At 41.5% G+C, this 72,089-nt stretch overlaps 1 protein-coding gene across 1 annotated transcript; it reads right to left on the reverse strand.

Moving 5' to 3' along the window:
- Positions 1-35,317: 35,317 nt before the first annotated feature.
- On the reverse strand, positions 35,318-41,116 carry Plk2 (polo like kinase 2). Its single transcript, XM_041663770.1, has 14 exons — positions 40,711-41,116; positions 40,028-40,135; positions 39,759-39,875; positions 39,430-39,559; positions 39,138-39,225; positions 38,625-38,720; positions 38,323-38,521; positions 38,086-38,233; positions 37,666-37,763; positions 37,281-37,410; positions 36,823-37,063; positions 36,583-36,712; positions 36,226-36,336; positions 35,318-36,095 (listed from the first exon to the last, which is right to left on the reverse strand). The coding sequence occupies exons 1-14, from the start codon at positions 40,969-40,971 to the stop codon at positions 35,904-35,906; spliced, it is 2,049 nt and encodes a 682-aa protein (XP_041519704.1). The 5' UTR covers positions 40,972-41,116; the 3' UTR covers positions 35,318-35,903.
- Positions 41,117-72,089: the final 30,973 nt, after the last annotated feature.

Below are 72,089 nucleotides of genomic sequence, written 5' to 3' on the forward strand. Positions count from 1 at the left end.
TTTTTCACAAAGGTCATCTAAGATCATTGAGAAAAAAAACACAGATTTAAATTACTACTCATAACAGTGGCAAAACTACAGTTATGAAGTAGCAGTGAAAATCATCTATGCTTGGGAAGCGTCACGGCATTAGGAAAGTTGCAAACCGCTGGTATAGACGCTCTTTAAGTTGTGTATGTGTGATATTTGCATTCCTTGTCAAGGGTTTTTAAATAATAAAGGTCACAAAACTTTTAGAAAGACAAGAAAAGAACATGGCATTGTGCTAGGCAAAGCACGCCACCCACCTAGAGCACCCTTCTGAGTGGGTGTCAAGAAGAAGAGCATCAACTTTGTATCAGCTCTGCTTCCTGATTCTGGAATCCACAGCTAAATGTCAGAAGCTTGGGGTCTTTGGATTCTCTCTTGCCTCTGACACACTTTGATGTTGCTTTCCTTGTGGCTACTTCAGATTTCCTGAGCATTGACCACGGACAGAGAACTATGAACAGTTCTATCAGCCTTCCCCAACTGCTGTGTGTAGAGTCCTGTGTTTCTCAGACTGGGTTTGGAAGCCTGGTTTCTGTCTGCTAAAAACCAATGGTATGACTTTGGGGACCATTTTTTGCTGTTAGGAGATCCAGAGATTAGTGACCACAACATAAGAAACATTTTTAAACATTTACCCCATGCAACAAGTCTCTGATAGGTGATATTTGTGGAAGAAAGAGGAAGTTAAGGGAAGGAGGAAAGGAGGGGCAGTGACTAAAATTCATTATATAGATGGTTGAGACTGTCAGACAACAAACCCATAGACTAAATACATGAACAAATATTTTAGACCATTTGATTTAACAGGAAAATGAAATCATTCTGCCGAGCTTCATCACTGGAAGAGGCTACAGAATCAAAACTGTAGAGCTAGGAGGAACCGTGGACTAGTCTAAGCGCACGGAGGCCTACAGACTGGATGCTAATCTGTTTTGTATTCCAGGTCATGCATTTGCACTCCATCAATATTCTAAGCATTGAAATGCCTTTGCATTCAAAATGAGTTTTTAATGAAACGTCAAATCTGACATATGTCTCTGGCAGAGGTCTTTCTTAGCGAACTAGGTGAGGGAAAGCCAAGACAGACTCAGTCCCACGAAGGACACACCCCTCCCTGCCTTACCACTGACTCTGCAAGAATTCTGTGGAAACTGAAGCCCTTTGGCCTCCAGCGTCGCCTGAATCACAGGAGAAACTGTTTCTGTCGAGTGACATCTAAGAACTCACTCTGATGACCCAATACTCACTATTGTTTTGCAAATCTCATCCGCAAGGCTGGAAAGAGGTTATGCCATATTTCCTGCTGCCCCTTTGAGTCAGCAAAACTCTGGGAACATTAAGTGCAGCTTACTCTCTCAAACATTGTTTTTGGTTGATTATTAATATGATTGTGGTGATGACTTTTTCATCACAAATGTTCAGTATGGTAACCATGGTAAGCACTTAGTGACATGCATGCTAAAAATAGTTAAAACATTTGAACCACATTTTAAGTGAACAAGAGAATTCTACTGTTCAAGAGGGAATCTGCTGAAAGTTGGTAAAACGGGTAACATCCATATTTGTATGACAGTCAATTGTTGGATCTTTTTAAAATGTTTTGAAAAAATGATCTAGATATCCTGTGCTGATAACTTCAAGAAATGCCATTTTTGAGGTCCAGCTAGAAGTGTTTGTTGAATGAGCATGTAAAAGAATTTGGGGGTCTTGCCTTTCCCCCTAAAACAGAAAGAGTAAATACATTAGAAATGTTGGACTACCGTGCAATTGCAAACATCGCAAGACCAAGAGTCGCGGTTGCCCAGTTCTGTAGCTACTATAGATGAAGGAAACCAGAACCTGAAATGTGGAGCAAATGGCCAGAAGACAGAGGAGAGGAATAAGAAGGATTTTTTCAGGGTGGGTGGCCAGATAAGGGGTGCAGATGTTTCTGGGCATAAGTCATATCAAGGCAGAAAACATACTTTTCCATCTTAAAACTGACTCATCCCCTTTCCTATTATTGTATTTTCATCAATGGAAGGATGCTTGTCTAGCTACCCAGGCTGTGACCTTTGAGTAATCTTTGAGTCAGCGTTGTCTAGAATTTTAGAGCTGGTTGATGCCTTAAGGAATACCTAATGCGGCCCCTCACTGCGCAGATGTGGACTTGAATGTCAGCGAGTTATCACTACAAGCAGTAGAGGAAGGTCTTAATCTCTTAAATTCCTACTGAGATGGTAGCTTTGGTGGCACATACTTAGATTATCAAAGCATGGAAACAGCGGCAGAAGGATTTCTTCAAGTCAGACGCCAACTATGGACTATATAGTGAATTTCAGGGTAGCCAGGGTTACATAAACTCCTGTCTCAAAAAAAAAGAAAAAAAAATCCTATTGCACATTTCCAAGTCACACCTACGCTTGGATTTCCCCTTATTGGTTTTATATTATCCTACCATGCACAAAGTCCCTCATACACAAAGTGAATCTCCTTACAAATCTCTTAAATCTAACCTTGCTCTTTGTCTCCACTCTGGCTAAGGTCTCCTCTAAAACTACTTCAAAACGTTGTCCATAATTTTCATTTGTTTCAGTTTGCCCCAACTAGTTTAGTTAGTGTTTCTTAGATAAGAATTTCATGTTTCATAAAAATTCACTGACTAAACTCTAGAATCTGGTTAATAATTATTTGAACTTTAGAATAAAGTAACTTGGATTTACCCCAACACCAAGCAAGAGAAGTGCTCTTTTGAGTCGTTGGTTAGGGTTGTCCAAGAAACTCCCTAAATATATGGCCCTTCCACAAAAGGTAGAAGGTAAATCCCCATTGCTAGGGCCCAGAGGCCCCTGAGTTGGAACTGACCTGAATGGTTCCTCCCTGAGGTTGAGTGTTTATGGTATCATAAGGTGACATGCAAGCCTGTGAAGGAGGGAAGCAAGCAACTGTCCTAACCTAACTATGATGCATATTAATCTCATCAATGGCCAGCATGGCATGATAGGGGTATGCATACCTTGGCAATAACCAAAAACCCTCTACTTGAATTTAAGAGTCACTCAACAAGAGGGAAACCATGTCTGGTGCTGCAAACTTAAGTAACTCAGCACGAGTGAAATCATGGGCATTGGAGGAGAATCTACAACCACTACTCTACGAAAAACAGCATCATCCCTAACACCACTCTAAACATTTGTCCTTATACCCAAGAGAAGTGCAGTCTTCACCTTCATCAAGGGAGCTTCTTGTTGCAGCACAGAAAACCACAAACAATCAAAATGGAGACTTGTAGAACCCTGGCCTATTGGATACAACTACAAAACAGTCCCACACTTACGGGTCAGGGAAAAAGATATGGAATGAAAGTGGTATGTGAAGGCCAGAGGATCAGTAAGACTGGATCCCCTAGAAATGTCAGGGTCTGGACATGACCTCCTAAGCATGAACTGAACCGTGATAACAGACGTGCCAAAGTGGATGAGGAATACCCCCCACAAGGCCTCAACCCCACACAAAGAACTACAGTCAATTAAAGAATGCTTAGAGAGGCAGATGTTTTTTCTCCAGAAAAAAGAGCACACTGCTTGATTACCTAGTATCAAAATGCCAGCCCCGAAAACATACACATGAGTAAAATTGTGCAGACTGAGAAGGTTATAGTTAGGAATTTATATGTAGACACATGCAGATGTATGCCTATAACAATTATTAATGAAAAAAGAGGCCACAGATTTGAAAGAGAGCAAGGAGGGGGATATGGAAAGGTTTGTAGGGGGGAAAGGAAAGAGGAGAAGGGTTTAATTATATCATAATCTCAAAAATAAAAGTAAGTAAAATCAAGTTTAAACTTGAGTTCAAATTCATTATCAACTTCTAATGCTGGGTAAATTACTTAACCTTCCTGAATTCATTCTCATCACCATAAAAGGGGATCACAATAATAATATTTCAAATTAACAATTCTTTCCCTTCTTAAGTGCACGACCTTCTGAAGTCTGGTTTGCACTACTTTTCCAGTTTTTTTCTCCTTTTGGTTTTCTGCTTTAGCTAATCTCTTCTCCATCCCCTGAACTCGCTGTTCTTAGCAGCTTCTGAAGGGTGTTGCAATTGTGGAAGATACCCACTCCCTCCTTATTGTTGGTACCAAAGTCTGTCTCATTTCCAGAAAAAGAAATCGTTGCAGCAAGATTCATGGGAAACAGTCCAAAGTCATGAGCTCTGAACTCCCACGCGTTCCCCTGTCTGGCCTGTAACATCATCTGATTTCTTCCAAGAGACTATATCACCTCCTCATTGGCAGTATTCACAGGGCTTGTAGCTTTACCATCAAAGCCATTCCCCTTCGTGTGACAGTGTGTGTTTCTGTGACTGTCCATGTGACACTCTTCCATCCCCCGTATACCCCCCCCAATTTCTTCTTTAGTCTCTTTTGTTCTGTTATTGGTGTTTCCAATTGTACTAAAGCAAGTCCAGAGAAATTCAGAGGCTATAGATGAGTTGGGAATTTTACCTTTTGCCTGTTAGAGCCTCATCTAGCAACTCTAAGTTCATCTGTTAAACAAAGGATAATCATGACTGCCGTGATACTGCCCTGAACAACCTAGGATAGTCTCACCATCTTTTTGTGAAGACTTGCAGTAACCATTGCCACGCCTTTTTTTTTTTTTAATTAGGCTTGCCTTCCCAGTTTATCACAAACCTTACTCCTTTTCTCTCATGCTTATAAAATTGGAGCCTGAGCTGTGATAAACTTCTTGTGGTTCTGCTAACTTCATCCAAAAATCAACGTTCCTAAACTAATAGAAGGACAATGTTCTACTTCAGGGTCAGAGGTCAACTCAATTGATACCTAAGAACGTAGGAAATCCAGAACTCCACCATCTGCCTCCCCGAACTCTGATGAATGATTTAAGCTTACTGTATTTGCGGTAATAGTTCTCAAGTCACAGAGTTCTCGCCTTCCTGGTGAAGCATTTTAATCCGCATAGAAACACGCTCAGGTGCAGGTGGATTGCAGGTGGCACTACGGAGCAGCGTGCCTTGCTGAAATCCAGTCCACGCTCTTCTCCGGGCCTACACCCAGGTGGATCTGCTCAAGGGGTAAAAGATAGTTTTACAATTTTTAGAAAAGTTACTCTAGTTTGCTAAACTCCACACCCTCCAGATTGAGGTAGGAGAGGGGGGCTTTTGCTAACTTACATGAAGACTCTGAGTGGACCAGAGCTTGCCGTGACAGAAACACAATGGGAGTTTGCTAAAACACAACTTATTATAACTATGATTACCAATCCTAACTGCTTTACAATATGCTTTCAGAACAGAAGTATCAAGTAAATGCTAAGAACTTTAGCTTGATGGAAACATCCTACTTCTTCATTACTTAAGAAAAAGAAAGCGAGTACACATTCTGATTCAACCAGTCTGTCATTAATTTTATTTTTTGTACATAAACTTAATAGAAATAATTCCTTGATATAGTTTGTTTTTAAGTTCAAGCTTTTAAAGCAAGAATCATTGAAAGAGTACCGGTTCTTTTATTTTTGCTTTAAAATATACTCTGACTTAGTTCTTTAGAGTTTGGAAACTTTTTTTAGTTTGGAAACGTGATTCATAGTGGTCTTGTAGGCTTTTCCAAAGGGAAGCAATAGGATAGGTTTGTTTTTCTTTTGTGGTTTTTGTTTGTTGTTTGTATTGTGCTTTTGGCCAGAGGAGCAGAATGCCGTGTCATGCAGAGAGTCAGGAGAAAGGAGAAGGCTTTCCTTCCCACTGGAACTGCCGCACCATAGAATGCTTAGCTATGACATCACCAGTTTCTGGTTTCGCAATCAGGAGCCTTAGTTGCTAGAGCTGGTCAACAGAGAATGCCAGAAAAGGGAACTCGGGATTTAAAATTCCATAACCGTCCATAACTGTTACTTCTCTGGGCTTAGACTTTTCAAATAAACTCCCCACGATGTCTGGTGTTTCTCTGGGAATAAAGAGCTGGTCAAGGGTGGATTAATGAGAGTGAGGTGCCCACAATGTATCTCATTTATAACGTGCTTATGCTAAGAGTAAAGTCCACACAGGACTTTTATTAAGCTTTAAGGAAATTAAGCAGTTACCAAATAGGTTTAAAGACATGCCTGTCAGGATTTAAAAAAAACATATTTATAGGTAAATTTCACCATTTCCAAAGTAGCTGAGGAAATGAGATACAAATACTGACGTTATAAAAAGTGATTTAAAAAGTTCCATTTGGCATTCTGAGCTCAGCGCTCGGGACTGTGAGCCATGTTATTGAGGCTAGCGGCAGTTCAAAGACAGACACAGCATACATCAAGAGACTTGATGTGCAAGTTTATTGCTCCCAAGACATTTATGACTTGAGAAAAAAAATGTATGGAGAAAAGATGTGGCCAGCCTCTGAGACAATTGAAATGTAATGAAATGCCAGTGATCCTGCAGTGAATTTACTGTACTCAGAAGATTCGGGGTGAGCAAACGCAGTCATGGCACCTCTGAACTGCCTGAGTGGATTTTAGGAACCTCTGTGACCTAATAAACAAATAAGGTGTGGTGGGAACCAAAGTGGAAAATCAGGATCCCAGCCACCACCTAGCAGCATGCGCTCTGCAATAGTGCACACAGGAAAGAAATCTCCACCAAAACGTAGCAAGCATGAACCAGACTAACCCTGACTGAGAACTCTCATGCCTGGCTATAGTCAGTAGGCATTCTACAGGGGCATCTCAATTTTCTTGACCTAGTAGAAGGAGACATTTCTTTTTCTCCACATGGGCGTGGCAAGGCTCCCTTTGCATACCTTTGTGACTACGAATACTCCCTACTCCTGGCAATAGAAATTCTAACCAAGCCATGACTTACAGTTTAGTTCAGTAGTTTTGTTTATTTGTATTTATATTTATTTGATTGTTGTCAAACATGACCAGAGAAAGGCAGTTCAAAACTGGTACACAGTAGCTTCATATCGTTCCGGTAGCTAGGCATTTCTTAGCTCTCATTTAAGCCCTTTTATTTAGCAACTGGATTTCGCCTTCATGCTCAGAACACCATGGTTGCCAGACTAATACATCTAATCAGGAAAAGCAAAGCCATGCCAAGTGGGGCTACTCCTGTGAAGAATTTTCTCACCCATAGACAACCATGGATATTTCCTTAGACAAAATGAGGTCTCACGTTCAATCCTTGTCGCCTGAAAAGCTAGAAATACACTTCTTTGAAACTATCACCGTCCCGGGCATGGCACTTTCTTCCCTTTGCTGAGCAGTAAAGAAAGAGGTAACTGGCAAGCAGCTGTCATGGTTATCACACCAGTACCTAGCGGTCATTTATTGCCAAAAGCAGCCAGTGCAGTTTGTGTAAGCCAGCAGCCAGCCTCAAGCCCACCTATGGAGGGCTACAGTCTAGGGCTGTTCCCTTTCCGACCACCTTTCACAAGAGCTGTAAGCTGTAGCCATAGCCCAAACCCATCCTGCTGCCTGCTTTTGGGCACAAACGTTTCCTGGCCCACAGGTGAGCCCGTTCACTATGTGGGTGGCTTTCCCACAACATAGCAGCACAGGTGAGTAGCTCCTGGGGACTGCGGCCTGTGCTGCAGAGCTGAAGAGTTACCGCGTGGCTCTTCCCATGGAGATGGGCTGTGGCTAGGTTAACTCAGTCATCGGCACTGACCTCGACTTGTTCATTCTCCTGTGAGCTAGAGACTCGCTGAAGAACATAAAGCCAAGCAAATGCTGGGGAAATGATAGAGAATTACTTTTCTTCTTGCTGCTTTGTCTAAGGATATTTAATAAACACTGAGGGACCGTGGGAGAAAGGTTTAAAAAAAAACACTAAGACATTGAACCAGACATCCTTAGCCCAACTAAATCCATGTTCACAACAGTCTATCTCCAGAACTCTTTGTGAAATAATCCCTGTTATATAAAATCATGGTGTGCGAGCCCTGTTGTCAGGCCTTATGCTAATTGTTGCTGAATGCTTCCTTGATGACATAGTTTAGGTCTGGGGGGCCGTTTTGATAACTCTCCTATACGCCTTTAGGAGAGAACAAAGCCCAGTCATACTGTACAGTTATTAGAAGGGCTGCTCACTTTTTTCTACTTAATCACAAACTTCATATACTATAAAAACCATTTAAACACAAGCAGTCTGGACGGTGCTTGAACTGAACACCGTTTCCTCAGCATCATACAACTTAAAACAATACAACTGACCTTGCGGCCTTAGTGACACACATGTGAAATCCCCCATACTCGGAAAACTCAGGTAAGAGGATCATGATTTCAAGACCAGCCTGCTCTACGTAATGAGACAGTGCCTCAAAACAAAACAAAATGCTACTTTCTAACCTAGAAGCATCACTTGTCTGTAAACTGGGAAAAAGCATGTCTGTATCTCACAGGGGTTTTATGGAAATTGCATAACAATGTTAAGTGAAGTGTCCCTGGCTAAAATGCCTTAAAACTATTACTTGCCTGGTTAATAAAATACCTTCATTCATTTTTGTTATCAGTTCTTTTTTTAATACTAGAATCCTGGATGAGTTTTAAGTGTAGGCTAAGAAGTCAGTTTCCATGTTTTCTGTGAGAGATTGTGTGGTTTATTAAAGAGACTTTGCCTGTGCGTCTCATCTATGGAAATTCCATCTCTGTAATCCTCATCCACCTGGAAACAGCTGGGCTTCCTTCGCTGCAGAGGTGGATCTTTTCAGGCCCACGTTTCCCTGCTTCATTCAGACCTTCTTTCCTTTGCCTCCAGCAATATTACTCAACCGTCAGTCAAATCAATAACTGAACCATTAACTGAATGCCTATTATATACTAAGAGCAATCCTGAAGAGATGAGGGGAAAAATAGCAAAAAGATATTTAATTTTTTCCACAAGGCAGCAACTGATGTTCAGTAGGTAACTGCCTCAAGTCTGACAGCTGGCATCTTGAGATGTTAATATTTTATATTATTACACATAATATATTTTGCATTAATATGTAATAATATAGGCATAGTACATTCTTTAACTCTCTCCTTCCACCTTCTTTTAACTGCCCCCACCCCTAGTAGGCACCCTTCCTTCTCACAGATCGCCCCCTGCATTCATGAATTTTGTTTTGTTTGTTCTGATTCAACCAGGATGGGCTTTGTTTGCCCCCGGGTTTGGAGCTGACCATTGGTGCACAACTGAACGAAGAATCTAGTAGCTGACAAACATTATCAGGGAAGTCTAGAGTCCGTGAGCCCCTTCCCAATCTGTGACTGGACGTTGGCAGGCCCCGTCTTGAGCAGTCCGAGGGCAGACAAACCCAGCTGCTGTGGGATCCTACTCGGAATATAACATTCCCCAGCCCTAGTGTAGCTGTTTTCATTCCACTCCTTCTTCCAAGATCTCCGCTGAGCCTTAGAAAGGGTTGTGTGCATGGCCGGTCGAGGGCTGAGCCTGCAGCCGTCATTTATTCTAAGCATCTTGAGGAGCCAGGAGTCCCTGCATTCACCACAATGCATACAAAAAGGGAAGCTCCTCTGTTTCTAGACAAGAGTAGCGTTTGTCTCTGCCTGCAAACAATAGTTAGACTGTCGCTTGGCAGCTTGTCAGTTTAGATAAGAAACAGTAGTGACCTTTCTCTGAGGGTCTATGACCTCCCCAACCAAGGAGTTTAAGGCTCGCTTGCAGGAGCAGAGGGAGTTCTCAACCTGTGGGCCTTTGAGGACTGCATATCAGGTATTTACATTACAATTCATAAGAGTATCAAAATTACAATTATGAAGTAGCAACAAAATGATTTTGTGGTTGGAGTCACCACAGCATGAACTGTATTAAAGGGGCAAAGCATTAGCAAGGTTAAGGACCCCTGATAGAGGAACATGGGCGACCCAATGGCAGATGTATTACCAGGAAGCTCACTGCAATATGAGTGACAGATCACAAACCTGTATTCTTTACAGGTGTTGTGACCAACCAGAGTCTCTTCTCCCCAGCAACTGCTAACTCCCTATATAACCATGGAGAGGTGCCTAGTAAATCTTATAAGCTTCAGGACTTTCTGGAACTTTGTAAGTTTTGTTTAGGACCTAATGAGCAGGCCCTTCTCCAGGAGGGAGCATTTAAATTCCGAGGAAATAATATTCTACACTGAAATCCCAGAATAAGCCTGCCAAAGCAAACATTGTCCCTTCTTAATGATCCTGAACTTGTGACCAAAGAGACTAGGACAGGGTACCATAACCATCCAGCTCTCTCTCTCTTTTCCTTTAGAGCAATGCAACAATTATGAGCTGCCATGTGGATCTTTTCATCTCTTTTTACTTTTTGATCTTTTGGGGAACCCACCACCAAGTTCCCAAATAAATCACACGGAGACTTATTCTTACTTATTAATGCCCGCCCTTAGCGTGGCTTGTTTCTTGCCAACTTTTCCTAAATTATCCCCCCTTCTATCTTTTGCCTCTGAGCCTTTCCCTTTTCTTCCTTCTGTATAGCTTATTGTCACTCTTAACTCCATTTCTGGCTAGGTGGCTGGCCTCTGACATTCTCTTCCCCTTATACTCTCATTGCTCCGTCTTTGCTAGTGGCTGTTCAGCGCTTTATTAGCCGGTCAGGTGTTTTAGACAGGCAAAGAATCACAGCTTCACAGAGTTAAACAAATGCAGCATAAACAAAATCAACACCACAAATGCTCCTCAGCATAAACAAAAGTAACACACCTTAAAATAATATTCCCCAACAATGTGCACAATGCCCCAGACCCCTGAAAAGAACCAATTTCATTCATTCTTTCTAGCAGTTTCTCCAGTTTTAGATTTAGCTGGACATTTGGAAAACTATTGTAGACGGGGAAGAGCATGTACAGACCAAACAATCTGAGCATCTCTTAAACCAGGAGTCGGCAAGGCTGCAGAAGAAAATGTTCCTGTTAGCACCACTTGTAACAGTTGAAAAGCAAAATGAGATGATAAAGTGTCCTCTATAGTGTTCCTCCAGGCTAACAAGAAGTCACAATCAGTTTTCTGCAACTATGTATCAACTTCGACCTATAAAAGCCAAACAACAGAGCTATCATTTTATCTAACTCTCCACTTTTGCAACCTCTTCTACATGAATATCCTCAGAGATTTACTTTCCATTCTGCAGTGTGGGTTTTGTTGGGGTGGGGGGTATCTTTGTGCATTGACCGAATGGTGGTATGTGTAATGGCGAATCAGAGAATCCACGATAGGTGTTGGGACCATTTGGAGTCCTGGCCTCCAGCTGCTTTTCCCTGATAGTGACCTTTCTTTCTGATCTCTTTAAGTCATTATTTAAAAGCTTCGTGTTCTCTACTTGGCCATCTCTATCCCTAAGATGAAGTCAGCTGCTTCCGTCCCCATAATTCAACTGCCACATGTATCTGCCCTGTCCTGGGCTCCAAGGGCATGACTTTTGCAAGCCGCAACATAGTTTCTCTTTCTCCTCTGGTGGGTGGGTGGGTGATGTAATGGTTACAGATAAGGAACAGTGATTCCTAAACCCAAGCCTCCTCTTCACACACAGCTTCTTTCTGTTTCGCTGGATTCTGATATTCTAGGATTGTGCCTGTGAATTCTCCCTGTCCCCATTTGCTCCATCTCCAATTCCTCCCTTCTCTTGGGCTCTAATAATACTGTGGCTTCCAGTTCCCCTCAGAGCGATGGCTTCCCACCATTGCTATTTCCTGGCAGCTTTGCTAGCCATCATTTTTTCCTTTACCTCAGCCCACACTCCTGCCAGATTAGAAACCAATTAATCCACGATTTCATGGAAGCCTTTGAGTGTAGCAGTGTGCCTCGTTCGATTTGTCTCTCCTGTAGGAAATCTCAGATTAGTCTTAAGGTATCTTTTTACTTTTAAACCTAGCATTTAAAGCAGTAGACCCCCTGATGGGTATTTCTATACGTGCTTAGTTGTTGGGCTTGAACACACACGCCAACTCTCCTGTCTCTATACCCTCCTCTCTACTTGTATCCAACCCATATCCCATCTTCTATTATGCTTCCCCTAAAACTTCCCTTCCTCCCTCTCATCAGCTTCTTTTTAGTTTTCTCTACTGGCGTTCATTCCTCATCAACACACATTTATCAGAATTAGAGGCCAGGGTCTCATGTTGGGGAAGATAGGCGGCACCTGGCCTTTTAAGTTGGATGACCTCACTTCGTTTAATATTTCTCCACTATTTTCCTGAGATTTGTGTTTTCATTTTTTATGGCTGATTCCACTTCCTAATTATTGAGAATAGCAATAAACATGAGCTTGCCAGTATCTCTATGGTGGCATACAGAGATTTATTTTGAGGGATGTATTCGCCCTTGACTAGTATGGTTGGGTTACTAAAAGTAGTTCTACTTTTATTTCTTTGAGAACCCTAAACACTGATTTCCATTGATTGCCTCAGTTTGCCCTTCCATGAAAAGCAGGAGTCCCTCTCTCATATCTTCATTAGCATTTGTTGTCCTGTGTTTTCTTCATAGCAGCCATGCTGACTGAGCTAAGGTGGGTTTTCCTAGCAGCTTTCGTTTTCATTTTCTGGATGCTTAAGGATGTTGAAAATCTTTTCTTAAAATGCTGTTTTTCTGGTCAAGTGTTGTAGCATGAATTCTAATTGTTCTTAATAATAAAAACCCAGAGTCGGGTATAGGGGTGAAAGCTGAGAGATCAGAGAAGCAGAGCAGACAGCCACTAGAGTTCTTACCTCTACCAATGCTCAGGCCAAAAAGGCAATCCTGTCTTCAGACTGCCTGCTGCTCAGACTGCCTAAGCTCCTGTCTCCTTCCCCTTCCATTCCTCTCTCATCCCAGCCGTATCGTTCCTTTCTCCACCTCCCTAGTGCTGGGATTAAAGGCATTGGAGCTGGGATCACCTTTGTGTGAGCTGTTTCTCTTTTAGACTGGATCAACTTTGTGTAGTCCAGGGTGGCCTTTGAACCAACAGATCAGTCTGCCTTTGTCTCCTCAGTCTGGGGATTAAAGGTGTATGCCTTGCCGACATTGCCTGGCCTCTAGTTGCTTAGCTCTGCATGCTGATCTTCACGGAAGTTTTATTTGTTAAAGTACAAACAAAATATCACTTCAATCTATATTTTGAGAGCAATTTTCTCAGTTCATTGGCCTATTGATTGGCAGTTTTGAGCTTTTGGGTGTTAAAATTCTTATATTTTTTATATTCTAGATATTGACCTCTTGTTTAAAGTATGGCTGGCAATAAATGTCTGCACATGGTCTTTAGAGAGGGAGTCATATTTCAAACATTTTCCAGTTTGTTGGTTGAGTCTGTGGATCCCGAGCCTTCAGGTAGAAGGGGCTGAGGGCACTCTCCCTTATCTCTCCAAGCAGCAGCATGATAAATGACTACCTACTGGCAGAACCAATATTCCAGAGCTGGTGTCACCTTGGGGGATATTTGCTAAGTCTGTGGAAATATTTAAAAAGTGCCATGGGATGAATGTAATGGATTCTTATTTGGAAACTGAATAGAACCCACAGAAAACTCACACACATACACACAAGCAAGATACAAATAAGTCTAAAACATAAGGAAATCAGGGAATGGTTGAGATGGCTCAGTGGTTAAAGGGGTGAATTTACTTTTTCCAGTCCCAAAAGCTAAGATGTCACCTTTGAATCTGTTTGTATATGCTGTTAGGACAAAATTCACAAACTACCCAGTACATTTTCTTCTTTGTCCCGAACGGTGAAGACCCAAGAGAAAGAGGAGCCTTGATTTTAGAGCATCTGGTGAAGCCAGGACAACTGGCAAGAACATGAGAGTGTACAGTAGTCCTGAAGTGTCACAGCCTTCTCTGCCTGAGGCCTTGCCTTTCATTCCTTTAAGGGGCTGACCTGTCCTCCTTGTGCCTGCTGACAATACAGAGAATTGGTGATTACAATAAAACATGAGTTTTGCAATAGTTTGTGCACTGAAAATTTAAAGCAACAAGAAGGGCCCAAAGCCCAGGATGGTCAGCCCAGAGTGGCTCCAGAAAGCAGGCAGACATAAAACCAATATCACAGAAACCAACAAAAGTACGCAAGAGGAGACACTGGAAAGTAAACTGTCTTCAGGTCCTTTTTATAGGTCCCTGTCTATAGGAAGGGATATTGCATACTTTTTAGTAGTCAGTAACAGTAGGAGCTGCAGGTAGAGTCTCAATTTGTGGTAGCTCTTTGGCGAAAGGAGTTTAGAGAAGCCATTTTCCTGTGTCACATTAGAGCTTTGACCCAAGTAGGTCAGAGATTGATCTTCACTTTATTTTTTGGTTGTGCCAATTTGTGTGAGTTTGTGTTATATAAGATCTTTTATAGAGCCCAGGCTGTCCTCACACACAAACATGGAACATAAAGGCTGAGAACAATTGGGAAATTATTACTTTTTAACAATTGTCTTGGTTGTGTGCTTTTGGAGAGTGTACTGAATGCTTACATAGTTCTCAGACATATAAGGTCTTTCTATTGTCTTTATTATGAAACAGTAAAAAAAACTCTGTCCCCAAAATGAAGCCAGAGATAAAATCCATTTGCTGAAAGAGCATTTATTTCATGGCTTCAAGATGAAAACATGGTTGCACGATCAGAAATTTTAATCAGAAATCAAAATGGAGGGAAGTCCCACTCTTGGCTCGCAGAAGAATAATTAAACAGATACTTTGGCAAGGTAACCCTCGCTGCTTTTTAATCATTCTTTCCTCAGCACGCAGTGTTTGGGATTTTGGTTTTTACAACTGTAGAGGTGTGGGAAAAGCAAAGATTGATTAACGACATTCCCAGAAAGTAAGCAAACAGCTTTGGGGTGCTTGATGAGAAAGGGTCGCTTAGAAAGATGTAAACCATGAGTTCATGTAAAACAGGGGTTGCCATGGATTGCTATAAACTCTTTGACACAGTTAGTTGGATGGGGGAAGGGTTAGTCACTGAGAAACAGAATGCTGGGGAGGGAAAACATCTAGGAAGTAAATAATTCTGTATTGACGTGTTGGGTTTATTCTTACGTGAGGACCCCAAGATGGCTTTTCAAACATGTGATGAAACACACTGCTATGGCACTTAAAAAAAGGTCAACCAGACATCCCCATTGGAAGCTATCTTCATGTGCACAACTGTTAAAGCAGGGTTGGGGGTGAGCATACTCTGGGTTATATACACTTCCTGTGAGGTCTATGGGCGCTGAGCAGCACCTGAGCTTGCTCTTCACACCCAATGTGCCCAGTGCTTCTTACACAGGACAAAAAGAGGGCACAAACGTGAATCACAGTAGCCAGAATCTATAGCAAAATATGCATTTGAAAATCTACATCTCAGATGGAGTGTTGATTCACTCTTTCCAAGCTGATAAAATAATTACGAATAGCTGGGCAATGGTAGCACACACATTAAGTCCAGGTCTTGGGAGGCAGAGGCAGGCAGATCTGAGTTCAATGCTAGCCTGGTCTACAAAGAGTTCCAGGATAGCCAGGGCTATTCCACTGAGAAACCCTGTGTTGAAATATTAATATATAATAATAATAAATAATAGTAATTGATATTTGAAATAACTTTGACATTTTTGTAATTACATAGTGCATCTCCTGATTCTTCCCCTTGGTTTTCTTTATTTAAAATGTGTTTCTTACTTTGTAGACCAGACACTCCTTCTATGCATTAAAGAGGAAGAGAGAAGGAGAACTATATAATAGGAAAAGCTGCCTCAAGGCAAAAAGAGCCAAATGCTATTACACATGTATCATTCAGCCCTTACAGTAAATGCGCAGAGTTAGTCATAGTTTCCTGTATCTTACAAAGTCATACAGGTTGTGAATGGAATTCTCTGGCTCCAGGTGATCAATGAGTCGATGTTTTCACAACCCTAAGCCATATTCCTCCCTCTCTCCTCATCCTACATCACGCCTCTTATTCGGCACTTTTAAGCTACTTAGAAGATGGTTCGTTGCCATCAATTACTTTCTTTACTCAGCTGTGGACGTCCAAGCTCTTCCATGGAAAGACGTGCCATTTTAAATTAGACATGAAGGAGGAACTCATTTTCAGAGGAAAAATTACATTGGATTGTTCTTAAGATTGTTGAAGGTAGAAAAATAAAGCCTCATTGGACATCTGAGAGGACTTGGGGGGAGGGTAGGGTTCCAGAACATCAGAAGAGTGAGCTACTCACACGGGTTCCTCACACCAGCACTGCCAAAGGCAGTCCCTATAGTTACTATGTTGGCAACTCAGGAACAAGTCATCCCCCCCCCCCCAGAGCACTTAGCAACTTAGTGCTGATATTGTTGCCTTCCCATTATCTGTAAAGTCTGTTTCTGAAGTATAGCTTTAATTCAGGAAACGGGAAGCACTAACTTGTGAACACATTTTCTTTAAGAAGAGTCAAACATACGGGTAGAATGGTCCGGTCCGTGCTCCACTGAGAAACTCCGAAGCATCTTTTTCTATGGGCAGTGATTTAAAAAATAAACCTAGAGTGGCAGGTAGAGTTAAAAACCAGATAATGTCAATTCTAACTGCTGTTTTCCCCTTGGTTTTCCTCGTAAAAGCTCTGTAAACTGTCACCTTTTACCCAGCAGAATTTGATGTGGAGATCAGCAGCTGTCTCAGGGGAAGAGGTTTTGCCCCACAGGTTTAAAGGAAAAAGTTTCATTTCCCAACGTGCAGCTTCCTCTCAACTAAGACACACGCACTTGACGTGCTCTCACCAATGTAAAACACTGCATCTTTAAGTAGTCTCAGAGAACTAAGCGTGCCAATCAATACTAAATCCAATGATTCATCGCCCATGATCTCAGAGATGGACCTAGGTTTGTTCTTCTAGTTCTTCCGAGCTCAGCACTTTGTCTGTCCCTCATACAGCTTCGTGATGCACTGGTGAGAAGTGGAGGCTGCCTAAGACACTATGGGACTAAGAAGATAAAGGCATCTCTTTGTGTGGCAGTCAGGAAAAGGCCATTATCTTTTGTTGCTAGTCAACCCTTGTAGAAATGTCAACATTTGCTTTCCATGCCTTTGTTTCACTGAAGCATTCCAAACATTTCCTTGAAGTCATTAAACAAGCCACTAGGGTTTTTCCGTATTCAATTCCTTTTTTTCTCTCTAAGGTGAGCTCTTAATCATTACAGATTTTTTATACATATAAAAAGTGACTAACGAAAGTCCGATATCTTGGTACAATTATTCACATATAATGAAACACCATTAAAGTACAGGACACTGTTCTCATTTATACCTCCTTTGTCAATGAGGAGAGAAACTGGGTGTTGACCAGTGGTGGCGTTGTAAGTTTGTATGCTAGAGCTGATAAAGGTATATAACAAAGTTGCAGTAGTATTTCACAGACATGAGTGGCTGGGCAGATGACCAGATAATTCATTGAAAGCAAATGAACGCTGTTTGGTAATACATTCAAATGCTTTCTCGTCTCCGGCACCACTCTGTGTCACATGGCATGGGGAAGGGGGGAGCTTCCTGCCCTTGAATTTCACGCATCAGACTTGACCGATCACAGCACTGAAACAAAATTTGGAAGCAAAGAAGACACAAAACCACACGGTGATCCCTTTACCATTAGCAAGTCAGTGAGTAAGCTACACAGAGAACAGTTGAAGACTTTTAATCCTTTGTTTTTGTGTACCATGCAGCTCTGAACGTAGATGGTCTTTTCCTGCGGTTATTTGAATTTACTGGTTCTAGGAAGGTTAGTGGCAAGCCAAAGACTCACAGTATCTTTCTCTCGCCTTTATTTCCTGCATTTTTTTTAACATCCTAAATTTTATGTGCCCTTTCCCACATGAAGGACTTGCTTGCAATGCTCTGATTGAATCTACTGTAGTCAGGAGCTATTGGTGAGATCAGAAGCAGGATCCACATACCCACTGGTTTCTATGACAACCACCATCATCATCAGTATTTACAGAATGCCTACAATGTGCCAGATATTAATGTATTTCTCACCAAACTCCTCATTAAAATGAGAACATCAGAGAAAATAAACACTAAGAAGGGTTAAGTAAGGTTTGAAAAGATCCCTGTAATTTGAAACAGTGAAGTCAGAATTCAGGTGGGACAAGAAGGGAAGCTGTTTGGTTTTTCGTGTTTGGTGTGTGTGCATGTTTGTATGCACATGTGTGTCTGCTGATGCACAAGTGTGCAAGTGTCTGTGAAAATCAGAGGTTGGGGTTGGCTGTCCTCTATGGTCTCCACCTTAGTTTTTGAGGCAAGGTCTCTCCCTGAACCCAGAACTTGCTGATTGGGACAACTAGCTGGCAGGAAGCTCCAGGCGTCTGCCATGTTTCTCCAGATCTCTGCTCTCTGATACCTCAGTTGAATGCTTCAGGTGTTAGTTTTGTCTTCAGAGGACTTGCCACATTATTAAGAAATATTTATTAAGAAATTATTTCTAAGAGGCAAGTTGTATATCCTCTGATTTTTTTTTTAAGTATTCTTGGGGACCCTGAGGTAACCGAAATTTGTTCAAGGATAAAAAAACTTTTCTCCTTCCCCAAGTCAAAGGCCATAAAAGCAAGGACTAGGTATGGGAAATAATCCTTTTTCATATAACCTGGGCTTCCTGGAAGGGTTATAAAACTTCTTCCTTGGCCGAAGACAGCAGGACAAGGATTCCCAACTTTTTGCATTCCTCAGAACTTTCTGGTATTGCTTTTAGTGTTTTGATAGGTTACCCTGAAAAATAAAAAGCAGATCTAACAATTATGCAGTGAAAGTAAGATCTGAAGCTTCAGTTGAACACCCAGGATCGCTCTGGTAAGGATGGGCCACAGAGGACAGTTAAGTCATAAGGCATGTGGCCACACTCAGTGATTCAGCAGTAAGCAAATATGGCTGCAAACTTGTCACCACTTCTTCCGAGCCAGTCCTTAGAACTCTATTGTCACTTAGTGACAACGTATATATTGCCTCATGATGTATATGAATATGTATAATTCCATGAGTGTCTAAATGTTCAACAATTGGAAAACTATGGGGGAAAAGTATTCAACTAAAATATATTAATAGTTTCTATTTAGATATTAAAATCCCTAGAATTGTCTTCTGCATATGTATTTGTCAGTTTCATGAAGCTGAACATATATCTTCATGAGCAATTCTTTAACTGCATTTCAATCCAATTGATAGACTTTATTGTAAGAATGAAATAAATGTATGTTAAGTGCTCAGTGCAGAACTTGACCTTTGTTGGCTCTTGGTGAATTTTATTCATTGCTATTGTTACTTTATCTGAAGAATTCTCATCTTCCCCATTTGGGAGGCACTGGGTTTCATTAGGATAGTAGAAACTGAGAGTTTTGTCTATGATGGGTTTTTAAGTTATTGATCAGCCTTATGTATGGAGAAGTTTTGTTTTATGATGAACCAACATATGCTTCCTTTGGGATTTTTCTTCCATCATCATGGTTAATTTTGATTGGCAGCTTGGCTGAATTAGGACACTCCTAGGGTATTAGTGAAGCACATCTCTAAGGATATCTGCAAGTGCTTTTCCAGACATAATTAGAACATGCAGACTCTGATCTCATGCACAGTTTAATCCTTTGAAGGTTTCATGATGTAATAGAATAATTGGGTAAGAGTTAAAGCCAGCAGCCACAGCCTTGTTGACAGAGTTGGTCACTATAAACACATCCTAGATCTCAATCATGCTTGACCCCTTAAATGTTTCTTTCTCCTGTTTCCTGTCTTCCATGATGTGAACAGATGCTCTGGTCAAATGCACGGTGTCAAGTGACAATATTTGAACCCTCTGAAGCTAAGAGCAAGCATAAGCCTTTCTTGCTGTCAGGTATTTGGTTGTAGAAACACAGTAAGTAACTAATACAGAGTTTATCTTACACTGGTGTCTGCTAGCGGGTTCTTCCTATTCTTGGGAACAAATTTTCCAATGACGTAGGAAAATGAACAGTAACATTTGTTTTGTACTCTCAAGGCTCAGTCATAGCTATTTCATTTGAGACTTTGAATACATCAGAAAAATATTGCCACCACGACTGTTTTATCGGTCAGTAATCCAATCTTAGAGAAGCTATTGACGCAAGATCATAGTATGCTGGGGGGTTGAGAATTAGCATATCAAGTAATCTGTTTGCTCACCAAAGAAATAAAATCCGTGTCCTTAGTTGCATTTTTTATTATGACGAGTTTATTCAGAATTTAACCAGAACAATTAAAACCATTGTAGGAGGCAAAAGTTGGAGAAGCTAGTCACATCACAACTACAGACAGGAGCAAAAAGAAATGGAGGAGTGTGTCCTCATTTGCTTGCTTGTTGTACTCAGGCTTGCTGTCCTACTGTAATGGATAAAAATGTAACCTCTTTTTGTTTGGTTTTTCAAGACCGGGTTTCTCTGTGTAACAATCCTAGCTTTTGTAGACCAGGCTGGCCTCTACAGAGATCTGCCTGCCTCTGCCTCCCAAGTGCTGGGATTTAAAGGCGTGCACCCCATGGATTGTAACTTGGAAATGTAAGCTAAATAAACCCCTTCTCCTCCACCCCTTCTTGCCACACACACACACACACACACACACACACACACACACAAAACCTCCTATACATCTTCCAAACATAACTATATCATAAAGGATGTCAGTGTGGCGATTTCTCAGAAAATTAAGGAACAACCTTCCTCAAGACCCAGTAATACCACTTTTGGGTATATATCCAAAGGATGCTCAATTGTGCCACAAGAACATGTGCTCAACTATGTTCATAGAAGCATTGTTTGTCATAGCCAGAACCTTGGAAACAACCTAAAATGCCCCTTGACCAAAAAAAAAAAAAATGGATAAGGAAAATGTGGTACATTTAAACAATGGAATACTACACAGCAGAAAAAAAACTATCTTGAATGTTGCAGGCAATTGGATGGAGCTAGAAAACATCGTTTTGAGTGAGGTAACCTAGACCCAGAAAGACAATTATCACGTGTACACACTCATAAGTGGTGGTTAAACATACAGCAAAGAAAACCAGCCCACAAATCACAATCCCAGAGAATCTAGGTAACAATGAGGACCCTAAGAGACATACATAGATCTAATCTACATGGGAAGTAGAAAAAGACAAGATCTCCTGAGTAAATTGGGAGCATGAGGACCTTGGAAGGAAGAGGATTGAAGAAGAGGAGGGGACAAGCAAGGAGGGGGGAGTAGAGAAAATGTAGAGCTCAATAAAAATCAATTAAAAAAATTTCACAGAGAACCCAAAACAGGGAATGCAGAGGCAACCAAGTGTGATTAAGGGAAGTTGGGAACCCTAGTTCAGAAGTAGAGACATCAGACTAAGCAATAAGAGTTGGAAACTGAGACATAGCATGGGCTACCCTGTCCCGAGGAGTGACAGTCTAAGAGAGGACAGAGGTCAGCAATGCTCCTGCTCCCTCTCCCTCCTCACCCTCTAAGCCCTGACCTGCCCATGCCGCAGGTGATGGGGAGGCAGGGATCTGAGAACCTCGGGGAAGAGATTGGTTCCTGAATGGAAGAGAGAGGCAGGGAAGAGGAGTGGATCCAAGAGCAGCCTGGCTGCAAATGCCTGAGCATCTGAGTCATACTGGGCTCATTCTCGGCTTACTGGGGTCATGTCACACGGACTAACCTCCTGGATTCTCCGTGTAACTGCCAGTGCAGGCTCAGTGCATTTGGCTTTCAGTTGGCTTTCTAGGCACTATAAAGCATTCTCTTCCTACTTTGCTCCGTATAACCTGGAAGTTTCTAAGTATCATTTTACATGTCTAACATCCAGAACCCACTAAATGTTTTGAATGATGGGCATTATGTCAGTAACTGTAGAGTAGCCAAGATCAATTCAATAGTGACATTTAAGGGAATGGCAGCAGAATGTGACAGTGAGATGTGGATTTTACTGCAATATGTTATCAAATCAAAATCAATGTGCATTTTCATGATATGCAAAACATCAAAATTTTAATGCCCAGAAATAATTAGCATTCATTCATGTTTAAGCAAGCTGCAATGGTTTTACGCTAATGTTTTTAACAATTGCTGAAGGATGAGATAACTTTGTCAAATATCTTTCAAATATTTTGATATATGTAAGAAAAGGAGGATATATGAGGGTCATATTGAGGCACACGTTGAGAGGATGTGTTAAAAAATCCCAAGTTGTTTCCATACATATTCATGTGAATGTGTAGAACACTCTTCCTAATGATGCACCGTCTAGCTTTCAATGCCCAATAAACCAAATACGACCGATCTCAGCACTACCTTGTAAGAAGGGATGCCTAACACAGGGGAAGCAGAGTTAGAATTATTTGAAATTAAAATACTTTGTAAATTTTGTAAAATGTGGTTATCATACACGTATTCCACTGCTGACCACTACAAGTCCCTCTTTCTCTCTCTCTCTCTCTCTCTCTCTCTCTCTCTCTCTCTCTCTCTCACACACACACACACACACACACACACACACACACACACACACACACCTCTCTGTCAAAATTAATGAATGACTGAATAAATAAATGCAATTTTAGACAATAGTACTTTATTTAGTAAAACAGAAGCTGGTAATTTGGGAAACAGTCCAGAAAAAAAAAATGAGCTTCTACAAATGTCGTAAACAGGAAGCCAAGTATGAATTAAATTGCCTAGTATGCAAAAACCAGCTTTGATGAGAAAGAAGAAGCCAATTCATTTAGTTTTTACTAAGGAAAATAACCATTCTGACAGTTCTATCCAGAAACCAACAAGAAAATGCAGAAGTGACCCGGCACTGAGTTTCCAGGAATGTCCTGCTATGTTGTGCAAGGTAAAGATGTCTAAGAAGTGAAGGAGGATTGAGTTTTTAAGCATCCTATCAAGACGCTCAAGGGACTGTGTCTGAAAGTGGCTGTCTGTGCATAAGTTTAGGGGTTATCTTCTAATAGTCATACAAAATTGCTAATATGAGTATTAACTCAAATATATAAATACTTTTATAGTAGTATTCATAGATTAAATTAATAGATTAAATTTGTCTTCTGAGATAACATGATTGCTCTTCAAACAAGTCATAGACACACAGGCACACAGGCAGGTACACACACACACCAGGTAGCATCCTCCAAAGGGAACACCATAATTCACTGAAAAGGATGAAAAGGGATAAGTGAAGGTGAACAACAGTGATTTGTGTAAGAAAACAGTATCTGGGTTGTTAATCACGGAGATGGTAAACACTCACTTTAGAACAAGGTGTGAGCTCTGACTCAGCTGGTCTAAGCACATTTCATTATTTCTGATTAAAACCACCACAAACACGAGACAGCGCCTCTTGGCTCAATTGTACTTTCTCAAATCTTTGCAAACGTGCACAACTGCCTGCTGACTCAGCAAAGCAGAAACGCTGTAGCCTCTTGGGGTTTAATATTTAAAGACTGAATTTAATTAATAGTGAACTTTGAGCCTAATGTTTAATGATCAGCTTAAAATATTAATACAGTAACGTCAGTGTATGTGTGTGCAAGGTCCTGACTTGCTTTCAGTGGCATAAAGCACTCTTTCTGTTGCTTTTCTTGTTAATAAGAATTCTCTATTACATTGGCAAATTTCGTAATCCTTGGTTTGCCAGAATTATGCTCCAAATTCAATCTGCTTTCTTTGAAGACACCTCTAAATTTTAACAGACTAAATATAAATAAAATGTGATATCATTTCTTTTTCATAGAATGATATCTCTCAATGGTAAATATGGACAGTTTGGAATAAATGACTCCTTGTCTTGAGATGCGAGGAAAAAATGAGACTTACTTAATATATATTGAAACCTGATATCAGTCGATATTATTCAATGGTTTCAGGTGACCTAAAGAGGAAAAATGGGAGCAACAACCTGATTGAGTTTGCAGCCTTATGTGTGCTTACAAAAACCCTCAGAAAGGCACTGGGGTCAGCATCTGCATTTTAATGAGCTGGTTTTGCCCATAAGATACACAATTAATTGTGGATAGAAGCAAAACTTATATTAGCATATTCATGGTATACATGAAAATAAGCTTTGACATAAATTACTTATGAATAAAAGAATGTTGGTGAAATGAAATCCTCTGGGGTAATTTTCATAACCCAAGGTTCATTTCTTTAATCCAAAGCTTCCACCACCAAAGCATATAGTACAAACTGAATTTAATGCTTCAAACTATTTGGAAAGAAGTTAAAATTTAATTTTGAAGTTCCTTTTTTCAAAGTGTAACATATTTACCCTCGAGAAGGCACAGCATTATATAAGAAGATAAAGAATAACTTTCTTCTTTATGCTAATTGAGCTGCCTAGATCCCCATTCTGACCACTCACCTCTGTAGACGTGCAGCTGGGGGCAGGAGTAAGAGACGGTACATCAAACCTAAACTGAGCATTGAGCCATCTCCTGTGATACTCGTCGTTTATTAGCGATGCTATTTGGAAAGATAAAGCCGAGCTATTGATGCTGATGCTGCACCTTCCCCGCCCACCTCATTATTCACAGGGCACTCTGTATTTCAGAACATTTTGATTTGTTCTACCGCTTAGTTCTCATTATATCTCCTGTGCTTGTGTGATTAATCTCATTTGATTCCTAAGAAACTTGAATAAAAATATTAAGACTCTGCTAAAAAAATTCATATTGTAGATAATCTGGTAATGGCAGGGAAAACAGAAGCTAAATTGAGATGTTTGACACTATATGAACAATAAAAGATCAGAGAAAAATGAAAGGCACTGGTCTGTAGGAACGATCAAACAGCATTAAATATGGTAACCCATTTGATCAATTTGTTGCAACAAAACTTCAAACACAGCTTCTGCTTAGGGTGTAAATTGCCCATGGGAAGAAGTCTTCCCCCATCCCATCTAGAACCTACATCAGAATGCCAACATGAATCCCTGCAGACTCCCAAACAAGTGGCAGGAGAGAATTTCACTACAAGCTGAAGAGTTTGCAATAACAAATTGAAGAGAGATTCTGAAAATGAACATTGAAGCTATTTTTTCTTTTTTACTCAGTCTTCATCTTTGCCGTCTGCTTCCAATGCCATCCCTACCACCAGGACACCTCTAGGTTCCTCCGCAAAAGCTTCACCCTTTGCATTGACAACACTGATTATAATCATATCCCACTCTGGTAAAAACACTTCTACATTTTGCATTCCCCCAAAATATTGCAAGAGCTAGACACAGGCTTGTGTATGCAATCCCAGCATTCAGGCTGTGGTCACTCGGGAATGACTACAATGAGTTCATGGACCATCTGTTCCATAGAGCGAGTTCTAGGCCATTTTCAGAGACAGGGAAATCCTGTCTCAGAAAAAGAAAAGAGAAAACAAAAGAAAAATATCAAATCTATTGTGACATAGGATCCTCAAAATAGCCCCATGTAGGGTTAAGTCATTGTCTTCATTTATCAATGAGGAGTAACACATACTCGGAGGACCTGGCCTAAGTCATGACAGCTCATGAGGAATAAAGGCAAATTGAGGACTACGTCCCCAGCTGTCTGGCCATCGCCCTTTCTGCTGCTTCAGCTCTGTGTTTCTACAAAGAACGAACACCTGAGTCGGAAGATTTCATCCTAAAATCTTACTTGTCTCGATGAATTAGCCTTGATGCCCCTTCCAACAGTTTCAGAGGGAAGGGAACAGAAATGAATTTATTTTGTTTATGCTCTTCAGGTTAAGCAATCGCTCATCAATGATGAGCAAACCGTTCGATTGAGTCATGATCATGTGGCGGGCAGCACCTGCCCTCCACCACCAAAACCAAAGCCAATGAACTAACATTTCTGAAGTGTTGTGAAAGGGGCCCTTCTAAGGAACATGAGAGTTATGTTCTATGATTTTAAATATGATATTTTCACTGAAATTAAAGTTTCATCAAGGATGCTTGCCACAGGGTGCTAACTATAAATATTATATAAATATTACTGTCTTTTTCTTTTCCACTCTAAGCACCAAGAGAGTAAATGGACTTTTCCAGCTAACAGCTTGGGACTGCAGATCCCCCCGCCTTTTTTAATCTCTATACCTTAGATTTTATTTTAGGATACAAACATAGCTATATTGGTCCATTTAGGTAACTGTTTGTTCTTCAGACACTAGCTCATAAAAAAAGCACCAAATCATGAAGCAGGCTTTGCTCTGATACCAACAGTATGACTTCACTACATAACATGACAGTGGCGTAGAAGCATTGCTGGGCCTGGGGACTGTCAATCCCAGTGACAGTCTTTATTAGTCAGGTTGGCAGGGCCTCCCACTCAGGGGAACTCTGGGGTATGAAATCTCTCAAAGAGCCTAAGGTACAGCAGCCAGACAGCTGAAGTCTTCCAAACAGATGAGTCTACTTAAACAAGCCCGTTACTGAGCATGAAACCTATTAAGCCACGGGGACAGCTATGACTTGTAGATTTTGATATGGTGTGCTAATTCTTGAGAGGAAATTTTAAGATAAGAAGTGCAAACTTTCATACTGGATTGAACTGTCAAGAGCAGCTGAACCAACAAAACGTTTTCCTCCCAGGCACCCTTGGTTAGGGACTTTGACCTTGCAATGATAAAGAAGCATGTTTCTAACAGAACCCAAAATTCTTAAATACCCTTTCTTGTGGGTGATTGTACACATTGCTGGCTATTCCGTGGAAAGTGCATTTTTCTAAAGCTAATTAGAATCATTTATGTTTTCTATCTTCATAGCAAGCAAATGAATCAATATCCTGACTGGCAGAGGTGTTCAAAGAAATCATATTTGCCCTATAAACACCTGCCAAAGTGTTTTCCTTATGCCTAACTGCGGGTGTTGAATTAAAAGAGGGGCCAGGAAAGGAAGAAAACCATACCTTTAAGTATTTTGTCTGCTTCGTCAAACATGAAATCCCGGCTCAGAGGAGTATAAAGGACGCCCATGTCTCTGCCTAACGCCCACCCTATGCTTGGCTCCCTCCATCACTCACGCACTCTGTTGCTTTTCTTTCCTGAAGGTGAGTCCAAGTCTTCCCTAAACTTTCCAGGAATCTTTCCTTTAGCCCATCTTTTACCTATTTCAGACAAGTCCATACATGATGTTTTAGAATCAACCACAATGATTTCAATGGAGCCGGTAGACAAGAACACAGCCGTGGATTGAGATTCCCTCCTCTCTGCAGCCTCGCAGTTGCTTCCTGTCAAAATGAGCTTGCAGCCGCACATGTGTGGTGTGCTTTCACCTCAGACTAGCATGGGGGCAGCAGTGCTGCTCAGAGAATTCCCATGCAGTCAGTGCTGCTGAAAGTAAGAGAATGCTTTTCAATTCTTTACTGAAAAAACATTTTAGTCCCTGAAATAAATGGTATATTGAGGATTGTGGGGGTGGGGGAGACACACACATAGAGAGAGGCTGGCTGAATTTTTGTACATCAGTCATGAGTGTGGGTGCCTGCAGAGGCCAGGAGATGACTTCGCGTTCTTTGGAACTGAGCTATGGATAGTTTTGAGCCATTAGAGTTGGATGCTAGGAACTGAACTCGGATCCTTTGGAAGATCAGCAAGTGCCTTTAAACACTGGGACATCTCCTAGCCCAAGAAGTCATATGAAAAAAGAAGTTAGCTTAGTCATTTGATGCTGAGCTATTTTATAGCATGAAAATAAGAACTCATTTTTACTTTCTTCAAAGAATTTGGACACTATGGTGCAACCTATAGTATGTTATTTTGTACGTGATAGAATTTTGGGTGTTCAATGAGAAAGCTGGTATAACCAAAAGGTTTTGAAAACTGGTCCTTTTGACTTAACTGTTGGAAAACTTCAAGAGCATGCAACAAAGGTCTTGTTTTTCATCATTGTAACTCATGTTTTTCTTTTCATCAACAAAATAAAATGGAACTTCAAGAAACAAAACATTGCTGTGATAGAGCAAGTGCTCAGGGAAGGGCCCTTTGGATCTGAGAAGCCCTCGTGGCAAATGTTTAAACTTGTTATCTGCTAAATTATGCTACACCACTCAGATGTGCCAGCTGCTGTGGACTCACACAAGGCAGTTAATACTTATAACTTTTAGCTAGGCTCATAAAATATATCAATCCAAATGCAACTCTAAAGGAATCGCTAAATCACTGTGTGTCCAAGGTGAAACCCTTTTGATGTTTCTAGGAACTCAGACTAAGACCATTTTATCACTTCCCTTTCTAGGTAAACAATTACGACACCCTGGTATGTTTAGTTAGCAACGATATTTCAACTAATGTGGTCAAAAGAAACTCCTGTGGCTAAATTTAAATGCTTATCTCCATGTGAGTTTCACCCCTGCCCCCACAGTATAGATGTCAATCACATTTAAGTCAAGGGGTTCTATTATTCTCGGAACATATTTCTAATTCATCTAATTCTCCATTTCGTTTCAAATTATTTTCCTGGTTATGTCTGCCTAACTGAAGGGGATCATTTTTGAGGAGAGCAGTTTGTTATTCCCATCTGCTCTCTTTGCAACTAAGATGAAGTAATATTTCTGTTTAATACAATTCTGTACCAACAAACCAAAATGACAAGTAATTGATCATGGGTCAGAGTCTTTAAAAGGTGTTAGGAGTTTGTGAAATGGTATCCTTCTCAAATGCATGTCTTTCATCCCCATTTACCGTATTGTCTTTGACTGTCAATCATTTTTGCTGTAATATAATTATCTTAATTATAATTATCTTAAACACAAAGTACAGTGTGACACGGTGTGTCCTAAGATGTAAGTTTGTGTATGCTGAATCCACTCTTTCTTACCTTGCTTGATGAACCATAAAGCAATGTCATAGATACTTACCATATGAAAAACAAAATTAGACTTCTCTGCCCAAAAACTGAGACTAAAGATCTAGTAACATGTAGAGCAGTTCATATGGAATGCATCTTGGCTACATTAAAAATCAAAGGGCTGATGATGTTTCTAAGGATTCGGAAGATACATACATACACACGTAGACTCTTTAGAAACCTGTATATGCGTGTGCATGTATGTATATAATCTTCTATGCATGACTTGAGTGGAACAGATGTTAAGTTTTTCCAGGTAAACTGGGATGTACAGTTACCTTCTACATACAGGCATTATATTTTCTGCAGCATCCCTGCTGTTCAATATTGGTGAATAAGAACTGGAGTATTTCATCAATAACCAGCCTCACATACCCCAAAGCACGCAATGGTCCCTGAAGTAAAGGTGTACTTTACAGTATACCTTTGATATGTGTGCATTCATTTGGACATTTTCCACTAAACTATTTGTTTCTAAATATAAAATTCCTTTCTTCAAAATTCCCATAAAAGATCCATTGAACCTGGCCTTTCTGTAAGAGTTTTAAAGTTTTGACTTGAAAACTCACTCTGGTCACTGCTGACCGACTTGGCTAAGATCCAGACTGGAAACCCGGCTCTCACAGAGTTGGTGTGAGCTGTGCTCTGCAGGCTCTGCTCAGGACTTGGCTTGTGGAGGAGGCGGCCTTACAGTCCCACACCTGAGCTGTTCAGCAGAAAGGGCTGCCAAGAAAATCTCTTCAGATCCCCGAGTGCCGTTTGCACTTACCAACGTTGATACGGAAAAAAAATAATTTTTAAAGTATTCTAGTCTGTCATTATTTAAAACGATAAAAGTTGTAACAAACTATAGAAGTGATCCCTGAAAGTTGTAGTCTTTAAGATGGAAGTATGTAAAAGCCAACCAGGCCATGTTTCAGGGAAATGAGCGCAGATGACCAGGCTCACATACCACTGCCCCTCTAGAAGAGAGGCCATTATTAAGTTTGAGCCATACAAGAGCTTATCTATCCATTTCATCAGAACCGATCAGTATAGTTTCAGAAATTAGGCATTCAATTGCTAAACACAGTCATTACTGATAAAACTCAAATATAAAACTAAAAGGGAATACTTACTGAAAACACATCGTTCCCTTGTTGGTTTGCTACATTTTACTATCAACGCTTAGGGTTATTGCTGTCTCTTTGATCTGTGTTTAGGATTACAATGGTATGTTCCTGCACATGCCCTCCCATCTCCATGCTTAGTGACGTCACCCTGGGCTCCTAGAGTCAGAGCCAGCAAAGGCACCAAACCGATCTCCTCCTCTCTACTTCACAGGGCCCTGCAGGAGCTCACACATTCACCAGGCGGCAGGAGCTCTGTCCTTATCCTAGTGATCTGACCGGCCCTCCCAGCTGCTGCACCATTTGCCTGGACTTTGCCTTTCTCTTCAGCTATTGAAATATTTAAACACCCTCCTCATTCCAAAGTTCTCAAAAAAACGCACATAATCCTGGTTTCGAGTCTTTTTGTTAGTGGGATCGTGCACATCATAACCAAATTGATATCCTGGTGGGCCTCTTACAGCATGTTGGACGTTATGATCTCAACCTTAAAGGTCGTTCTGCTGCTATTGATCCACAGGAGTACAAAAAAAAGGTGCTGTGTATTTTGTTTCATTTAAGCCTGTGCCCTGTTATAATACCAAATTGTTATAGGCCTAGCTGGGAAGGGAACAATGCTCTTACTTGCATGATTAGCTTAAAATATCTAGTTATTCAGTATTTCATGGCAGAGATAACTCAGTAATTTTTCCATTTTCTCTTGTACCTCAATAATTCAAATCAATTTTTGCTTTGTACATCAAGGTGTTATCAAGTTTATCCCAGAGGCAAAATTCATATATCCTATTGTGAGCTGAATTCTGAATATTGATGAACCATAATACTATAGTCCAAAGCTTCATATGGAAGGTTCTAATTTGAGTTCACGAAAACAATTAAGTTGTGTTGATTTAAGGAAATTTATTCCATTATAAAAGTTAACAAGACACAAAGAAATATTAGACTGAAACATGAGTCCAGGTTTATAAAGATTAGCATATCTTCCAAAAAGAGGAACAGCAAGGTGGACCCTGCAGACTTACATTTTTAGAAGAGTTTGTTACAAGCTTTAAAACCGATTCTCCATCCTATATATGGGATCGCCATAAAAATAACAATAACTGATTTCTCTGGGTACCCCATAGACATGCATCCATTTATATTTAGTTACACATTTTCACTAGGTTAATGATATCTCTATAATATAAAAATGATCTGATATTGGAAGTCACAGTCCTAAAGTAAAAATAAATGCAGTCTTAATGTTCCTACCCTATTTAGTTCTCCCATTAAATTTTTCACTGCCTGTCATCCTGTTGCCTAGTAACAAACTACTGTAGTTAATTTTTTCCCTTTTCTTTATTGAAAATAGTTTTTTTTAATATAATTCTGATTATGGTATTCCCTCCCTCTACTCATGCCTGTTCCTCCTCACCTCACATCCCATGCTGCTCCATACCCTTTCTGTCTCTTCTTAGAAACCAAACAGGCATCTAAGTAATAATACACTAAAATAAATCAAAAAACAAGCAAATTGGAATACAACAAAACAACCAAACAAGAAAGAGCCAAGGAAAACTCAAACACATACCAGAGACACACACCTTCACACACTCTGGAATCCCATAAAAACCTTCTAGGCGCCATACTGTGTATGCAAAGAATTCCTTACAGGTTGGGGAAAATAAAACAAAACAATAACATTATTCCTCAACATTATGAGACAAAGACCCTACATAGATGTTTGGTTTTTGTTGCCCATCTACTCCTGGGCGTGGGACCTACCCTGAAGAATGGTTGATTTCCTCAGTGAGACTCTTTTGGAGCAAACTAATTTTGCATCTGCTAGTGGCTGTCAAGAGAGCTTCTGAGGCAGGGATGAGAGTGTGTGTCCACTTCTTTCAGCTCTAGGATCCCATCTGACGCAGACGTGAGCAGGCCCTGTGCGTGATGCCACAGCTCCGGACAGCAACGCCACTTTGAGATTTCACAGGAGAGAGAAAGTGAAAATGGCACAAAACAGGAAGAGAACAATTAAGGAAGAAAGGAAAACGGTCACATGTTGCCTGCTGAGTCTCGCATGCATTCCTTGCTGGACCTGCCTTCATTCTGGAGTGTAAGAATCACTCAGGTTGCTCCTCTCCTGGCTTCCTCTCAAATGGTCACTTGCAACTGGAGAGCAAGAGGGGGGAGGGGAGAACTTCCAGAACATCTCATTGTTTTTATTTCCCACTCAAATATATAATGAGGCCCTTCACAGCAATATCTACATTGATCTCTTCTGTGATTTTTTAAAATCTTTGTAGGCAATGGCAACGTGGTTCTAGTGTTTTCCAGGAGACCATGGTTATGAACAAACCTACTTTTCTCTGGATCCCTCTAGCTGTTGGGGTAGTAATGGCTTCTGGTTGCCTCCCTAACTCCTGGCACATGCTGGAGCTGCCCCAGCACAAATGAGCAAGGGCTCTCCATTAGACTTGTTCGACTGAAGTATTGTACAGTTATTTTTGCTGTGCTAACTGAAGCAGGAGAGGAAGACTGGATAGACAAGAAACAGGCATGAGTCATCTGCTTTACATCCTAGGTAATCAGGATTCCTGCCATTGCAGGGTATGGAAAACAGCAGGGAAAACAGCACAAAATGAGTAGGAATATTTATCGAGCCCTTTTTGTGTACAAGTGGCTTTCTGAGCCTTGAATGTTGACCAATGAAGAGGCCGATGTTCAGAGATAGCTTTCTAAAGAAAATCACAGGTTTCAAAGTCACAAGCAAAGAACTGACTTTTGAGCTTTGCTATTAGAGAATGCTTCCCAATTAGCAGACACTGAGTATACATTAAGGCATAATTCAGAGAGGGCTGAGGGACTTGAAATATATACATCATAAATGTCAAGTAATGACATCCAAGAGACGGTAATGGCCGTACCAAGCTTAGTGGAAAGTAGTCCTTACCATTGGGAAAGCTAACTGGTCTTATTACTTAAGTGTTTGCTCTTAGCTGTGTCCATCTATAACTTACGATCGTTAGTGGAGAAACAGTCTCTGGAACAAGTGTGCTCACAAAAGGCGTGTGCTATTTTGGGGTCATTTGGTGGAATTTGGAATCTTTGTGTCCGTGACAGTTATTTGGTATTTTTTGTTCTTCTTCCTCCATGGCAATGACTTCTCATCACTCATGTGTTTTATCGAGATGCCCACTGCATTTTAAAACACAAATGTTAGGTTGGTGGATGATAAGAAGCAACCCTCATGTGTTTCCATTCCCGGAGTATTAGCCTACACCTCGTCACTCCCAAATCACTCTCGAGAAACAGACACTTTTATCCAAGTACTTTCTGGACCACATCCGTATCTCCTTAGGAATCTGATTTACAATCTTTAACTTCCTATCTCTCAGCATCAGACTGTCGCTGTCAGGACCCTTTCCATTTCTGCCAATGTGGGCACAGTAAGTCACCTCCCCCACTTGCCCAAGGGGAAACCTTAAGCTCTTGCTTCCTTATGCTAAGTCTCCAGTCCCTTCTCACCCTGATCACAACATTCATTTCTTCACTGTTTAGGCTCCTGCTCTTTATTTTGTTCTTCACCTATTCCTTCTATGCTGCCAGGATGAATGTTGTAGATCTTATATACATTACTCTCCTGTTTGAAATTGCAGCCAGCCAGGCCTGGTGACAAACACTTGTAATTCCAGCATTTGTGAGGCTGAGGCAGGAGCATCCACTATAAGTTCCAGGGCTGGATAGGTTTCATATTGGGTTCTAAGCCAGTTTGAGCTAGCACCTAAAAAATAAACGAAGAAAAAAAGTAAAACCAAAACAGAGCTAAAAGTCTCCCAGTCAGTCCATACACAGCTTCCATGATGCAGCCTCAATGCTTGCATGCAGGGTATATTATCTGTCTCTTCAAGCTCTTCATGCCATGGTTCATATGCACACTTCTGCTGAGGGCTCTCTCAGTCTTGGGCTACTTATAGGTTTATTTCCCTTACTTAAAGCTATTTAGCACTTTAGACTTCCTGAAGCATCTTATGAACTCTCCGTAAGACTTTTCCTTCTCTGGAGTCTGCTTCTGAGTCCCCGCCAGCCATACTCAGAGCTCTTCCCTATGATTCCTGTCCTGGGTCATCACAAGACGCAGTGCCCACCTTCAGCGTACTATCACAGCACTGATCAGATTAAGGTGGATGCTCAGTTTCTGCCATTCAGAGACTTCCTGCAGGGCAAGAAGAGACCTAGTGTCCATGCACTTGAGTCCAGGCCCTGCACCTTGTCACACAGCAGATGCTCAATAAATACAAGAATGAAGACGTCTGCCCTAAAAACCTGAGAGGAACACATGGTGTTCCACTGTCAAATTCTTTAGAACATTTTTCTTTTACTAGTTTAACACTATTGCTTGTTCTCTGCTCCTGAAATTAGATTCAACATGTACACATCTGTTATTTAGTTTTGTCTGGCCAGCTCTCTAAGTCATTAACCAAAAAATTAGGTTTTGATACATAGAAAACTCAAGGCAGGAAAAGGCTATTGAGGACTCATGAGATACCCATATCAAGTCCCCAATCTTTGGCTTTCAGTAGTGAAGCATATGAGGTGCAGAATCTACTTCAGATAAACATAAATATCTAATGACAATCTACTTCTATACCCCCCATATAGGATCACAAAGTGAACACCCCCCCAAAAAATGGCTTTCTTTCCCAGGATAGTGTCTTCCTTGAAGCATGACTACAGTTGAACAACAACAAAATGTCTGAGCATCATATGTGGGTCGTTGTATGTTGAGAGTAACAGGATAAACAGATTCTTTCTGTAGCTTTTACTGAAAGGAAAACCTTATCTGATTTGCCTCTTTGATAAGCTAGTAGGCCAAAAGATGGACCCAAGCCTTAGCTTGGTTCACAGGTGTCTTCTCAACCCCCATGCACCAGAAGAAAATCGTGACTTATTAACAAAACATTCCCAACTCCTGGCTTATGAACCAGTACTGCCAGCGGCACTGGAAGTGTTTAGGCAAGCTAAGGCTGAGTAATACATTTAAGTGGCCTATGCATTATAATGCATAGTTCTGTCCATATTAAGGTAAACCCCCTGAACCTGCTCACTTAGTCATGAGAGGTCTGTTTGCACAGGATCCCTCTTTTTGGTTATAAGTTAAATGATTTTTGAGGTGTTACTTTAGAGAAAAAGTGGTTTGGGATTTAGCAGGAGGAAGGAGGATGCAGAGAAGGGGGGGGGGTTGTAAAAAGTGATAGCCCTGTCATACTCTCCTCAAGTTGGGTCCTCGCAGAAAGTCCATAGTTGGAACTATGATTATAAAGAGAGCTTTTCTAGAAGGTGTCACTAGGAACTATGAAGACCTTCCTAGTTTGTGATGTGTGTTGGCATGTCAGGAACCCATGCTCAAAGGCTGCACTGGTGCAGGGTTGCGCAGGAGAAAGGAGAGGAGAGACCACAGCTTCTCTTTTCATACTCTTTATTGCCAAGAGTTCAAAATGGTCAACATAAAAAAAAACATCTTCATAATAAATACTGCTCTTGGGGCTGTAATAAATAAAATGTTTATTAACAAGGAATGCACTTTTCCAGCCACAAGTGTATTCAAAAATAACCAAAAAAAAATTATATATGGCCATAGTTCACAGTTAAGCAGCCAAAAGCGGCTCTGATTGTAGCCTTTAAACAACAAGGGAGCACTCTCCCTTCTCCCTCCCCTTCAGGAAGTATATTCACAGTTCCAAGTCCTCCGGCTGAAAGTACTCTCCACACAGAGAACTTAAGAGTCAATGCATCTTTCTGCAAAATTGTCCGATAAACCTTTTAGCGACAGGTACTTCAGGAAAACTGCCTTCTCCACCCTCGGATTGTCCACAGTCAACTGTACACCTTACGCTGGCCTGGTTCCAGCAGTCCAGCAGGCCACTGAGGATCTGTCGTCGTACCACCCCCTGTCCATCTTTGTTGACATGCTCCATGTCCTGCCGTTGGCTTCCCTGTTGAACTCACAGTGGAAAGGAGTCCCATAGGGTCCACTCGAAAAGGTTTTCAGTTACACCTCTGTAAGAGCATGTTCAGGGCGTATTCCATCCGATGTTTTAGTTCTAACGAACAGCCAGACATCAACAGCGTCGTCAGTCTGAAGGTTGTAGATATCCTGTCCTCATTGATGTACGTGAGCAGGTATTCTTCATTTTGGTTACAGATGATTATTTTTGTATGATCATGGTAGAAATTCACCTTTAAAAAAATAAACACGGACATTAAGACTTGCTAAATACTCAAGAAGTAATAAAAGTTTTGCCAAAAATGAAATCAGCTAGGTAGACCTAGGTTTTAGGACATGTGCCTCCATGAAAGGCTCAGTTACCTGAAATGTGCCATCATTGAATAGCATCATTAAGGCTTTATCAGACTTTAACCACTGAAGGAGGTAGAGCTGCGGTCTTCGAATATCAGTAACACTAGGGAGATCGCCACCCTGGAAGAAGTCAGAAGAAGACAGTTAATGCCTGTGAAACTGTACCATGTGGGCATCACACGGTGCCTCTCAAACCCTGAAGCCTCAGAGTGGCCTCCAGATTCCTGGCTCTGCCCCACAGAGACCCTGATTCACGGCATCTAAGATAAGGCATGAGAATTTGAACTAAACACACTTCAAAGTGATGCAGATGCTACCAACTCTAGGCTGCGTCCAGTATCTTGTCTCTAAAGCTGTGGTACTTACATCCATGAGGTTCTCCTCCATATAGTGAGAGAAGTATTTCAGCACCGTCACTTGACTAATGAATTGTTCGGGGGCATCTGTTGCCGGGAAAACAGAACACTGGCCAAGTTCTGCGTAATAGTGGACCGTTCTATAAATTGGGGAAGGATAGAAAAAATGAGAAGCAATTAATCACCGTTTCCAGATTTCATTAGCGCGATAGCAGAGTCGTGTCAGACTGCATTAATCAGACGTGCTTACTTTTTGTCTGGAAGGAGGCTCATGTGGGCGCCATTGTTGAAAAGGACTCCAACAGTGTGGTCCGAGAGCTGGTACCCGAAGCCGTATTTGTTGGAGTAATCGACCCATTTGGTGACCCACTGAAAGGACGCGCTCAGCTGCTCTTTGGGGATACAGTCTGCTTCCGGCATATTTTCTAGACATCCCCGAAGGACTCTTGCCACTGTGTCTGCAACACTTCCCATGGTGCTGTCTTCAAGGCCTGGGAAGTCACAGAGGCGGAAATGACGGCATTGTTTACACCAAAACCACAGGTCCTGGTGTTTCCCTACACTAATTCGAAAGACACAGAAATCAAGGTTGCTCAGTGTCTTTTCTCCAATTCTATAATTTTGCTTCTGTGTTAGATTAGATTATTAAATTGTATGGTTACTTAGCATACAGGACTAGTCTTAGGATTTCTGGTTTCAACTGCTTACATTCACTGCTGCTGCTGCAGCTGCCAAGCGTCCCTCTGACGATCATCCGGATCGCATCCCCAATCTGCTGCTTGCTTTCCACTGCGGAGGTTCCGGATCTGGCAACTGTAGTGGTAGGCGGCTGCAGCTCCTTCAAAGGACAAGAAGAACCATACGATGAGTCAAGGAACTAAGTCTATATTTGAAACTTCAGGTTACAATGAGATTATGCTAATTACTGGAAAAGCTTATCCGAAAGCAACGGCCCATAAGCCCAGAGCAAAGCTACTGTAGTCTTGAGACTGGCAGCATGCCTTCAGCCCCAATCATCATTAAAATGCTGATGGCCCGAGAATGGGAATGACCTAAAATGTCTACATGCTTGTGTTCGTCTTCCCCAACATACCTCATCCGTTCTGTGTTTGCTGGGTTGCTGGGTTATCGAGGTCTTTTTCAAATCATGCCTAAGCTTGTAAATATCTTCGTCTTCTTTGGACACTTTATCTGTAAATCGAGGAAAAGAATGGTACATTGTTAATCTTACCCCAGTGAGGATGGAACAGAGCTAGCTCTGTGTCTTCTGGACATCCACAGCAAAACCAGCTTTTCATCATTGCCATCACCGGCAGTTACGCACACAGCACACTTCAGTGTTCAGCAAACAAAAGCTGTCAGCCCTAGGTGCGTATTTATTATGCTGCTAGTGTCAAAGTCAGTAAGGTACAAATGTACCCGTGAAATTAAGCCAGTGGTAAAGCCTCAGCCCGGTCATCAAATTCAAGGGTAATCATGGGTACAGGAAGGGAAGAGGAGTCTTAACACTTACTGTGTGTGTCGTTATATCTTGCTTTGTCTTTCTTGCCACCAAAAAGAGCAGCAGCAGCTTTCTTAAAGAAATTCTTGGCCGGGCTGGATAAGTGGAAGTCTGGAACTGTATGGCAGCAGCTAGAAGAAAGCCTGTCCGGAGTGAAGCCCTGTGGAATCGGAAGAGAACTTCAGAAACCTCTTCGACAATCAGGGCAACGGCAGGCCATTTCAAAGAGAGGTCAGAGAGGGCACTGACCTGCAGGAAGAAGTCATGCCGAATGATGTCATCCAAACTGGGGCGGTCCTCTGGGTTTTTGGACAGCATGCTAGCTATTAAGTGCTTAGCTGGGGCCAGTAATGAAGACGGCATCGTATACCTCGCTTCCCTTATGCACCTGTACGTTTCCTTCAGGTTTGTGGTTTCGAATGGCGGCCTTCCTAGCAGCATCGTGTACCTGGGTACGCAGAAACACATCTTCAGGAACGGGTCTAAAAGGAACTTTCTGAGCCTCATGACCGGGTCAAATTCGCTTTTTAGGCACTCTGCCATTTACTTACATCACACAGCCTAAGGCCCAGATGTCTGATTCACAACCATGTCCTTGTTTGTTGAGGACTTCAGGAGAGAGATAATTGGGGGTACCACATATTGTTCTGAAAAGACAGAAGATAGCAAGATCTCATTAGGAACCATTGCATTCATTAAACTTATTTCTCTGGGGGTGACTCAATGGAAAATAAAACCTTGAAGTTTTATGCTGTGTTTTGATTTGATCACGTTTCCTTTGATAAGTTTTTAATGAGTGTACAATTTTGGTCAGCTCGTAGGACCAAGTGTTTTTTACCAACTGAGACCACATGGTTTATATATATTTCAGGCAAAATAAAACATCTGATACCTGAATAATCAGTGTCGAGGTGTAAGTCACCTGCGTTCACAGTGGACATTTGTTTAAGCAACACAACCATGGTTTTACAGGTTTTAGTGTGAACTTTCTATGAAGTAACAAATCCGAGGGTAATAAAGGTGTATTTGGTCTCCACGAAACCCAGGTAAGACATGACTCTTACCTCCTTCTGTGTTCCAATGGTTCCAGTCTGGCTGCCAAACCAAAGTCGCCAACCTTCAGTTCCATGGCTTCGTTAATAAAAAAGTTCCCTAGGAGACAGAAAAAAAAAATGAATTGTGAACTCCCTTGGAATGGAGTTTCTTTGGAGGCCAGCATCCTCCACTAAAGTGTCACCCATTCAAAAAAGACTGGATCCCAATTAAGAACACTCAGGGAGGATGGGAGGAAAAACTGACATCTAACACCGCCCCCCCCCCCCCCAGCTTCCCCAGCTTCTGCAGTGGAAGGCTTACCTAGTTTGAGATCTCTGTGCAGGATTTCTTGCTCGTGAAGGTACTTGAGTCCCGACACAATCTGCCTGAGGTAGTATCGGACTTCTGGCTCTGTCAACACCTTTCTTGCTTTCAAGATGTGAGCCATGGACTAGGAAGAGAAGGGGGGAGGAGGGGGGAGAGAATGTCAAACTGTTAGCCAAATCAGGTTTCCCTTTGCCCAGACTAGTGGTGCCGGTTGACACGGTGGGAGAATGAACTGTCCCGGCTAAAACCCCAGCTAAAATGTGTTCCAAACACCACAGCAGCTTTCTGTTGGAGAGTGCACTGACCCGGGAGTTAGCCCTTACCCGTCTGCTGCAGTATTCCAAGAGAATGTAAATATTTTCTTTGTCTTCAAAGTAGTGGTAAAACTGCACTACGTGCTTATGATGCAGGATTCTGTGAAGCTCGATTTCTTTGTCAATCTAAGAAAAGAAAAAGAAATAGCAAAATAAGGCTTATGAGCCTCCCATCGTCTCTGGAAAGGCGGGGCTTACACATGCAGGAGACATTTTTCTAACAGGGAAGGGCCATCCCTGCACACAAAGAAAATACTTCGCTCAACAGTCATACACACCTTTTCCCTTTGATGAGGTTTAGCTACTCGGCTGTGAGGAATAATTTTTGCAGCGTAGACTTTGTTGTTTGTCAGATCTGTCATTTCGTAACACTTTGCAAAACCACCCTGAGAGGAAACAAAGCCGAGATGGATTTGAGCCGAAGAAAATGGAGGGCCAACGTTTAAAATAAATGAATACATAAATGAAAAGAAAAAGCAAAAATTGGGAACAGAGAGGGGTGGGCAGAGGGATGCATTTTGGTTTGTAAAATGGTCCCTTCGGGAAGGGAAATACGTTCCTGGAAACCTGGCCAGTTACTAGTCTCCCTTTTACAAAGAAGAGCTGTACGGAGAGGGGAGTGGAAGGGGGAAAGGTGGAAAATTGTCTCTGAAGAAATTTGACAGTCGAGTTCCCAAGGGATCAGGTGGCTAGAGCTGGGGTTAACTTAGAACGCTCTCAGTCCCTCCTTCGTAGACTTAGGAGCAAAGCCTAGGCTGAGGATGCAAAGCCCGATCCCCAGCGCTGTCGGCGCACAGAAGCCCAGAAGGGCAGGTGAGGGACCCACGTCGCGCGGAGGAGCAGACATCTGGGTGAACGAGAAGCGCGAGCTCAGGGTCCCCGTCTGCTCTACTTGCCCTGGCATCCCGCCCTCCCACTCCGCCGCTGGCCGCGGGCCGGACGCCGGCCGGCAGCTCCTCACCTTGCCCAACACTTTGCCCCGGCAGTAGCGCTTCCCCGTCGTGGGGTCGACAATAATCCGCGAGATCTCGGGTCCCGAGTGAGAGTGGTGATGATGGTGGTGTGGTGCCGCCTGGGTCACCTGGGTCTGGGGCTGCCCGTCTTCAGAGGGCTGCTGAGGTCGCTTCTTCTTCGAGTCCCCGCCGCAAGCTTTGCCCAGCGCCTGCTCGCACATCTTGGTGCCAGCGGCAGGCTGGTAGGTGATAGTCCGCAGGAGTTCCATCGTGGCCCGGCCACCCGATACTGCCTGCTGCCACCTCCGAGGCACGGACACGCGTCCGGGCTAGCTCTGGTTCTCAAGTCCCTGGTCCCTCAGCCGACCGACTATTCTGCTGTCCAGCTCCGCTTGTGCGAGCGAGAGCGAGCCGTGAACCTTTTTATTCCCCGGGCTGGGAGGGGCGGGGTCTCGTGACGTCAAGGAGGACGCCCCGCCCTCCGGCTTCGGAGCTAGAGCCTTGGCCGCGTGGCTTCGACCCGGCTTGGAGGTGGCAGAGCGCGAAAGTGACCCCGGTTCTTTGCACGCCCTGACCTTGGAGGTGGAAAACAGAAACCCAAGGGTGGACGCCCTGTCGGGTCTCTGGTTGGGCAAGGATGCTGGGTGATGATCGGGGGAGTCGCAGGGTTGGCACCGCCCCCTCACCGCCCTCCTGACCACCCCGCGACGGGACACCGGTGTCACCCAGAGAGCCACGGAGCGCTTGGAAGCTACCGCCGCCACAGCAGGCTCCTTCGCGCCTGTCTAGGGCTCCGTGGACCCGGCGGCTGAGTGCCTGGGCGCGCGGAACCGGGCACCCGGCTGAGTCAGAGCCGCTGAGGAACGAAGCACACTCCCGGTCGCAGATCGGGGTGACCTGCGGTAGTGTGAAAGCATCTGAGCCCCTGCCGCCTCTTCCCAGCGCCTAATAAGTGACCCCCTGTCAAAGGTCAGGTCCTTAACCTTGGACCCGGACCTGAAGCCCAGCGAAGGTTTGGTACGCTGCCAATCTAACCATCGGAAAGCAAGAGCGCCATCCTGTGGGATTTTTCAGAAAAGCGATTTAATGGTTTGAGTGGGCCGTGGTTAGCAACAGTATGGGCTTTGACAGTGGCGCTAAAAAGTGTGCCCCGTTGCTAATTATAATTTTACAATTGAAGTCACTTATGACTTCTTGTTCCAAGTGGGTGATTCAAATTGCGTGGATCAAATGGCTCACTAAGAGAAGCGATGTCACTGTCCTAGTATGCACAGAGTCAATCCAAGCCCTCCCAGTGGGATGAAGGAGGGGGGGGGGGGGGGCGCGAATACAGGCAACTGAGTGGCTGTCAATAAGCTCAGAATTTACTGTTCAGTTCTAACAACGCAGAGGCAGACCCATTTTTCTTGTTCCGATGGCCATGTTGCGGGCGCTCATGGAGTATTGTTCAGTATTGTTAATGTGCTGTATTAAATACTACTAGCTATTGAAATGCCTATGTCATCTTAATACAAACCTGAATGGAAAATACTGCTGTGTTAGGGGAGGGAAAATAATATTTCTTCCTACCTTTCTAAATGATACTTGTGGTTCCTCAAGCAGGGCAGATTAACCTGAGAAACAAACGATTATTCAAATATACGGAAGATACACGGCGAAATGGGTGCCCTTAGAGGTGGCTTAGAATTGAGGTTCGAATGCTATTTTAAGCCAGAAAGAGTGTAGAGAACGAGAAGGCAATCAGGAACAGGGGTGAGGATTGTTATTTTCCACTGATAAAAATCGTCATTTTTTTTTCTAGTACAGGAGACATTCTTAGGAATTGAGATTTCTTTTAATAAATGTCATTTTTCATTCCTTACAAACAAAAGAGCAGTATGCCATTTTCAGGGCTTCTGTGGCTAAGTACTTTTTCACTTGGCTCAAAATTATCCTGACTCAGAGGTATATTTATGGTGACGTATTCTGGTTCCCTGTGGACATATTGAAGTGATGTGGTCTAGTGTACATCTTCCCCGCCCTACAGGAGAGGAAACTGAATCCTAGACAATGGAAGTGCTATTACCAATGAATTTTTCATAGAACCATCAAGTTATGTCAGGTCAACTACATGTCCATCCTTTTGTCTCCGGTAACTTGGTTCATTAGTAGTTATTTTGTATAGGACCCAGTGACACTTAGAATTAGAAACACTAAGTCTTTCTCCAGACCACTATCAAGCATTGGGAACTCGGGTGTCAATCACCAGGTACAGGCATTTACCTCATCCCCTGTTCTAACAGCAGCTCACAGAGGAAGTCGCCCCAGCCCTGCAGAGACTCTGTCCTGTCACTTTCCCTTTCAATGCTTTCTGTCACTGCAAGCCCAGGCATGTTTTTCACAAGGGACAGTAGACTTTAACCCAGGATTATCCCAGGCTTGAATAAGAGGCGGGGCTGGAAGTGGAATAGCAGAATCACACAATCCCCACACCCCCACCACCTTTGTTCATAAACTTGGTATGACCTTTGCTCTCCAGCCCTGTGCAAAGCAACGGAATGAGCCTGCTGGTTTGGAGGAGAGTGCCCCTCCTTTCTCAGGCTTAGTTTGGCACTAATCCTTGTGTGTGTTCACCTGTGTGTGCATGTCTTATGATTAAAAGACTGAAGAACCCGATGGATAAGACTTTAAAATTTCAATTTGTAACATACAGTGTTAAATCTTGTTTTTTTTTTTCAATTGGGGATACTTTAGTATTTGGTAGACTGCTGACCATCCCACGTGACATTCAGTTCTGCCTTTCAAAAATTATGCAGGCATTTAATAAAATACCAATGCTGAGTTGTCAGGGTTCTCCTTGCCAACTGGACAATACGATTTTCTTTGTTCTAGTGCCACCCTGTGGACAGAATCAAAACAGTAGTACATACAGCAACAAAAACTGCTTTCCACTAGTGATGAATTTCTAACTCCAAAACATTTCTAGGTAGATCAATGGTCTGAATGTCAATTTTAATGCCAAAATCCCAGAGGGGCTCTGGTGACAAAAAACCCCTGATAAACTGGTATCAACTTTAAACGATCAAAAAGCTAAAATCACCTTTAAACAAGGAGGAGAAAACAACCTTTGCTTTGCAGCCTTAGGATGAACTTTGTAGCAAGAAAACTGCTAAGTTAATTAGACAAACTTATCAAAGAAGTAGAGCAGAAGGCTAATAATGGGGGATGAGACTGTTTAGCACATGGAGATTAGAATCAAAGCAATCTTTCCCACACTTAAAAACCTCTATCTCATTCTGCCATGAGATTCCTATGTCAGAGGAGCCTGATTAGAGGCAGTGGTGAGAGAAGGGTTTCAATAGATGTAGCTATTCCTTACAGAAACCATACATAAGTAGGAAGTCATGGCTAAGTAGGAATGGAAGTTCCTCATTGCAGTCATACTGGGGAGGACCAGGAATTTCATAAAGCTAAGGAATGGGCTGGATTCAGCCTTCAAAGCCATGGCTTTAAGTCTACCCATATTGCTTGGTAAATTAAAGGCTCATGTGGTCAGAAAAAGAGAGAGATACAGTAAAGATAGATTCAAAGACAACAAACCTCTAAATGGTTTACAGTGTGTTAAAATATATGCAGGCTAAAGGTTAAAGTTCTTAAAGTAAAAAAAAAAAGTAGTTGGGTGTGGTGGTACACACCTTTAATCCTAACACTTGGGAGGCAGAGGTAGATTGACCTCTGATTTCAAGGGGCAGAGGTAGATTGGCCTCTGTGAGTTAAAGGTGTTGTAGCACATACCGTTAATCCCAGCACTGGAGAGGCAGAGACAGTTGTACCTCTGTGAGTTCAAGGACAGCCTGCTATACAGAGTTATTCCAGGACAAAGATATACAGAGAACCTGTCTCAACAAGTAAAAGTAAAAATAAAAGAAAGGTTAAAATAAAGCTGCATAAAGGTGGAAAATGCAGAGTCTTGATACTGTATGCTATTATGCTCTCTTTGAATTGTCTGAATGCTGAGGAAGGAGCAACAGCTGCTAAAAGATATTTGCTTATACATGCTGTTGAATTAATCCCAGATAGGTATTTTGAAAATACCTTGGCTTCAAAATTGAAGTCAAAAGGTATGTTGCTTTGGAGAAGAGATTTTGCTTTTGTTTCCACAGAAAATGAGTGGCTGTGGATTCATTCTGAGATAAGAAAAATCCAGTTTGATCAAGGAAAGACCACCTGAGAAATCTCCGGTAGGAAGAGATGGCCCAGATGTCTGAGTTCTACATCCAGAAAGATTCAAGACTGCTGCCTGAATTGATCAAGACTCACAGGATACTCCAGTCAGGACTTCATTATAACTCTATAAATTTTCTTTAGGTCCCCATAAGATTATCAGCGCCCCCAACCAGCAGGAAGTAGCCTGGAAAACTACACCCACATTCCCAAAAAATGGACTATGGATATTTTCCTTTGTTTAAAAAAAAAGGAGGGGGGTGAAGTGGTGCAGGAGAATTATCTGTATTCTGTCAATCATGTATTTTAATAAAACACTGATTGGCCAGGCAGGAAGTATAGACGAGCAAACCAGACAGAAAGTAGAACAGGAGAATGCTGGGAAGAAGGAAGCCAGTTCCTCCCATTCCTGCCCAGACCACTGAGAAGCAAGATGTAATCTGCCCAGCTGAGAAAGGTACTGAGCCACATGGCTAACATAGATCAGAATAATGGGTTAATATAACTGATAAGAGCTAATAAGAAGCCTGAGCTAATGGGCCAATCAGTTTATAATCTTATGGAGTCCTCCGTAATTTTCTTTGAAGCTTGCTGGCTTGTTGGGGGGTACTGGGCAGAACAGAAACCCCAACAATTAGGCCCTCATGTTACAGTGACCCAGGAGAAGAATATTTCAATATGTGGAAGTGTTTCTAAGATTTGGGGTCAGATTAGGACATATCAGGATCTAAATTGAGATGGGTATTCTGACTGTGAGAGTCTACTCCTTCTACATTTCACTTGGATCATTTATCAGCAACAGAAACTGCCCTCCTTTCTAGGGGCTAGAAGCCCCGGATCAAGCCACCAGTGGGTTCCGTGCCACAGCTCCCTTGCTGAGCCCTCTCATGGTGGACGGTAGCCAGGACACCTCTAGCCACCCCATTTGCAGAATTACTAATCCCTTTCACGAAGACAGAACACACATGATCTCCTGGGTATCTGGTCCAAAGCAGGCCAGCATTCAGAGGGTCACACCAGGCTCCAGAGACTTCGGTCCTGAAGCTGAAAGAAGCACAAGCTTTATATTATATTCCTCCTAAAACATTTCATTAGACTTGGAAATTTAATAATCAGCACTTTTGGAAATTAGCCTCTCATGAGATAAAGGGTTAATTTGTGGATTCAAATATTACACTTAGGTAAATATTGGTTTCTGTGGAGTTATTTTGACATACCAGCTCTTGGTTTAAAAAAAAGAAAAAGAAAAAGGTGTGAATCTTAACCAGTAGCTTGATTAAAAAGTTTTGCTATAAATGTATTAAAATATACTATCAAAATTCACCTCCTTATCGCTGGTTCATTTATCTGTGTATGATTTTTGTCTTCTGTCTGTTTTCTGCACTTTTTTTGTAAACTCTCATAAGTGTGCTGTTGAACTGCAACTGAATCTGTTATCTGAGCGTAGGTTGCCCTCTGCTGGTCGTGAGTGGTAATACCAACCAACGCTGAGAAAATGATCTCAGTTTTTCAATCCATCATAGAGGGCTCGGTCAGTCTGCAAATTCAACTCGCCTAAAATGAAAACTACCAAGTTATCTTTCGTGACCACCTTCGCCCAGGTCTAGCCAGTGAGTCTGCCTGACCCTCTCTCCTCACGTGTTACTAAACCAGCATGATCCCTAACTACATTCTAAATATTTGTCCTTATATCCACTGGTAAACATAGTGCTTGTGCTTCAAGGAAACTTCTCTTTGCAAAAGAGGGAGGCCACTACAGGAAAACCGCAGTCGATTAATGTTTCAAAATTGTGAAGCTCGGCCAATGAATACATCTACAGCTTCCATCCCTAAGGCTTAGGGGTCATTACAGAAGAGTGGATGGAAATATTTTTAGGGGCGAAGAAACAGGAAGTTTGCTGTGAGATCGTGTCTCCTAGAAATGTCAGGGAAGCCACACCCACAAATTCTCACCAGCATGGCTGCCTAAACAAGGGATACACCAACAAGCATGCTATTATGGAAAGTAGGAAGGTCAGGAGGCCTCAGTCCTAGACAAAGTTTAAAATAAACCCTTTCTTCCCAAAGTTGTTTTTTATCTTCAGAATATGTATCACAGAAATAAAACTGAAAACTAGAACAGGTCGTAAATGCTGAATAAAACATTGGAAATGTGAACTGTGACATTACCAAATAAACCTCAGCAGCTGGTCAACAGAATAATCATAGCCAAGTAAATTTATTCCCAGATGCAAGGATGCTCCATTGTTAAAGATTCAAAATTATTGACCTTGAAAACATTAAATATTAAATTTAATATTAAAGGTTTGAATACACAAGGAGGAAGAAGCATGTTAGTAAATAGTAGAGACATTCAAAGTCAGCATTTATTCCTAATAAAATACTCAATAATCAACAAATACTTACTGAAAATAATAAACTATGGATTTCTTAGCTAAGAGGCTAATATCACACTTGATGGGAAACCCCTAGAAACACAAGATGTAAGTGAAGAAAGAACAAGACATTTTTATCAATAGTAAATTTCTTCTGGAAGTGCAGAATCTGTACTTAAAGTACAGATCAATACAAAAATCAGACACATAAGACAATAAGAGTAAATAAACGCTGGCAAGTACAGATGCAGCTTCCTGTTGACTGCCAGCTCAATTGCTCTGTGTTCTGTGCCATAAGCATGTAGTTTGTTCAGCAACAGACTCTTACCATCAAGTTGCAGGGATAACCAAGCCCTGGTAATCATCTGTGGGGTTCAGGCAGGTCTATGGGAGTGAGATGTCTCTATAGTAACCAAGCCCTGGAAGCCACTTGGAGTGTTCAGGCAGGTCAATGGTAGTGAGATATCTCCATAATAAGATAAGAAAGTGATAGAAAACACTAAAAGAGGATAAAAGTAATTACCAATTTCCCCTGCTATGAACCCTTCAAGCTGCAGTAATATGACATGCCTACCTGCAAGATATGCCAACCAGTGCAATATGGCACAGACATAGAAGTAACCAACCACCTTTTGATTGTATTTAAGACCTACTCCATGAGATGGAACCCATACTTGACATTATTAATTAGGCCAAGAGCATGAGATTAGATAGTTATGAACTCTAGGGGAAAGCCTACTATTATTAATTTGGCCAAAGGAACATAGCAATAAAAGTGACTCCTAATAACACACTGTTGTACCCACAGATCAACACATCACTCAGCTTTCACCAGAGAAGCTGTTTCTGCTATGCTAACAGAGTTACACCGCTGGACAACCTGCAGAGAATGAGACACACTCACACCTTTAATCCCAGTACTTGGGAGCCACATGCCTTTAATCCCAGCACTGTGGAGGTAGAATCCCCAAAAACTGGCAGAATTTCCAAAAACTAGAAATTTCCCTGTTTTCTCATTCAATTTATCTAATGAATATGATCTCAAATGTAAAACAATTCCTGTCAGGAATTAGCAAATCACAGATCAAACCCAAGTGATGCCGGGCGGTGGCGGCGCACACCTTTAATCCCAGCACTCGGGAGGCAGAGGCAGGTGAATCTCTGAGTTCGAGGCCAAGCCTGGTCTAGAAGAGCTTGTTCCAGTACAGGAACCAAAAGCTATGGAGAAACACTGTCTCAGGGAGAGAAAAAAAAACCCAAGTGATATGGGATTCCCCTCTGTATGCTGTGGATACCATTAGTTAATAAAGAAACTGGCTTGGTCTGGTAGGGTAGAACAGAGCTAGGTGGGGAAAACTAAACTGAAAACTGGGGGAAAGAAGGCGGAGTCAGGGAGAAGCCATAGAGCTGCAGACAGATGCACTGAAACTTTGCTGGTGGCCATGACCTTGTGGTAATGCGCAGATTAATGGAGATATGGGTTAAATTAAGATGTAAGAGTTAGCCAATAAGAGGCTAGAGCTAATGGGCCAAACAGTGATTTAATTAATATAGTTTCTGTGTGATTATTTCTGGTGTCTGGGCTGCTGGAAAACGAACAAGTGGCACTTACAACATCCAAGGCCAGCTTTGTAACGTGAAAGTTATTGAAAAGCAAATTATACTGACTTTTTTTTTTAGTCAAGAAGCTAGAATCATCTGAGAGGAAGGAACCTCATTAGAGAAAATGCCTCCATAATATCAGGCTGTAGGCAAACAGGGATGTATCACATTTTCTTAGTGATTGATGTGGGAAGGCCCCAGCCCATTGTGGGTAGGGCCACCATGGGCTGCTGATCCCATGATTCTCCACGAAAGCAGTCTGAGCAAGCAATAAGTAACAAGGCAGTTAGCAGCTCTTCTCCATGGCCTCTGCATCAGGTCCCACCTCCAGGTTAGAGTCCTGTTAGAGTTCTTGTCCAGACTACCTTCAACGATGAAGGAACTGTGATACAGAAGTATAAACCAATAAACCCTTTCCTTCTCAAGTCGTGTGGTGATATTTTGTTTGTGGTCTAACAAATGTTTACCTGAAGATCCGATTGCAGAGCAAGACACTAGTTAGCCATAGATGCCCGGTGATTGCTCACACCTTTAATCCCAGTACTTGGGAGTCACACGCCTCTAATCCCAGTACTGGGAAGGTAGAGACAGGAAGGAATATTGGCTAGGCAGAGAAAGGAATATAAGGTGGGAGGAGACAGGAGCTCAAGACATAGTCTGAGATCTTGTAGAGACAGAATAACCCATTCAGTTGAGGATTTCGTAGAGGTAAGAAGTCTAGTGGCTGGCTGTTCTGCTTCTCTGATCTTTCAGCTTCCACTACCTAATATCTGACTCCAGGTTTTTAATTAGTAAGACCAATTAGAATTCACACTACACCATTACTTTCACTTAATCACATCAATAGTGCCCTGACTAGGACACAAGTCACGCCCATTTGCTCACCCAAACTTGTCTGTGGCTTGGTGCCAACCTGCAAGGGCAGTTTGACTCTTACAGGGACTATCTGCTTCCAAAGCCTGGAATGTTTACACCCAGGCCTCCACAGAAACAGGCCCCTGCCCTTTAGTGTCCAAGGCCTTTTATTATAGAATTGTTGAATAACTCAGTGCTAATAATCACTAAGGTCTCATAAACAGAGGATGGATTAAATGATGAGAAACTCTTACAATAGAATTGAAGGTAGTTATGAAAACAGACATAAGCCCCTTAAAAATGATATGGAAGGATCTCTAAAGTAAATGCAAAAATCAAGAATAAGGCACTATGTTGGTGAAGGATGATTCCATGAATAAGAAAGGAGGGAATAATGTTTTTAATAGTTTAAAACATGCATATAAAACATAAAAATTTAAAAATATGTGTGTTTATTCTTTGCTAATTTTAGACCTGGATGCAGTGTATTTTGATCATGTTCACTCACCCCCATTAATGCCCTCTATGTCCCAGAACTCACTTCCTCATCTCTCTCCCAGCCTCATGTCTTCATTATCATCATACTTATCTCTATTATTAACAACCACGTGTGCCCAACTAGTGCTATGCATCTGTGCACAATATAGAACCATCCACTGAGGTCTGGGCAGCATAGCAGTGACTACATCCCCTAAGAGAAAAACGGTTCTCCCTCCTTTAGTAGCCACCAAATGCCTAAAGCTTCTTGCCAGGGGTTTTGAGACCCTTCTCTGATCAATACTGGGATTGGTTTACTCGTGTGCAGGTGTCTTGCAAGTAACCACAGTTGCTGTGAGAACTGATATACGCAATAGCCATGTCATGTCCAGGGGTCAGCACTTCACAGTTTCCTTCCCATCCTCCATTCTTCATTGTTTAAAATTTTATTTCTTTATATTTTAAGAATTTCATATATGAGTACTATACATCATTCTCCTTCCTCTCCTTTTTCCAAGTCCTCCCATTTCCCTCCCCTTTCTCAAATTCATAGCCTCTTATTCTTTAATTATAGTTATTATAAGAACACACTTGTATACTTATAAACACAGCCTGCTGAGATCATTCAGTACGGCTCATATGTGTTTGGGTGTACTACTTTGGATGGAACAATCGCTGCAACTTGAACATGGTGGATGGTCATTTTGGTATGTGCCTTATTCAATTTGTAAGTATTTTATTGAGTATTTTTGCACTTATATGTATCGGGGATATTAGCATGTCATTTCTGTTTTCATTGTGTCTTTCCCTGATTTTAGTGTCGGACAAATACTTACTTTACAGGGGCTTGGAAATGTTCCCTTTGTTTCTACTTAAAGCACTAATCTTAAAAATGTTGGTGATACATCTTTGAAAGTCTAATAGAATTCTGTGGTGAATCCATGTGAGCCTGGGCTTGTTTTACTTAGAAGTTTGTGTTACTGTTTGAATCTTATTTGTCATGGATCATTTTAAGTTGTTGATCTCTTTTTGGTCTAACTTCAGTGTTTTGGATGAATCTAGTAATTAGTCTATTTCTTTTTGCTTTTGTAACTTAATGGAATATCAGTTTTTAAAAATATTCCCTTATAATTTTCTGAATTTCCTAGTTGTTGGCTATAATGTTGCCCTGTTCATTGCCAGCCTGTTAATTTAGGTCCTCCCTTTCTTTTGGTTAATTGGGCTGAAGATCTATCAATTTTTGTTTATCTTCCCAAAGAACAAGCTCTTAGATTTGTTGATTCTTTATATCATTTTCATTTATTGCTATTTCATTAATTTCTGCTCTAACTTTTATTATTATTTGTTATTCACTGGATTTGAGTTTGCTTTGTTTCCATTTTACAAATTCTTGAGTTGCATGATTAAAGTCAGTTATTTGATTTTTTAATGTAGGTATTTAGAACTATAAATTTCTCTTGAGATGGCTTTTAAATCTGTTTCAGTTTTTGTTATTGTGTTTTCATTTTTATTCCAGAAATTTTTAAATTTTCTTTCGTGATTTCTTTTTGATCCACCAGTCCTTTAGTAAAATGATGTTTAATCTCCATATGTTTGCATGCTTGCTAGAGAGCCATTTAGTATTGATTTTAATTGTTATTGCATTGTGGTAAAATAGATAATATACAGAAATTTGTTAAGGTCTTCTTTGCCTGTCAGTATGTGATATGTATTTTAGAGAAGCGTCCATGAGTTTCTGAGTAGAATGCATACTTTTTAATGTTTGGGTGGGATATTTTGCAACAGTACCCTATATTACCTTATAAAAAATTATCTATAGCTGTAACATGTATTTTAATCGATCTTAATAAAAAGCCCAGAGTCAGATATCAGAAGTAAAAGAGTCAGCTGCTAGAGAGACCTTTGACCTCTACTGAATCCTTAGAGCGAAGTGGGCAAGATCCCATCTCCTCCACAAATCCTGAGAATGAACTCTCTGAACTCATGTCTCCTACTGCCTTATATTTTTCTCTCTGCCCAGACATATCCCTTCCTGTTTCCTCCTCCCTAGTTCTGGGATTAAAGGTATATGACTCCCAAGTATGGGAGATTAAAGGTGTGAGCTACCATGACCTGGCCCTGTTTCTCCTTTAGCTTGGATCATTTTCGTGTAGCCCAGGGTGGCCTTGAACTCAGATATCCATATCCTTCTGCCTCTGTCTCCGCGAGCGCTGGGATTAAAGGTGCATGCCACCACTGCCTGGCCTCTATGGCTAACTAGTGGCTTGTTCCACACGTTGGTCCTTGGACAAGCTTTATTTGTTATAACACAAGCAAACTATCTCTGCACAAGCCACCGTGAAAGTAGTGCATGGTTTTGAATATTATTTAACTAGGAAGTCAAATCTGTGAGTCAAAAATCTGAAATGTTGAAATTCTGAAGTATGGAAGAGTTAGAAATGGATAGGGTGATGGGGAACAGAGACAGACCCAATAGAGCAGCTAGATGTTCTAGGAGACAAAGCTAACAGAAAACAAGGAGACATCCCTAGATTAGATTGTAATCTATGCAGACTCTGAGTTAGTAATTTAGATCCTTGAATAAGGTGGACAGGACGATGATGAAACAGTATCACCCAATGTCCTCTCCAACAGAATCATGGAATCAGAGCTGCCGAGAGTGGAAAGATCAGTTCTAGATGCCAGACAATGGGAACCTTGTGAATACAAAATGTATGGCAGGGACAGGAAGTAATTCACCTTCAGGATGAGGTGGGCAGCTCTGTTGATTTCTGAAATCCTGAAACTGGAATGGTGAAGGGGAAGTTAGAGAGGAGAGGACAGCCAGATTCTACTGACAATGAGGATCTTCAGGTGAGGCATGAGAACCGCATGGTACAAGCGGGGATGTTGGTGTAGGGCAGAGGTTAGAAGTGGCTGCTTGGTATATATGCCCCAAACTTCTAAACAGAAGAGTGGAAAGAGCCACCCCTTCAGAACCATTGCCCACCATGACTTATTTATGAGTTGTGGGCGTGCTGTTTTTGTTGTTGCTTTGTTTTAAGGCAAGGGCTCTCTATGTAGGCCAGGCTGGCCTTGTGCTCACAGAGATCCTCCTGTCTCTGTTTCTGAAGTTCTGGGATTAAAGGTATGTGCCACACTACTCCCAGTCTATGAGGTTTTAAGTATAATTATATCAGTAACAATGCCCTCCCTAAAGGCCATTTGCACTTTTATAATTCCCTTTAGTGATTATGTTGACAGAATAGTATTTATTCCTTAAAGGATCAAAAGATGAAGATATCAAGGATGGTGTGAATAAAGAGTGTGCATCTCTCTCAGTGTTATCAGAAAAGCAGTGGCAAACTATGGGGTCATTTCTATCAGTCCAAGATGGTTTTTAAAAAAAGTCCTCAGTATACTAACACTTTGCAGTTTGTCCACAGTTGAATAAAAAAGCTAAAATCTTCACTTACACATCTACGGCTGCAGGTTTCTCGTCCTGTCCAATCTTGCAGCTGCTCTTAAAATAGCTTCTCAGAGATTTATATTAATTACAAACTGGCCTATTAGCTCAGGCTTATTATTAACAAGCTCTTACAATTTAAATTAGCCCCCCCTTTTTTTTACCATGAGAATCATGGCTTGTTATCTCACATCTTGCTTCCCCCTTGGCTGCTGGGATCTCCTTGCCTCCTCCCTTCTTCTCCCTGTATCTCTGCTTGAATTTCCCGCCTAGCTACATTCTGCCTGGTTATTGACCAAATCAGCTTCCCCTCCCCCGCCTGGTTTTTCAAGACAGGGTTTCTCAGAGATCCACCTGCCTCTGTCTCCTGAGTGCTGGGATTAAAGGCGTGTGTCACCACCGCCCAACCAAATCAACTTCTTCTTTATTAGCCAATGGTAATAAAACACATTCACAGCATATAGAAAGACATTCCACATCACATGACCTCATTCAAATTGTGCCTGTCCAGAGACCGGTGGCTTGTAATGATCTGCTGTGCATAAGTCATGCTTATCACAAAGTGCCCACTGGGCACCTATGCAAAAGCACCTATGGCCGAGCTCTAGTTTTGAGACAGCAGAGGGCAGCATTCTCTAGCTGTTTGCTGTTGGCTCCTTTGCTTATAAAGCATACAGGCAACTAGCTTCTTCTAGTGTAGATTTTTCTGCCACACATAATAAAGGTGTTAAAACAAAGTTAGAGACTTGGAAAAATAATAATGAAGGTTTGAAACAGTGATCCATGATTACACTAGGGAAAACAAGCCAGTGTGAACTGAATTCAGTTGTGACTTGCACAGAGATAGATAGCAGACACTTGACAATGGGAAGGAGGGAGGAGTGAGAGAGGTGAGCATTGGTTTAGCTGAGTCAGGGAAGCAGAAAAACTGTAAAAGGCAGGAAAGAAAGTTGGCCCATGAGAGAATCACCCCAGTTTGCTACTAGACACCTATTAAAGTTAGGCTCCTGTGCTTCTGGAGAGCGGGGAGGCTGTTGTAGGCTTTGGCTGGAACAATCTAAATTCATTTGGCTGCTTTGAGTTTTAACAGAAAGGCACTTTAGAGGAGGCTAGGTCCTACTAAGGATGCAGTCATGACTTACTAGGAACAAGGTTGGGGTTCTAAGTCTTTCTAGGACAACACTGATATCGGCAGAGAAAGACTGAGAGAGGCCAAGCTAGGGTTTGGGCAAGGAGGGAATTTCATCATGGGGTAAGATGCTGATAATGGCATTACAACATTCTTCTGTCAGTAAGAAAGTGCTGGTGTTTCTTAACGACTTAATGACTTCAACTATGCTTTGGTTATTCCTCACAACCCCAACAAGGTTTGTAAGACAGATAAATAGCTCTCTCTCCCCTCCCCCTTTCCTTCTCCCTCTCTCCCTCATTCTCCTCCCCCACCTCTTCCACCCATGACTTTTTTGAATAGTCATCCAAGTCCCCCAAACCTGGCACTTGCTCTACTTTTAATCAGCGCAGCATGTTGTCCATTGGGAAGCCATGCACTAATGGCGGTGTGTGTGGTGACCACTTCCCCCATTCCCCAGCATCTCAGTGTGCAGTACTAGCTTTGCCCTGCCCACCAGAGCACTGCAGGTGCAGCTACAGAGGCTAATTGAAGGTTTGGCTTAAAATTTGACTGAGGTCAAATGTCAGTTCTGGGACATGTGGGATGGTAGGAGCATTCTTGCTATACTTCCAGCTGTAAATATGAATTTACAGCTGCAGGGATCCCCCAGCTGGAGCAGGGTCAGTGGAAAGAAAGAGGGAGAAAGGGAATAAAAGGAGGAAGGAAGAGAGGGAGGCGTGGTTGAGTACAAAGGTATTTCTCCAGCCTTTGGATCCAAACTACAACACATTTGTTTTGTTGTGACTAAATTATAATGAAATATCACAAAGACTGTCAAGCTTCCAGAGGCCCACTAAATAATCTGAGAAATAAGAGATTACCAGCAAACTTAAATCTGCCCTATCTTAAGTTATGTAGATCCTTCTGATGAAGCAACTTTCCATTTTGGCTGTGTTCATTGAAACTAGAGTTTCAATGGTGTTTATGTGCCAGGTATGGCCTGACAGATCCATACAGTCCAGAGGAGGGGGAGGGTAGATTGAGGAAAGAAATAGCTAAGAGACAACAGAAAGGTTTGGAAGGCTATTCACTGAATACTATGATCTGCCTAAGCTTATTTAAAGTTCTTATATACCTCAATCCAAAAATGGAAGGTGGGGGTGGCAAAAGACTTCCTTGCCATGATAGAAAGAACAAGCAAAGTAATTTTCTCCACACATCTCCAAATATCAAGTAGCCACACCCTAGATCCCGTAACCACCCCTTAGGTCAAGCATCCTGTGATGTAACCTTAAAGGAGCAAGAATAGGTCTGACTTCTCTGACCCTTAGTAAAGGTGGAACGGATTCATTCCCTGGGTCTCAATATTTATGTATAACCCAAGACAGCCTATGGACAAAGGGTAAAACAACAAAGCCAAAATAGTGAGTAAAAGCTTAGAGCATCAGCCAAGGTTTAGTTGAAAGCAACAGATCCCATTCAAGCTGATTTTGCACACTAAGGGCCAAGAATGTCCTAGTGAATCTGTCGTGACACAAGCTTACACTTGTCCTGTCCTGGCATTGTGTTGTGTGGGTCAGATAAAGGTTGCTTTACCCCAAAGATGGTTACTGCTTCTTTTACTTACTCCTAAGTAGAAGATGGACTACATTGGTGCTCAGACAACTGCCCAAGGATCTGTTTTTCTTATGGAGTTTTCTAGAAGTTCCCACTAGCACTAGAACCTCCTGGAGGGCACCATGAACTCTCAACCAGCTGCTTCAGCCTGTGCCCCATCCTCAGTGAGGCTGTTGGCACACCTGCACTAGCAAAGCCACACTTGCTCTCCAGTTTTCCAGGATGACTAATAGAAGCACTCTTAATTATAAAGCTAGATTTTATAGAACAAAAATGAGAATTAAATGTTATCATACATAATGCTGGGTGACTCAGGACTGGTCCATGAGGGGCAGCAGAAGGTCATTCAAGGCCTCCATGGGTCCCCTGGTGCTTGGCCTGAGGCCTCAGTGGGAGACAGACAGATATGCCTTGCAGAGAGAGTTTGGGTATAGAATTTATTAAATGGGCTATGGAAGGGAAAGGGAAGGGGGAAGGAGGTAGGGTAGAGTGGGGAGGAGAGAGAGGTAGAAGCTGCCTCTCCAAAAGTGGGGGGGAGGATCCACTTGCCTTGGGAGAAGGGGGAAATTTGGAGTGGGTGGGGTTTACCTCTTAAAGGGACAGGATACCCAGGTGACAGACCAGGCCAGCAAATTACATTCCCATTCTTTTTCTTATAACAAAAAGGCAGGAATTAGGCTTAGCAGGTTCAAGGAATTGGGACAGTGGATTCTCAAGACTGCTTCCTGCTTAGTTGTGTGCATTGAGGTCTTTCTTGAGGGGGACTGAGATAGCTGGATGCTGGTCACATCCTACTGTAGCTTGTTGCTTTACTCCTATCCATGATTCATGGTGTGGAACTGTCTGGTGTCTCTTGGACTTGGCAAGGTGTTGGCAGAGCAGAGGACAAAGTTAAGTTTAGGGAGAAAGAAATTAGGACCAGGGAATTGAGAGGGGTGTATCTGACATGTTTAGAGTGGATCCTACAATTTGAACCCCTGGAACTCACAAGAGTTCTTTGAGTTTGTGAAAACATAAGTTTTAGACACATTGTATAAACAGCAGCATATTTATGTCAGAATGACTGTGACAGATGTTTTTATACAATGAAAAGTATCTTTAAGACTATGAAAGGTAGTGTGAGAGAGAACTTTGCTAACTCGTATTTGTCCTCACACCTTTTTAACTTGCATTTGTATATCTTTTATTAGAACATGTTGAGAATTCATACTGAAATTTGTTTGGTGAGGCTGTTCTTTTAAACCGATGCTGTCAAACTGCATTAGAGATCTTTAAGAAGGATAAAATTTTTGAGTTTTATTGATTTATAAAATGACAGCGGACTTACTCTATTGGCTACCTAGAGCCCCTCCTCAGCATCCTCCATGGTTGTTGAGGGCAAGGGCATCAGGTCTATACTTGTCTTCTGGTGTTGGAGGCAGGGCCTGCCAGACTTTAGAAGATCTTGTGTATTAGGAAATATGTAGGAAGATAAACCTACCTTGGCCTAAGCAGCTAGGCAGTCGATTCTAGTGATTCTGTTCACTGTCTGGAGATATTCAGGAGTTTAGATGAAAGGCAGTTTTTCCCAATGGTTAGCACTTTAGCTTGATGAAGCAAATTGTGGATGGTTGTTGTTTTGTGCCCATTTGTATTCTGTCTTCTTTGGAGGAAATAGCGTGCTGCTGCTAGAAGCCAACCTGTTTTTGTTATGAAAAGTCTTTTAACAATTAAACATTTAAATGCCATATTCTCCAGATCTTTGAACAGTTGAGGGCTGTTTATTGGTATAGATAAGTTATAACTACAGTATAAAATCCACCTGGAGATCTGGGTCCAAGCTTGACTGTACGGTCAACATAAAGAAAAGACACAGAAGAAAATGTTTTTGCAATAGAAGCTTAATGGTAGAATTGACAATAGTGGAGAACAGCTTAATATATTTTAAAGCAGGGTTGAATCACATATGCAGTATTTTTTTGTAAGAGATTTAAGAGTCCATACTAATTTAAAACATGAGACTTATTGTTTTCTTAGTCTGGAATGAGATACAATGAACAGGCAATTCTAACATTTAACAGTAAGTATACGTACATTTATAGTTGAACTTAAGTTTTATACACATGTACACACAGAGTTAGAGCTAACAGACTGACATTTCTCATTTCTACCAGCGAACAGGCAGATTAAAAAAGTTTGTATCCAACCATGCTCTACACTGCCCGTGTCCTGCCGGCATCTCACGCCTCTGTTTTTCCTTTTGCTGGACAGCCCCTCCCATCTGCCTGTAAACGTTCTTTTGCTGTCTCCTATTCCATTTCTCGCTTCTATTCCGTCTCTGCCACCACTACAGCTGCTGGTCCTGCAGTAACCAACAAACTGGCTGGATCTGAGGTGGCTGTTTCACTTCCAGCCCTTGCTCCCCTTGGCAGCTGGTGCATGGAGGCTGGTGGCAGCTGGCAGAGCTGAGTGATTTTCATGTCTATTTCATGTATGAAAGAATGTGTAAGTGGTGTGGCCACATGGATGTAATTCTATTTATGTAGCGTATGCTTTACACAGCCTCTATGTCTCCCTTGTTATTTGCATCTATTTAAAATTCCCACTGTGGCTCTAAAAACATGGTTTCCCCATATAACATGTAACCACTGCCATTTTGAGTATGGTCAGGTCAGATGACCTCACCACCATCTTGACTAGAGCATGTCAAGTGACCAAGTCCTGCCATCTTGACTAAGGGCTGGTTAGGTAACCAAGACACCATCTTTACTGAGGTATTCCTTGCTTAGTATTGTAGTTACTTATAGTTTGTCTCTAAATTCCTCTTACTAACTCTGTTACATATGTATTTTATAATATGGGAGTCTCCTCTGTGTGCTGTGGTTATAATTAATGAATAAAAAAAACTGCTTTGGACCTATAGAAAGGCAAAACTTAGGTAGGCAGGTAAAGCTAGGCTAAATGCTGTGAGGAAGAAGGGTAGAGTCAGAAAGAAGCCCTGGATCCTCTGCCTGAGACAAACACTGGGAACATTACCCAGTAAATCATTGCCACGTGGCAATACACAAATTAATAGAAATGGGTTAAATTAATATGTAAGAGTTAGCCAATAAGAAGCTAGAGCTAATGGGTCAAGTGGTGATTTAGTTAATAGCTTCTGTGTGATTATTTCAGATCTAAGCTAGTCAGGCAGCTGGGAACCAACAAGTGGCCCCTCCTCCAGCAAATCCTCAGAGACGGAATAGAAGCAAGAAATGGAATAGGAGACAGCAAAAGAACGTTTACAGGCAGGTGGGAGGGGCTGTCCAGCAAAAGGAAAAGCAGAGGCGTGAGATGCGGCAGGACACGGGCAGTGTAGAGCATGGTTGGATACAAACTTTTTTTTTTTAATTTAATTTTATTTTTTTTAAATTTATTTGTTTATTAAAGATTTCTGTCTCTTCCCTGCCACCGCCTCCCAATTCCCTCCCCCTCCCCCAATTAAGTCCCCCCCCCTCAGCCCGGAAAGCAATCAGGGTTCCCTGTCCTGTGGAAAGTCCAAGGAACCCCCACCTCCATCCAGGTCTAGTAAGTTGAGCATCCAAACTGCCTAGGCTCCCACAAAGCCAGTGCGTGTAGTAGGATCAAAAACCCATTGCCATTGTTCTTGAGTTCTCAGTAGACCTGTCAGAATGGCTAAAATAAAAAACACCAATGATAGCCTTTGTTGGAGAGGTTGTGGAGAAAGGGGTACACTCATCCATTGCTGGTGGGAATGCAAACTTGTGCAACCACTTTGGAAAGCAGTATGGCGGTTTCTTAGGAAATTCGGGATCAACTTACCCCTGGACCCAGCAATACCACTCTTGGGAATATACCCAAGAGATGCCTTATCATACAACAAAAGTATATGCTCAACTATGTTCATAGCAGCATTGTTTGTAATAGCCAGAACCTGGAAACAACCTAGATGCCCTTCAATGGAAGAATGGATGAAGAAAGTATGGAATATATACATATTAGAGTATTACTCAGCAGTAAGAAACAAGGACTTCTTGAATTTTGCATACAAATGGATGGAAATAGGATACAAACTTTTTTAATCTGCCTGTTCGCTGGTAGAAATTAGAAATGTCAGCCTGTTTCCCACAGGTGAGACAGAAAAATAAACAACTGGCTCAGTCCGTTATCCATTCGTCCACAAGTAACAGGGGTCAAGAAAGGGCAGTCACCTGAGAGGCACAAGGCCGGAAGGGAACAGTATCCTGAAAAGGATCCAGATCCATAGATCCATAGATCCGGGGGGGGGGGGGGGGAGGCTGGGCCCGATGAGCGAATGAATGCACTGCTCAGTGAATGTAGTGCTAGGACAGAGCCCGAGAACCTTGTTCATGAGAAGTATCAGAGGTGATCTTACCAACTGCCCCAGCAGAGAAAGTTGGGACGTGGGCTGATGGAAGGTCCAGGTTTAGGATTTTGGACCCTCTGCGTCGTAGTGGCACAAACAGGGCTCCGTGAAAGGAAGAGAGACAGATTCCTCTGCTGTGGTCGGAGGCAGCACAGGGGGCGCCAGCGGGACAGAGTGCCCTTTATACCGCCAACCCAGGAGTCGATGCTGAGCCAGTGAGAGTGAGTGGGGCCCAGCAGCAGTGAGACAGTTTAGCACTGGTGTGATTACGCGCTGGGGATGAAAAGCAGGTAGAAAAAGAAAAAGTAATGGGTGAGTGTACCCCTTTCTCCACAACCTCTCCAGCCATTGCTGGTGGGAATGCAAACTTGTGCAACCACTCTGGAAAGCAGTGTTTCGGTTTCTCAGGAAATTCGGGATCAACCTACCCCTGGATCCAGCAATACCACTCTTGGGAATATACCCAAGAGAGGCCCTATCATACAACAAAAGTATATGCTCAACTATGTTCATGGCAGCATTGTTTGTAATAGCCAGAACCTGGAAACAACCTAGATGCCCTTCAACGGAAGAATGGATGAAGAAAGTATGGAATATATACATATTAGAGTATTACTCAGCAGTAAAAAACAAGGACTTCTTGAATTTTGCATACAAATGGATGGAAATAGAAAACACTATCCTGAGTGAGGTAAGCCAGACCCAAAAAGAGGAACATGGGATGTACTCACTCATATTTGGTTTCTAGCCATAAATAAAGGACATTGAGCTTATAATTCATGTTCCTAGAGAAGCTAAATAAGAAGGTGAATCCAAAGACAAACACAAGAGTGGTATTGCTTGGACTTCCCACAGGACAGGGAACCCTGATTGCTTTTCGGGCTGAGGGGGGGGGGACTTAATTAGGGGAGGGGGAGGGAAATGGGAGGCGGTGGCTGGGAAGAGACAGAAATCTTTAATAAATAAATAAATTTAAAAAAAAATAAAAAAAATAAAAAAATAAAAAAAAACAAAAAAACAAAGACAAACACATAGGCATCCTCATGAATATTAACCTTCATCAGGCGATGAAAGGAGACAGAGACAGAGACTCACATGGGAGCACCGGACAGAAATCTCAAGGTCCAAATCAGGAGCAGAAAGAGACGGAGCATGAGCAAGGAACTCAGGACCACGAGGGGTGCACCCACACACTAAGACAATGGGGATGTTCTATTGGGAACTCACCAAGGCCAGCTGGCCTGGGTCTGAAAAAGCATGGGATAAATCCGGATTAGCTGAACATAGCGGACAATGAGGAATACTGAGAATTCAAGAACAATTGCAGTGGGTTTTTGATCCTACTGCACGTACTGGCTTTGTGGGAGCCTAGGCAGTTTGGATGCTCACCTTACGAGACCTGGATAGAGGTGGGCAGTCCTTGGGCTTCCCACAGGTCAGGGAACCCTGATTGCTCTTAGAGCAGATGAGGGAGGGGGACTTAATCGGGGGAGGGGGAGGGAAATGGGAAGCGGTTGCGGGGACGAGGCAGAAATCCTTAATAAATAAATAAATTTAAAAAATAAAAAGAAAAAAGAAAAAGAAAAAGTAGGCCGCATTTCAACTAACAGTCATTGACAGAATGTAAACTCATGATAGGCAGCTATGTAGCTTGATATCTGAGGGCGGATTATTTACAAAAAGGGATGACCAATGTCAAGAGGAGGAAAAAATAGGATTTTTCAAGTAATGGTGAATATTACTTTCTTTTTTTTTAAAGATTCAATTATTTATTTATTCATTATGCATACGGTGTTTTTGTCTGCTTGTATGCCTGCAGGTCAGAAGAGGGCACCAGATCTCATTACAGATGGTTGTGAACCACCATGGTGTTGCTGGGAATTGAACTCATGACCTCTGAACCACAGCCAGTGCTCTTAACTGCTGAGCCATCTTGCCTTCCTGAGCACAACTTTCTGTACCTGAGGTGTTAGTACACTGATATATGTTCTTATTGTTACCCAGACTTTCTCTTCATATGTGTGCATATATTTGTGTAAATATGTCACATATAATTTTATATATATTTGTTTAGTACAAAGAAAAAAATCATTTTTTTTAGCTAAAGGTTTACTCTCCTAGAATAATTCTGTTTTTCACTGCTTCAAACTGTTCCTTATTGAATCCCTTCCATAAAGTAATGAGAACTTAATAAACACAGTCCCTGTTCTCACAACATTACCACTAAGTTCACAAGGACTAAAAGTGTAAATACAAATTGTCAAAGTCCTGGGAAGTGCACCATATCGCTAGGACAACAAAACAAGGCTGACCATTTGGTATTGAATGAAGAATTCTTACCTGGGCAAGACTATTTTCCCCATACAGTGGCTCTTTATCTGATTAAAAATATTTAAGTAGACCCAAATGTGGGGCATTGGATAGACTGGAGGAAAGTCCCTGCCTCATTTTTTATAAAGTCAGAGAAGATACTGAAATCAAAGAATTGAGGAGCTGACTCACAGACCATAAAACCCCAAAATAAAAATATCTTCTGTCTAGTTCACAGATGGGGTACAACATTCTCAAAATAGGGCCTTTGCTACTGTGGGGATCAGCAGAAATGACCTTATGTCCAGTTCTAGTTGGACATGGTTAAGATGATGTAACTATATTTTAATTTTAAAAAATGTTAAAGAAATAAAAACAAAAAAATTAGAGAAAGGGTTCAACTGTACATCTTCAGAAGGAAGCAGATTTTATGTGAGGCATCATAGGAATTTGGATGAGGGAAGAGGGCCTAGTCCTCAAAGAAAACAGGCTCTGTATTCAAATATCGTAGTCCAAGCTTGAGTTCTATCAGCTCTCTGAACGTTGTTGGTAACCTCACACACTGTGCCTCATTTTATCATCTTGAATGCAGTAAACAGCCCCCACCTCCATGCTTTCTATAAGATTAAAAATCTCATGTAAATGGTTTATAAAAGTGTCCACTAGTTGTTCAAATGCTCAACATATGCATTATTAGTATATCATTTTAGCCAGCCTACAAATTCTGCACTTTCTCTGATGAACTCTGACCACTGAAGACTGTTGTCCTTTGCAATACTTTCAAGTTCCTTTTTTTTATGGTGAAGAAAAGTGAAGTAAAGAGTTAAGTGGTTTACTCAAGAGGATACCCTGGGGTGGGGTCTGTTCAAAGAAAGCCTGAGGATGACTCAGGCCTGCCAAGGACTTTCAAGGACTCAAGGAAACACTTTTAGGTGCTAGGGTTTATGCTTGCCCTTGACGACTTTGCTTTATCTTCACAGTGAGAACCTAAACATTCATATAGTTAAGTGCCTTAAAAGATTTTAGTAAAGACCTAGAGTTAATTACTTTTGTAATTCAGAGTTTGTTTGTTTTTTAAATCTTCAATGCCAATCTTGTTACTGGATACTGAAGTGCCTCTCATGGAATGACTGTTCCAAGATGGCTAATGTTGAAAAAAATGTAAAGATTCTGAGGACAGTGGACAAACTCAAAATTCTAAGAAATTAATGAAAGGTACATATAATGGTCAGAACTTTTTATTAAAGAGGAATCCTGTGACTTCAGCCTACACTCATGCTGACAGGGCTGGTCTACGTGGAAGAAAAGCAGGCTTAGGGGGAAAACCTCTAGCTTACCTAGGACCATGACCTTGCCTGGCTACCACTAGCACCCTTGTCTAGGCCTTAGTTCACCGACATTCCTCTGAGGGGAACTGACTTCCAGAGCATCCCACAGAGGGAAGAAAGTATGTTCTGATGACCAGGATTCCCACCCCCACCCCATCACCATCCCTGTCCTCAAGGATATGTTAGTATTTGTTTTGATTCATTGTCTTCTACTTTTTGGAGAGTCTAGAGTTTCACAGGGTACCACTTTTTTGGGGCGGGGGGCAGGAGAAAATTAAAAGCAATTAAAGCTCTCTGCCTCCCTAGATCTGTTTGTCAGACTCAGTGTACCGTTGAGATCGTGGGACTCAGGGCATGAACTCACATTCCTGTTCTCCTTGGAGAAGCTGGCAAGCCAACCCCCATGCCCCTACCAAGCTTGAAGCGGCTCTGCATGAGCCAAGTCTCCATGACTCCAGATGATCCCAACTCCATCCAACCTGACAGTTCTGCACGACCTCAAAAGAAGGCCAGTTACTAAAAAACTATGAGGTTATATTGTTCTCAACATTTCCCGAAGAAACTGTGATGATCAAACAGTGACTGCTTTGGAGTCTGTTGTTAATGCTAGTCGAAAGTAATCTCATCAGATGAACACAAAGATTTGCCAAAATTGTGTGTATCTATAAGACTTGAGAAAGCAGCATCCAGTCAGAGACAAGGGATATTTGCTTAAGCGATGCCGACCTTCCCAGTCCATCCTTTCATTCCTGGAAAAGTGAAATGGTTCAGTTTCTTTTCATGTGCACTGGGTAATAACTTTTTCAATGTTCATTTATTTTCATGACAAAGAATAAAAGGGGGAAGACGAGGGAGGTGTTGTTCAACTGAAGCTGAAGCAAGCCTCAAGTCCTATTATCTGATCTGATCGCAGTTAGGAAAGACCTATGTGAAGAAAAGGGGGATGGACTGGAAGGAAGTATGCTTTAGACATGACACCCAGTTTCAAGCAGCGTCTCACTGTGATGGTGGTCTTATTGATGCAGTTCATTTGAACTCAGTGATACGTGAATGAAAACCAGGGCTCTCGGCATCCTTTGTTTTCTTTTGGTGCAACAAAGCAAGATTCAGAGTAGTGTTTTTTTTTTTCCCAACAATGCTAGTTTTTTTTAGGTTAAATTATTATATGCCTTTGTGGTTTTACGTTATAAATGAATTTTGGGGAATGGAAACCATGAGGAAATCTACCTGCAACAACAAGAGCACTCATAATCTCAGAAAATAGAAAACTTTACTTTGACCCGAGGCTCGAGTCATTAGACCCACTTTTCCCTCACCCTTAGAGCCTCACCACCCCCTAGGTTCAGTAAGGTTCAGAAAACTTAGAATCCACCTGTTCAAAGTCCACTGACAGTTTTTCAAAGTTTTCCTCCATGCTATCTTCTAGAGTAGTTTGTTCAAAAGATACAATAACCAAATTAAATAAAAAATACTTAAATTGTCCTAAATTTATGCCAATTAAAATTTCTTTCCTATTAATTTTATATATATTTATATATATATAAATATTATAAACATTTGTCTTATATATAAGACACAATCTAATGTATAAGGTCCACAATCTTCAGTGCTCAATTAACCACCATGAAGGTGATGATACATCGTATCTCTAGGGAAGTTCTAGTCATGTTTCCAAGCCTACAAGACCCTTCAGCACTTCCAGCTCCTACCATCACACATTTCTGGATAGTCGCCTGTGTTTGGGGCTTCATGTAAATGGAGTCACGCTGGCTGCACTCTTTTGCACGCGCCTTCTTTAACTTCACAATATGATAGTCATCTGCCTTGCCTTGCGTGTCAGTGGTGTGCTTATTTTGTGGCTGTCTGTCACTCATTTTTAAAAAGTTACAATGCTTTATTTGCCCATTTTTCCTGCTGGTGGACTTAGAGGCAATCGCTATAGATCTGGGTCATTGTGGCTACAACCGTTATGAAGGGAAATGACACTTATCACTATAGAGCATACATCTAAGGGCAGAATTTTTGTCTTTTGCTTTGCTCTGTGTTTGTACTCCTTTTTAGCTGTGGGACATGATCTCGCCTTTGCAAGTCCCCAAAGGAACCGTAACAGTGTGCTCTGTTAAGTCTGAAAAGAGTTGAGAGTAAGTGGCAGACTTCTTGACTCTCAGATGTCCCTTGCCAGACAAACACCTCCCAAGACTCATTCTCTATGGTCTTTTGAACTGAATTTGTCCTTCATAATTTTCGGTGGCTGGGTATTTTTGTACAGGTTATATTTCTATAGTTTTTTTTTCCAGAAATTAAAATAATTTAAAAATGTAAATATTCTTTGTAAAAGTTAAGAAAGATTAGGTTAGATTTATTTTGAAAGTTATGGAAGTATGGAAAGATGAAACTAAGCCTTGTTCCCACTGATTCCCCTCCCTAGATGGTGAGCACTTCAGCTCTATGATAGCAAAAGCAAACCAACAAACAACATTGGGGTTTTCATTTGCTATATATGTAAATACTCTCATTTGGCAATATATCAAATACTAATGAGGGAGAGGAAGGAAAGGGTCTCTCATATATTGCTCGGAGCTGCGTATAGAAGGGATACCATACTGGCAACCATTTGAAATTCAGTAGGACTACAAACATCCGCATCCAGGAACTCAAAGGTTGTTTGCCAGCCTGTCCTGAGAAATTTTCCTTAGTATTGTGAAAGATGTGGATGCTGCAGCTGGTATGGAAGAAGCATCTGTAATCTTTTAACTCATGCAGTCTGTGCGTGGAAATGTCATGGTAGAGAATGGGAAAGTAGATCGATGCTATAACCAATGAAAGCAGTTGGCCCTCTGTGTCTGCACAACCTGCGTGTGAATAGTCATAAACTTCTACCTCCTCAGCTGGAGCGTCTGGAGCAGACCAGAACACATGGCCACACACCTCATCTAGAGATGTGGTCAATCAATAATAACCATTTATTTTGGTACACAGATGGCCTATAGTAATGGAAACAATGCCAAATACTGCAGGAGAGTAGGATTTGACCAGTCTCACTTCTCAGTTTCTAAAACATCATTCCTTCAGGTCCCTTGCCCATGAAGGTATTATCTTCAGATCAAAATGGCCACTCCAGACCTAGTGAAACAGGATCTCTATGGTCCTAGAAATTCACACTTGGAAACATCATCAGTGCTTCTGATGGTTTAGAGATAAATCCCACACTAAATATTATCTGAGATCTCTTCCATTGAAATCTATCCTGTTGATGCCAAGACTTATCTAATTTAAAGTTGCCAAATGCTACCAAACTGGGCCCTTAGCTTAACAATGGTTTTGTTTTGATCCTGTTCCTTCATGCCTTCTCCATCCACCTTCACTCACTCACTTCCACACTTGAATGTTTTTCATGAATTTTCCCACACACATGCAAACTTTACTAATTAGAAAACTTGTTCTATTAACATTCTGCTTACTTTGTTGGTTAATCTCATAAACCTATACATAATAAATAATTTGCTCTTTAAATATGCTATCTATATCAGTCAATATAATGCTTTATTTTAAGATGTAGATTTTTGTACTATCTGTAGCAAATAACATGACGCCTTTGAGTCCTTTATAGGATATCCAGGAAAATTTCATGAGTATAATAAGCTTCCAGATAGAATTTACATACACAGTTATTTGCCCATGCCTACCGTCATTAATGCAACTAAGTTCAAGCAATAAAAACTCTATCGTTAAAGCAAATAAATATTTGACACAACATAAATTGCTACCATCAATCTGTAGAGGGAAAACATACTTGAATTAATTGTCCTGTCTAAATTATATTGCCAGGCAATAAACTATCTTCCAAGCTCTTTGCTACCCAAACTATAGAGTGGTAAAAGACAAAACAGAAAAAGAAAATGAGCAAAAGAAATCTATACAAGATTATTGTGGTTAAAAGAAAAAAGTTTGGGAAGAAAAGCAAGAGGTATTGTGCTATATCAAAGGTTATGAAGTATGAAAAACACAAAGTGCAAAACATAATATCTGAGCCATAAAAACAATAATTACACAATGATTCAATTTTGAGCATAGACAGTGTTTTTTCATAATCCTAGAGATTAATTTTATTACTTAAAAATATTTCTGTTTAGTTAAGTGCCAGGTGACAGCTCTCTGACTTATTTGTCCTTAATAGATTTAAAGTAATAGGAGTTCATTTTCCTTAGTTTCTACTTTTAGAGCTGACAACATGAATTTATACAAATGGGCTATGTGTGCATGTATGTGTGTACATGTTTGTGCCTGTGGTGTGTGCTGTGACATCAAAGGGCAGCTAGAACCTTACTGCATCCGAGTGCTCCAGGAGGCAGTGGAGCACATGTTGCTCACAGTTTCACTGCCCCATCTGGGACTTTGGGGGGACCCCTCGTCTTTGTTTCAGATCTTCATTTCCTGCCCACCCTGAGCTTCATGCCTGCTTTTCCTGATCCCCGTTGTTCCCCAGAACTGTATATTTCTTAGCCTTACTTCCACACTCTGAATGATCTGTGGGTCCAGTGGCAGCTTCTGCTGGTTTCCATGTGCTACCAAGAGTGTATTTACTGCCACATCCCTGTAGTTGAGCGCAGTGACAATGTCCAGCATACACAGATGATGGCGTAGCTCTTCCAACATCAGACTAGCGTCTCACCAATGAAGTCTTAGTGGGGTTTGTTTTTGTTTGCTTTCCAGTGCTGGCAACTGAATATAGAAATCTACACTGGGCAAGTGTTCTATTACTAATCTACACCCCCAGCCTCCCTCTTCTTCAAAATCAGTTTACACAAGGTTAATCCTTCAAGTTGGCATGAAGGAAGTCCAAAACACTCTAAAAGGCGATATTTCTGTGATTGTTTCTAGATTGTCTATTTAATTCGCTGATTATCTGTTTAATGCAGCAGTTCTTATTTTTGTGTTCTGCTACACTGGCTCTTAGGGATGATACCACAGAAAGATTATATTTGGAAACATGGCGTTCCACACATTGAGTCAGGCGACATAGACACCGGGGAAGTGGCACTTGGGGAGTAGACATTTTTGTGCTTCTGTTTGTCTAAAAACTAGGATTAATTGTGGTGTTTCTCCTCTATGGATTTCCTGGGTAATAATTTTATTAAAGCCATAGGCTACCTATTGCTAGGAACAAACCGAATACTGTTAAGTCCAAAAAGCAATTTTTCTTTCCTGCTACTTTTGGCTTGTTTGCTTGCTATCAAACTGCTGCCAGTCTCTAATGTCCTGATGCCCTGGGAGTCTCCTAACCAAAAAGAAACTTTACAAATTTACCTGATGGAAGATCTGCATAGCAGATCTCAGAGCAGAATGTCTCAGGACGTTCTTTATTAAACTCCTATTTAACAAATGTAATGGTGGTGGTGGTGGTGGTGATGATGATGATGATGATGATGATAATGATAGCAAAATCAGGGCACTAGTGCAGCAGATGTATGGATTTTACTTGGGGGTGTCATTGCAGCTTCATGTTTAAATGAGGATTGTTCTACCAATTATAAAGCGAACAAACAAGAACACTCAAACTGTACATTAGTGTGAGTTTTTAAAGTCTCTTTTAAAAAGTACAAAATGGATTTCAAACTGAGCATTGTAAATATTGTTCAGAAAAGAAGTATCACCTAGGCTTGATGTATTGACTTAATATACACTTTAAAAAGTTCTGCCTGTAAGGAGGGAGGGCCATTTATAATTCTGCGGTGTCTGATAACAACTTCCTCAAGAACCAGGAAACTTTGCAAGTATTAAATAACCTGAAAGGAGGAGACGAAGAAGGAACTGACTGACCAGAATCAAAAGAGGAACAGTGCTTGGCCCAAGCAAGTCTGATGAAGGGTGACTGAGAGCCCAGCACTCCCAGGCTTTGAAGTGAGTAGGAACACGATTTAAAGTGTTTGGGTAATAAAGAGAGGTAAGAAATAGAGTCACCGTTAATCAACTAATGCTGTCTTGTCTGCGACATCAAAACCAGCTTTTTAAAGCATAATACTACCTTAGTTGTAGTGGGGAAGCAATTTGCAAGTTGGGGGTAAGGTTGGTGTGTCTAGGACCCTGCGAGTCTAACCAGCTTTTCCGTGTGCTCTCCCTTCTTCCCAATGGAAATACAGAAATATAGCGTCTGCTTCACAAGGTCGGCTCTGTGAAGGATTTGCGATTTGAAGACAAGTGCAGAATTACTAGTCAATTTGTGGAAACTGTTGCTTTCCAAAGTGAAAAGAGCTTCAAGGTTGGACGGAGTGAACCTCATTTAGGTGTTTAGCTAGACTGTTTTATTATTTGAAATATATTTCTCATTACCGGTCTTTTTTTTTTTTTTGTATCTCAGAGTTTTCTGCTATAAAGTTGGCTTGATGATAGGGAAATGATGCTTATCTTTGGCCATTCTATTTCTCAGTGAATACTCTGAGCATGATTTTTTTTTTATTAAGGATGTGTTGGGTTATCTGCTCTGCATAGAACTAAAATAAATGAGAAAAATGAATTGTTTCAGAATCTAAGAGGGACTCATAGACTGCCTAAAGGGATATCAGCTAGCCATGCAGGAAAGTCGCTTCCATTCTTTTCAGTACCTTCCTAAAAACTAATTTATTTCACTCTATATTTGAAATCTGTTTTGGAAATGAATCTCAAACATTGTGGTTAGTATGAACGTAATCATTTGTGCTACAAGATATTAAGATCCGTTCTCATCTGCCCATAAAGGAAATGATGCTCTATTTGTAAAAGTTATTAGGCAAATGTTTGGGCTTAGCCTTTGTATCAGGTCTGCTCTTGTAAGAGTGGGAGGACTCCATAGACTATAGCTTTATCTTTTAACTTTTAAGGTAATATACACAATAATGAGTTTGTTATGATACTTTCATACCTCTATCATTGTATCTTGTTCATATTTGATCACTCCTACTGACTACCACCGTTTTCTATGCTGCCTTTCTCTAGCTGTAAAGTTGTCTCATTATATACCCAGACTAGCCTCATCCTCCTTGTACTAGGATCACACAGGCACGAGCCACCATGAGCAGCTCAGACTGTAAATATTATGTGATAACTAGATAATGCTATTCTCATCTCTAATGTACCCCTCCCAAGAGCCCTAAGGAAATTCAGCGGTATCTGGATTTAGGCGTGTTTGTCCCTAAATTGTTATCAGCTTATAAACAAGCTGTACATATATTCCTTCTGTCGCTATTAAAAGGAAAAATTGAAAATTTGGGCCATTGATGTTATCAGACCTTAAGCAAATTTATTTAAAGTGGTCATTAGAAATGCGCACTCACTGAGGGATGGGGCACTACTTTGTGGGTTTTCTTTCCCTTTTCACAGTTGTTGTTGTGGCTTTGAATGGACCACTCCATCTATTAGCAGACATTTAGTATATTAGCTCTTCTTTACTTAGTACTAGTCCTGGTGAGTAAGAGATGAATAGCGTTTACTTGTTGTTTAGGGAGTTATCATCTAGAGTCCTTTACTTTATCATCTATTGGATGAGCATAACAATAGTACCCACACACGAGAGCTGTAGGAATGAGATAATCCACATGAAAGTGATTGGACACTGATTTAAAATATGTTCCTAATTAAATATGATTGATGACGTTCAGTAGACAATGGTAAAAATGCTACCAACACTATTGAAAATATTTGCTGTCAACCATTCCTGTGTCT

This window comes from Microtus oregoni, unplaced genomic scaffold (assembly GCF_018167655.1).
Source record: "Microtus oregoni isolate MIOR12 unplaced genomic scaffold, Mior012 000014F_ref0000157, whole genome shotgun sequence".
Lineage (NCBI taxonomy): Eukaryota > Metazoa > Chordata > Mammalia > Rodentia > Cricetidae > Microtus > Microtus oregoni.

What these genes read in the sequence shown, in the direction of transcription:
- Plk2 (XM_041663770.1), bottom strand. Translation starts at nt 40,971, where the DNA reads ATGGAACTCCTGCGGACTATCACCTACCAGCCTGCCGCTGGCACCAAG. An exon ending in GGCATGACTTCTTCCTGCAG is followed by an intron (nt 38,234 to 38,322) that starts GTCAGTGCCCTC and finishes CCGATTCCACAG; the next exon opens with GGCTTCACTCCGGACAGGCT. An exon ending in GCAAACACAGAACGGATGAG is followed by an intron (nt 37,411 to 37,665) that starts GTATGTTGGGGA and finishes TGTCCTTTGAAG; the next exon opens with GAGCTGCAGCCGCCTACCAC.